General features: G+C 43.6%; 1 protein-coding gene across 1 annotated transcript; it reads right to left on the bottom strand.

Moving 5' to 3' along the window:
- TLR4 (toll like receptor 4) lies at positions 42,360-52,257 on the bottom strand. The gene is given in 3 exon segments (NM_001285574.1): positions 42,360-44,654; positions 47,409-47,575; positions 52,057-52,257. Coding segments are annotated over 3 exon segments (2,526 nt in total). The 5' UTR covers positions 52,150-52,257; the 3' UTR covers positions 42,360-42,388.

The raw sequence follows: 72,089 nt of genomic DNA, 5'->3' as shown, positions 1-72,089 counted from the left end.
GCTTGGGCTTCTAAGACCCTCTCGAGAAGGCGCTCTGCACCTTCACCCCATCGAGGGGGTGCCAGGTGCCTTTGTGAACAGCACAAACCCCGTGCCAGGAGCTTTATTGGTTTTCTGTGTAAACCAAGGACTATCAGCCTCTTTCTCTCTCCTTTACTTTCTTATCATCGACTCCGGACCACCAGGTTCCAATCCATTAAAGGACCTCAACACTTATCCACTGTGGCATCAAGGAAGTTCACTCATCATTTTTAACCATTTTGCTCTTCACCTATATCCTTAATCTGTCCCATCCCAGCCATCAACCTATTGAGATCCTTCTCTCAATCAGGATATTGTTATATAAGACACAAATGTCCTAGAAAAATCTGACTGTCTCATAGTTTCAAATGTTAAATTTTACTCTGGATGTGACCATGGTTTTTTCCACAATTCACTTGTCATTTTTCATTTCTTTCTTTTTTAAACTGAGAGTAATGTTGTTGATTTGACAAGGAACCTTTTTTTTTCCTTCTAAAATGCTGCAAGGAATGTCCTAGTATAATTTCACTGAAATAACTTGTAAGCAACTTGACCTAACAGCTCCATCCTTGGCAAACTTAGATGGCATCACTATGGAGATAAATTCTCTCATAAAATTAAGCACTGGTGGATATAGCAATGTTTCTGCATTTGAGTCAGAAGGTCAGGGTTTAAATTTTGACTATGTTATTTCATAATTGTGTGATTTTAGGAAAATCACATACCCACATTGAACCTCAATTTTCCCTTCTGTGAAATGGGGTGATTATCTCTCTATTCCCTTAGAGAATTACTGTCAGGATCAAATGAGATCAAGCACAAAAAAGCTGTTTGTTTTTTTTTTTTTTTCTCTGCAAAATGTTGTTCAGATAACAAGGAGCGATTTACTCATCAGTGGCTACTTTGCTTTGGGGGTTCCCATGTACTTCCAAGCCCGAATGAGAAGCCTCATGTTGCACAGTGCACGCTCACCTAAATTGGAGGGGCCGGCCAACACTCCTGTTGACTACAGGGAGGCCATAATTGTCCTTTCATCCTGGTACAGCCTCTTTTCTCACTTGAAAGGCTAGTTTCAAAGGAGAGAAGGAAGTGGCCTCGGATGATAGATTCACCTCCCTCCACCACTCTCCCGCCTCTGAGCTGTAGATGGCTAACAAGGGGCTTGTTCCTGCCCCTGGAAGCTCTTCCCTCAGCCATCCTTGAGCCAACAGTGCTTATTTTAGCCTCTTTCTTGAATGCTCAGGGAAAAGGAAGGGCATAGCCTCAGGACCCTCCTCTCTGGTTGGATCTAGTAGGGCTATTGTAGGCTTTTCTCCTAGGACTCAGCATCTCTGTCATAAGAACTGAGGGAACATCTATTTTCCTGAAACACACTGTCAGCCACAGATGAAGACACTAGACAGCGTACTAAAAAGCAGAGATTACTTTGCCAACAAAGGTCCGTCTAGTCAAGCCTATGGTTTTCCCAGTAGTCATGTACAGACGTGAGAGTTGGACTGTGAAGAAAGCCCAGCATGCGCGCTCCTCGCCTGGTCACGTGCTGCTGGCCACAGGCTGCTCCCAGCGCGCGCGCTCCTGTCCTGGTCACGGGCTGCTCCAGCACGCGCGCTTCTCGCCTGGTCACGGGCTGCTCCAGCACGCGCGCTCCTCGCCTGGTCACGGGCTGCTCCTCACGGGCTGCTCCCAGCACGCGCGCTCTTCACCTGTTCCTCTGGCTCTTCCAGATGTCGCTACTGCAGCCCTTCACACGTAGGCTTACAGCTCCCCCACAGGAGATAATGGAAGGGAAATCTAAGGCACCAGCAGTTTCATTTCAGGCTGAAGGTTTCCTCCAGGAAAGCCCATTTTTCAGGTTTTCTCTTGTGAGAGCATCAGAGTATCCATGATTCCCTAGAGGACAGGGGCCCATCAACAATGCTGTCCAGCTGGGTCAGAACACACCTTCACAAATGAGCTGTAATAATAATAATAATGGCAACCACAACAGTGGTGTGCTGGGCCTGTTCTAAGTACCTAGAAGCATTTTCTCTTTTCCCACATGCCTCTACAAGATAGATATCAGCGCCTCTTTCTTATAAAGGAGAACAGTGAGGCTCAGAGCAGTTAAGTATCTTGCCCAGAGTCAGAGAGCTGCTAAGTAGCACTGCTGACATTTGAACTCAGTTTTTTTCTTTCTCTCCAAAAACAAAGTTTTTATATTACGCTAAGCTGATTTGCTCTGTAAATACCACCTTAGACCTTCAGACAACCTTGGGTGAACCCCTCTCTGGGAAAGGCAGTGTTACACAGATTTTAGATGATTGCATCTGTTCCCTCCAGATATTTTCATCAATTCAAACAAGCACATGCATATAGGAGTCCTTATATTTCCATGATTCTGGTCAACATATTACATATGACGTCTCCTTTGGCTCAGTCAGAGAAGGAAAAGGGACGAGAGAGTAAGTGAATGTCTGAAGAAATGCATGGATTAGTGAGTGAGGAAGAAATTGAGTGAGTGGATGAATGAGTGAGTGAGTGAATGAATGAGGTATCCCACAGAACACTGAAATCCAGTTAAGTCAGTGAGTCATAAAGCTGCAGCTGGGATTTAGAACAGATATGAGATAACTATACAGAGAGTGGGAGGGAGCCGTTCTAGAAAGGAGGCATAGAAATTCTCACAGAATATTTGAAAGTTAAGAACACAGGCCTGTATCACAGAACAGGGAGATAACCACTGAGATCAGGCCTGGGGCTTCACTTGCAAGCCACAGATAAATACACACAGGAAGGGCTTTCAGTGTTGCTAGAAAGAAGGAAGGGGGCGGGCAGCTCTGGCATCCTGCTTGGTGCCTTTGGCACAAGTCTGACTGCAGGCTTCTCTCCAACCTGTGTCTTCAGCAACAGGACTTAGGTGACGGGAGAACCACAGGTCCTGGGACGATCAACGACACGGGCTTTTATGCCTCAATTAACGTTCTGCTTGTAAATTTTCAAAAAATGCAGCCTTTCTGTGCTGGGCTGGGCAGAGACACAAAGACAAGTGCTGGATCTTTTTGGAACAAGGAGCCCAGGAGCCTCTGTAATTAACAGTTCCTCCCTGCTAAAGGGAACACGCCTTTGGTACACGACGCAGCTTGTGTTTGAGAACGGAAACTTTAATTCACAGGATACTGAGTGGGCTGTCTGCCCAGGACTGCCTGTCACAGGCTGATAAGGATTCAGGGCACAAAAAGTTTGAGGTAAGGAATTAAGAGATAGAATTTCTCCCAGGAAGAGAGAGGAAGAGGGCTAGGAGTGAGGAAGCTGACAATCCAGTATGTGCGGAAGGAACATCACTCAGAGTTGGAAACCCTCCATTCCTTGTCTTCTGGCTTCTCCACTTTTTGTGTTGCCTTGGGAATTCATGGAGATCCTGAAATCCCGCTTTCTTGTAAGAAGGGGTTAGCAAGACTGCTCTTGAGGACTGCTACATTCAATCTGTATTCCTGTTCTAAGAAAGCTTATTTCCATATGCTCTTCCAGGCTTATGCTGATTCGTTGATAAATTTCCTATGAAGCCCTGAGTAAGAAATTGTTCTTCCAAACCAAGGAGTACTTAATTATATTTCCTTTTAACCCAGTAGGATGTCCTGGATGACTTTGGATGACCTAGAGGCGGAGTCATATTCCTAAAACCAAGAATTGGGTCTCATATTGACAGGGATGGTTTGCAACAAATGGAGTTTATAGAAGAACCCATAAGAATATTAAGCAGTTATACTAAGGAAAATCCCATGAACAGAAGAGGCTGGCAGGCTACAGTCTATGGGATCGCAAAGAGTCAGACAGGAGAGAGCATCTGAGCGTAGCATACCATGTAGTGTACTAAGGAAGGATGTCACGCTAAGTGCTGGTGTAAAGGAAAGCCCTGGAGACCTTGTGCAGTTAAACTTTCAACCTTTGTGCTGGAAAGAACCTGCATAAACAGGAGTGAGCAGAAATGCAAGAAGCAAAAGCAAAGGGCCAGTTTCCAGTGCTGAGGGAGAAGGCTGGACTGTCGCTATGTGTCACGCATCTTCTCACAGTTAAGCCACTGCAGAAAAATTCAGACTCATCTGGAGAGTTGCAAAGCCTGCATTCTAACCATTGAATTCCCTACCCCTTCTCCCATAGTGTGGAAAGACTGCTCATTCAACCGGGGGCCAGGAGACCAGGGTCAAAGCAAGAAAAAAGGGGGTGTGTGATAGCAACATCCTAACTCTACATGTATCTGCGTGTTTCCCCCCCCCGCCCGCCCCAATCAGATGCCTGGGTAAAAGAACATCACTGAGTTTAAGAAAAGAGAGACAGAGAGAATATGTAGGTATGTATGTGTGTGTATATATATCCCAAAGAGAAACGTTCAATGCTCACTTCAAACAGCCCATTCATCCCCCCAGTGGCCAGTGAGAACTCCAGGAGTCCGAACGTTTCCTCTGTAAATAAAGGGATGGAAACCGTGCACACGAACCCCGCCAGACAAAGTCTTCTTCCTTTTATTCTTGTATGAACGAAGGCGAGAGCCGCAGAGGTAGGCACGTGTGAGTCGGTCCGGCCTCCCTGCAAAGCTGAGTTCCGTCCTCCAGTACAGAGCCAGGGGAGTCCAGCCTTTCAAAGCCCCGTTTTGAAAGCTACCGGCGACTTGAAAGGCGGCTCAGATGTAATCTGCTCGCCGGCGCCGGCTACACAATCGGCTCCGCGCCCGCCGGGCCGGAGCCACCCTGACCCCGTGAGCTGACGGCCCCCGCTGCCCCGCGCATCCCTGCCGCGGCTCAAAGCCAGGGAGCCACGGTGTGGCCGGCCTGCGCGGCGGCGGTGAAACAGCCGGCACTAAAGAGTTCCACCCAGAGTGGTTACTGCGGCAAGGTTGCCCATGGGACTTCCGGGCATCGGGCTGTGTTTTCTGTTCTTTAAAAAGCTCACTTCAAAGTTTTCCATTTGAAGCTGTTGAGAAAGCCTGATACACGCAAGGAAAGAAAGAACAGCAAGGTTTAAAAAAATAATAATTACACATACTCATACTCTGAAAAAAATACTTCAAAAAAGGGAGAAAAAAAGTATTTTAAGCAACTGAGAAGGAAACCATGAAAGCATTAAGAGCAGCCCCCATCCACTCCCATACCTGACTCACTGCATTATAGCTACAGTGAGAGAGACTTAAGTGAAAGATGGAGGCTTTGGGCTCACCAGGAATTGATGGTTTACTAGGAAGTGGTGTCCACTCTTGCAGGAATTGAGGCAAACCCAATTCAGGGGAGCTAAGAGGGGAAGTCACAGACAAGGATTACAGGGGCTTTTTAGCTTAAACCACGTTATTTCCCCCTTGCTAGTTCTGTAGCTTAGCAAGTAAATGTAAACATTTTCCATCCCCAAAGAAGTCTCATCTGTAAGCACATTCCCACTATGACTGTTTATTCGTCAGACTTAGGTTTTATGTTGCTTCCATCACAGACCAGGTACCAAAGCAAAAAAAGGCTAGGTTAACATGGCCTGGTGTACCAGAGGCCTGGATTCAAAAACAACCCCTGTGTTTTTCAACATGTTAGTCTGACTGCAGATGCATAATAAAATATATAAATAAATAAACAAATGAAATAAAAGAAGAAAAAGGTGCAAGTTGGCTGAAGTTGATTCCAATCCAGTACTCTGAAACAGATGTCCTCAACCTCCAGGATCTGATAGCTGGTGATCTGAGGCAGAGCTGAGGTGATAATAGAAGCAAAGTGCACAGTAAATGCAACGTGATGGAAGCATCCCCAGACCATCCTCTACCCCTCACCTCCGATCCTTGGAAAAACTGTCTTCCACGAACCACTGTGGGCTATGCATGTTCTTAGTTGCTCAGTCAAGTTAGCCTCTTTGCAACCACATGGACTGTAGCCCGCCAGGCTCCTCTGTTCATGAGATTCTCCAAGGCAAGAATACTGGAGTGGGTTGCCATTTCCTTCTCCAGGGGATCTTCCCAATCTAGGGATTGAACCCAGGTCTCCCATATGGCAGACACATTTCTTTACTGTCTGAGCCACTAGGAAAGCCCCGTCTCCTGTGTTACCTGGTGCTAAAAAGGTTGGGGACTGCTGCTCTAGAAGAGTTTGGGGCCTGAATGAAGGTATCTAACATGTAAACAATATCTATCAGGTGTAAAACCACGTAAGACTCTATAGAAGGAGTAGTAAGAAATCAAACAAAATCTCAGTCACCTGGGCATTCGTTGTGCAGTAGAGTAGTACGCACGCCCGCATGTGGCAGAAGTAGCAAGGAGAGGAAAAAACGGAAACAAACTTTTTACTGGAAGAAAGGTGGGAATGATAATAACACACAGATGATGGTCAGTGTTTATGAAGCAGGAGCTAATAGGGGTCAAGAACGTCAGCTCAGAATCCTTGTGCTAGTGTTCCTCACTGTGTGACCTTGGGCACATCATTTAACCTCTCTGTTCCTTAGTATCCTATTCAACAATAGAGTTATTATGACTCTTAAACAGTATGTGCAAAATGCATAGAACCGTGCTTGGTATGTTTTAAGTGCTGAATAAATATCTGCTACATTTTGTCAAGCCGTGTTGTAAGCATTTTGCATTTATGATCTCATCAAGTCTTCACTGCAGTGCCATGAGGTGTGTAAATGTATCCCTGTTCTATTGACAAGGAAACTGAGGCGCTGAGAGTTTCTGCCACCTGTCTGGGGTTCACTCACCTAGGACACAAGGAACCAAGGTGTAGACTCTGATCAGTCCAATTCAGGTTTTCTCTTCAAAACTGTGTAATATTGCCTCCCAGAACTCACACCAAAAGTGCAAGTTTAAATTTGATGTGATAAAAAGCTTTTCAAGCGTGTCTCAAATATTCACTCTGTGCAGAGCATCTGCTAAGTATTGGGATGCAGAGAAAGCCAACCTAGTTCCAAGTTCCAAAGAGAGTATTGGTTCTATCCTATGCTTGTGCCAATTGAGAATCTTAAAAACAAACAAACAAACAAACAAACAAAAAAAGTATTTAACATTACCTGTCTCCGCTCTCCCCCATCTACCTACTCCTATGTTGTCTCTAAAATTGAAAACCTTGAAGTCAAAGGTGTTGGTAAAACAAGACCCTAAAGAAGGGTGACTACCTATCCAAGAGATTTTAATTAACCTCCCATCCAATACAAAGATTGCCTTATAACATCCTCAGAGGTTCCTGAAAACCTCCAGAGACAAGAGACTTGACTCCATTTGGGGGAATCCCTTTCCGTGGGCGCACAGTTCCAAGTCCCAAGAATTTCTTCTTCTATGAAGTGGTAAATTTCACCCATAATTCCACTGGAACATGCAAAATAAGTCTTATCCATTTCATTTTATTTTTTTAATTGTACCCATTCCTTCCCTCCACCTAAACTTTTTCTCTGAATTCAACATCTCTGTGAATTCTCTGATCCTTCCTCAGAGAATATGGTTTTCAGGTATGTCAACATCCCAATCACTCACTCAGTAAGGCTGAGTTTATCAGTATGCATCTTAAAGTAAAGATACCAGAGGGATAAGCTGGGGCCCTACCAGAGCCTTATAGCCAACCTTCTGTTTGGGCATTGAACTTTCACGAGCGCTGTCTGAGTTAGCTTTAGCTTTCCTCCACCTTGGTGAGGGAGGATTTGGTGCCAGCAGCAATATTGTTAGTTCATCTGCATCTCTGTTGGGGACAGGAGAAGCAGGTAATTAATTGTTTCTCTTCTGCACTAGGCAGCGGGCTTTCTTTGGAAAAGTTGAGCATCCCTCATCCTGCTAGCAATGGCTTCTGCAATTAAAGCTATCCACCGCCAGGAGTTTGATTAATAGCTGGGAGGTTTCTCCTTTGCTGACAAATGAGAAAAAGAGAAATCAGATAGGGAGAAGCTGAATGCATTTGCTTAGCACATGGCTTGGCTAATGTTTTTTCCAAAGAACTGCAGCAATTTTCTAGGGACTGAAAGTGGGGGAAATCCCTTAAAAGTTTGCAAAGTAAAGGATCCCAAAAGCAGATGTGCCAGTTCCTTGGGAGGCAGAGCAGAAAAGGCTGAAATTGGAGGTCTCTGGAGCTGGAGATGATTACCGCTCACATGGCACAGGTGGGATAATAAGGCCCAGAGAAGGGGACCTGGGTTTCCCAAGGTCAAACAACTTGCCGAGTGCAGCAAGGCCAGCTGTCACCAAACTTCGCATTTCCCAAAGTCATAGAGCCACTTTGTTCCAGCAGAAGGGAAGATGAGAGAGTTGGGCCTTCCTATCGCATTGAAACCAATTAAAGGCCTGAATCCGGAATCCGAGACCCCTGGTCCAGTCCTCTCTACCCTGTTACAACTGCCTGTGGTGGGAGGTGTATTGAGTGACCTGGACTGAGATCTGTAAGAGAGAAACCTTCCACTTTATGGATTCTTCTGACTGTTCCTAGTTTTCCCCTCCAGGGTTATCCTAAGCAATTAAAATTTCCTGCCTCCGTGGAGATTAGAAGACAATGACCCTCTGCTAGGAGCATGGAGCATTCTTCTCTCGCTGCCCAGCATCCCACATTCCCAGAACCTCTCCTTAAAGGGCTTGGAGGGGATGGGATGGGGAGTTGAGAAGAGCCAGCCAAGGAAGGAAATCTGAGGACTTTGGTGCTAAGCGATCAGTACCAAGACAGGCCAGCAAAGGCAGGAAGGAAGCAGAGGCTGGAAAAGCAGGTGGAGGGCACCCAGAAGTCTGAGGGCTGTTCCTGGGGCACAGCCAGAGCCGGGAGCTGGCAAAGGTACATATGGCATTATGTAGTCAAGGCAAAGAGTTAATCAGAGATTAGGACCATTGGGGGGTGGTCAGGAAGCTGAGGAGCTGGGGTCCACAAGGCCATTCCCAGTGAATTCTTATGTGTACTGCATTGAGATGACTTTTGAAAGCCCCAGGCCTTGTTCCCACAGGTGTGCTTTAAGATCTCTGAGAACAGGGTGTGTCAGAATCTGGTAGATGCAGAAACTGACCTGTCAACGGAAAGGAAAGCCATGCTGTATCTCTAAGCTACAGATAGAGCCTGTGTTTGCATGTCTGCTGTTCTTAAAACCGCATGACCTTGAGCAGTTCAATCGCTGAGCCTTATTTTCCTCATCTATAAAGTGTATTTTAGTGATGATTAAATCGGATGACCTATTTACAGGACTTAATATGGCGCTTGACACACAATGAAAACCATAGCAAACAGTATTCATGGAGCTTAATACTACATATGACAACAACAAACTGAAGCCCATGAGAATAACGAAATGCACTAGAATGCGCTCCAGTGCGGGAGAAGGCGATGGCAGCCCACTCTTGCCTGGAAAATCCCGTGGACAGAGGAGCCTGGTAGGCTGCTGTCTATGGAGTCGCATGGAGTCGGACACGACTGAAGCAACTTAGCAGCAGCAGCAGCAGCACTTCAATGCACCAGAACGCATTGTTTGTGGCATAGATTAAATGAGGAATGGCAGACTTTCAACTGCAGGCCAAATCCAGCCTACCACCTATTTTTGAGAAATCCAAGAACTAAGAATGGCTTTTTTGTTTTCTTAATATTTATTGACTTATTTGGCTGTATCAGCTCTCAGTTGTGGCACATGGGATCTTCGTTGCATTATGCGGGATCTCTCGTTGAGGTGCAGAGGCTCCCCAGTTTTGGCGTGCAGGCTCAGTAGTTGCTCCACAGCATGTAGATTGCTCCACAGCATATGGGATCTTAGTTCCCCCTACCAGGGATCAAACCCTGCATTGCAAGGCGGATTCTTATCCACTGGACCACCAGGGAAGTCCCTGGTCTTTATATTTTTAACTGAGTGGGAAAAAATCAAAAGAATAATACTATTTCATGACACACTGAAAAGTATTCAAAATTCAGATTTCTGTATCCATCAATAAAACTGTACTGAAATACACCTGTCCGTCCGTTCACGTGCATTGTATCTGTAACTGCTTTTGAGCAGCAAAGGCAACGCTGAAGAGTTGCAACCGAGATGATACAGCTCTTGAAGCCTAAAATATTTTCTGTTCAGTCCTTTACAGGGAAAAGTTTGCTTATCTCTGGATTAGATCCTCCATCCTTGCCTCTAGCCTGCCATGTCTCTTGGGCTCCATGACACCCTGGCTTCCTGGGTCTACAGGGAACTAAAATCCTATGTGCCGTGAAGCCATCGAGCCCTGTGGTGGGGACGGGGTAGGCGGGTGGGTGGGTGAGAGCTGTGGATGTCTGGATGTGCGCTGTACCTCCCAGGTACAATGTCTGCACCCTCTGACACAAGTTTGGTGATAATTCTTCACGTGAATGTAGACTGATAGATGAGGGTCTTCAGCTCCCCGCAGGGAGTTGAAATAACTGTTTTCCCCAGAGTGCTCCCCACCAACTCCCCTGTGCAGAAGCACGTGCTCTTTGCAAAGTCCTAACAATTCAAGTCATAATGGAAGGGAATTTCACCCATTTTATTGCCATAGTTACCGAGATTGCAAGTTTAGATGCTGTATTAGCAGTAAGTGCACGGTAATAATAGAAGTCAGGGAGGAGGGGACGAAAAGGATTCTGGCTCCTGTTTCTCCCTACAGCATCCTTCAGGGCAAATATACCAGAGACAGTTTGCATTAAATTGCAAAGTTGGCGATTTTCTTCAAAAAAAAAATCCAAATAATTGCTTTAAAATCTCCTGTCTTCCCCTGACTGGTTAACCCTCACGCAGCTCACCTCATCCTGAAACAATGAAAAGGAGGTTAAAAGAAAACTAAGTGGCCAGGGTTACCATGGAAACCAAAGTGGAAGGCAAGTGAAAGTCAATTTGAGGTTTAAACGCATATGAAGCCGATGTATGTGTGCGGACGTATTTGCATATAGATATCCATCTCCCCTCCTCTCTGCTCTCCGTAATGTGTTTTTCCTTCCAGGCCCACCTCATAGCCCTCCGTCTCCGGGGAGATTGTCCTGACAATTTCAAGCCCCAGTAATCTCTCTCTTCTGGAACTACGTTTGAACCGTAGTCTAGACTCAGGAATCAACTTCTTCATATACAAAACCCTGGTCAGGAGTCGTAAGAACCTTCGAGGAGGCTGAAGACTTCCTGCGGCCTTATCTCTGTGCCTCTCCTCTTGCTGTCCACGCCGCCTGGAATGTCCTCGTCCACCCCTTTCACCTTATCTGTTATCCTACCAGCCTCTGTCTAGACAGCAGTTGCTCCACCCTGCTTTTCTCTGCCTCCTTTGCCTCTTTCCAGTACTCCCCATACAAGGCTAGGGACCTTTTTTGGCCACACCCCTTGGCATGTGGGATCCTGGTTCTCCCAATCGGGGATCGAACCATTGCCTGCTGCATTGGAAACCTGAAGTCTTAACCCCTACTAGATGGCCAGGGAAACTCCTGGGACCTCTTTTCAGCACTGGTCCCCATCAAGGACCTAATTACATTTAGTTGTGATCACTACTTACTTGGTTACTGCCTTCATCCCCCACCCTGCCCTCCAAACTGTGAAACACTGGAGGACAGGAGCTGTGTTTCACTTTGTGTACCTTCCTTGCTCAGTAGACATATATATGGTAAATGAATGAACAGTAGAACGAGTCACATGGCACAACCCAGGTCAAAACATCCGTTTCCATATGCCAAGAACAGTTTCAACTGTTATCGTTGCTAATTGTGATTGTTATTTTTAAATGCACATTGTACTCTCTCCCCCTGTTGATTCTAAGGGGAATCTTGACTCTTCAAGGAAGGTACAGAAAGAGGAGATGGAGAGAGTTGAGATGGGAGAAACCGAAGTGCGTGAAAAGTGAGTAAAGGACCCTGGAACTTTAGCACAGATAAGAAGCTCAAAAGATATAATTCACTGAGTTCACTTCTCAGAAGGGAGTCCTGGGACAGAACGTATTCCATGGGACTCCAGAGAGCAGATACAGGGTGGGCAATAAATTAAAGTTATGAAATAGAGTTTGAGTTTCATAGGAAAAACAAAGTTTTACAACTGCTCAATATTAAAAAAAAAAAAAACAAAACTGTCACTTGAGGTAGTGAGTCTGCCAGCACAGGAGGCATCCAAGTCAACACTAATGACCTTATATATCAGAACCTTAGGAAATAAAAAATCCAGTGTATGGTCAATAAATTAAAAAAGAGAAAACTGGAGGTGGTGGCGGCAAGAAGTGATGAGAAATACACAGAACTGAGTGGAAGAAGCTGAAAATGTAGCTGGCAGGCCGAGCACAGAGGACTCAGTTGGGCATTAATGTTTGACATTAATTTTCCTACGAGAATGGGGAGCTATGCAGGGGTTCGATATGGAAAGTGACCTGATCATTGATACGCCTTCTGGAGACCATCCTACCAGTTGTGAACAAGGTGGATGGAAGGGACAAGCTTTGAGAAAACCACGCAGCTGTTGCAATAGCCCAGGAGATGGAGCCCTGGGTGAAGGCAGGGGCGGCAGGGACCAGGAAGAGAAGGACCATGAGGGACACGTGTTAGAGAAGAGACAGGCTGCATCAGCCCGTCCTTCTGCACTGGTTCCACTCACTCTCTGCCACCCCTACACCTGCCATCCTGGAAAAGAAACTGCCTTCCTTGTTTGCAAAAGCGGGCTTGGACTGTCAACTGGGCTGCGAAGGTCGCAGTCACCTTGAGTGGATCCCCCACACAGCTCAGCGAGAAGCAGAGCCTTCCCTCCGCTGCTCTGCCAGCTCCACTTTACATCAAAACTGCTTTGCATGTCACCACGTTATTAAAGTCGCGGATTGCAGTGCTGTGTCAGGCGATGTTGTGCTGAAACTGGGTCAGCGAGGGCTGCCTCTCTGGCAAGACGTGGGCCCCTGGTGTCCCCACCTGCCAGTCCTGGTGGCAATGGCTTCTTGGCTGCCTCTCCCTGGCCGGCTTTGAGACGAGGACGTAATAACCGCACAGCTTGGCCCTTCTATTCACAGCTCCAGTGATAAATAATTCCCAACACGGAGATTGAAGGGGCTCCTCGGTTCTCACGGCCATTGTTTGTGCTCCCGGAGACGGCGAGGTCCTGCTTTTTCAAGTCTCTCTTGAATCATTCTTTTTCAAGGCTAGAATGGCTATAAGAAGGGAAGAATCTGCTATTTCAAAACCCAGGCAGGCGTGCTTTCCCTCTGCTGCTCCAGGCAGCTCAGGAACAAAAGGGGAAGAGAGGACCACAAAGAAACAGACAGTAGAAGCCTGGTCAAGGAGAACAGGAGCACTTCAGGCAGAGACACAGAACTCCGTGGTGAAGGAGCGGTCACACAGCGTGGGGGACACAGGAATGAAGGTTAGGGGCAGAGGCAGGAGGAGGTTCCCAATGGCACTGTCAAAAGCCAGAGGGAGCTTCTTCAATTCAGTGTTTCCCAATTCAGTCCAGCGCAAATGCATCAAACACAAATTATGTAGCAGTTGTGGGATGAACAACACAGACAGAACAAAGCCCTGTTTTCACGGACTTTGTTTTCTAGCGGGGGAAAAAGAGAAATACATGATAAATATAGTAAATAATTGTTGTTGTTTAGTCACTAAGTCATGTCCTACTCTGCGACTCCATGGACTGAACCTGCCAGACTCCTCTGTCCTTCATGATCTCCCAGTTCAGTTCAGTTCAGTCACTCAGTTGTGTCTGACTCTTTGTGACCCCATGGACTGTAGCACACCAGACCTCCCTGTCTATCACCAATTCCAAGAGCTTACTCAAACTCATGTCCATTGAGTCAGAGATGCCATCCAACCATCTCATCCTCTGTCACCCCCTTCTACTCCTGCCCTCAATCTTTCCCAGCATCAAGGTCTTTTCGAATGAGTCAGCTCTTTATATCAGGCGGCCAAAGTATTGGAGCTTCAGCTTCAGCATCAGTCCTTCTAATGAATATCCAGACTTGATTTCCTTTAGGATTGAGTGATTTAATCTCTTTGCAGTCCAAGGGACTCTCAAGAGTCTTCTCCAGCACCAAAATTCAAAAACACATGTATACTGTCATGTAAGAATTGAATCGCCAGTCCATGTCTGACATAGGGTGCAGCTTACTTGGGGCTGGTGCATGGGGATGACCCAGAGAGATGTTGTGGGGAGGGAGGTGGGAGGGGGGTTCATGTTTGGGAACGCATGTAAGAATTAAAGATTTTAAAATTTTAAAAAAAATAAAAAATTAAAATAAAAAAAAATAATAATAAAAAAAAAAAAAAACATCAATTCTTTAGCACTCAACCTTCTTTATGGTCAAACTCTCAAAACCGTACATGACTCTTGGAAAAACTGTATGTTTGACTATATAGACATTTGTTGGCAAAGTGATGTCTCTGCTTTTTAATACACTGTCTAGGTTTATCATAGCTTTCCTTCCAAGGAGCAAATGTCTTTTAATTTCATGGCTGCAGTCACTGTCTGTAGTGATTTTGGAGTCTAAGAAAATAAAATCTAATAAATCGTAAATAATTATCAAAATAATGCTTATGTTAATAATGAATAGTATATTTAAAATAATAAATAATTAGACAATATAAATTATACTGTATGTTAGAAGGTTTGAAGTGAAGTGAAAGTGTCGCTCAGTCATGTCTGGCTCTTTGCAACGCTATGGGCCGTAACCCACCAGGCTCCTCTGTCCATGGGATTCTCCAGGCAAGAATATGGAGTGAGTTGCTATTTCCTACTCCCAGGGATCTTCACAGCTCGGGGATCTAACCAGTGTCTCCTGCATTGCAGGCAGACTCTTCACTCTCTGAGCTAGCAGGGAAGCATATGTATAGATACAGTGAGACAGAGAGGAATAGGGGCAGAGAAGGGGGAAGAGGAATATCAAGGACCAAGGTTTGTAACTTTTAAAAGGGCAACTTTTAAAATAGCACTTTAAGATAAGTGTCGTTGAGAAGGTGATATTTCAATGAAGAAATGAAGAGGATGAGAGAGCTGGCGAAGGGCTCCATCTGGGGAAGCTGATCCCACACAGAGAAGAACCACCTCAAAAGCCCTCAGGCAGAGACGAGACACAGCACAGAGGACGCTGAGGCTGAGCCACGTCCGGAACAAGAACAGTAGTAAATGAGGTTAGAGAAATTCTGTGGCAAGGGCAGAGAGGAAGAACCTTGCGGGTCCATGTCAGGCCTTTTTTATCTTTCACCAAGAGTGATACGGAAAGGCACTGGCCAAGACCATGAGTTCTCAGCACAAGGTAGAACATCACCTAGAAAGAATATTCTAGAACAGTATTTCTCCAAGGGGACCCTGGGCAACACTGGGGACATTTTTTGTTGTCACATCCAGGACAAGTCTGCTACTAGCATCTGGCGGATAGAGGTCAGGATGCTCTTAAACATCCTACGATGCACGGCCCGCACCCCCTACAGCAAAGAACTGCAGAGTACAGATGCCAATTGTGCCAAATTTGAGAAATTCTGCTCTGGAAGGGAGGTAAGATTCAACTGGCTGGCAGGCTCAATGTTCTTTAAGTAAAATGTGCCACCACTTTTAGGAGAACTTAGCAGGGCCAACTTATCCATTAGACACGTTAAGACTAGTGCTTATGGTCCAGGATGATTTTATAGAGCACCTAAAATTTTTACTTAAAAGAAAAAAAATGTGATTTATCTTCAATTATATCCATGTTTGTATCAATACAGTCACAAAATAAGCTTTTTTTTTTTTAATTGAAGAAGCGACCCTAATATTCCTAGGGCCCCAGAGGTCATAAGAGCCTCTTCTGACATTAGAATTAGAATATCTCTACCTTCCCAACGGAGAAGGCAATGGCACCCCACTCCAGTACTCTTGCCTGGAAAATCCCATGGACGGAGGAGCCTAGTAGGCTGCAGTCCATGGGGTCACTAAGAGTCGGACACGACTGAGCAACTTCACTTTCACTTTTCACTTTCATGCACTGGAGAAGGAAATGGCAACCCACTCTAGTGTTCTTGCCTGGAGAATCCCAGGGATGGTGGAGCTTGATGGGCTGCCGGCTATGGGGTCGCACAGAGTCGGATAAGACTGAAGCGACTTAGCAGCAGCTACCTTCCCAAATCTTCTATCTATCTGCTGTGTATCTAGGCTTAAAGAATGCAGTCTTGCTCTGTCTCTTTCCTGCCCAGGTGGTTAGAGCTATAAACATAACTTATCATCAAGTTCAGTTATCTCAAGGAATCACAGAACATTGTCAGAACTAGAAGGGTGTTTAGAACTCATCTGATCTGGCCACCTCATTTTACAAGATAAGAAATTGAGGCAGACAGGGGAGGTGAACTGACTATAATTACACAGGTAATTTGTACCAGAGTCAGAACCTGGAGGATCATCTTTGAGTTCATATTATCAGTTTCCATTTGAGTCTCACATTTGGTTTACATCAGTTTCCTCAGATTAAAGCTCATATTCTTCACTGGGAAACAAACAAGCAAACAAAAAAATCAAACCCTTAATTCCATTCTTTGTAATTCTTAACGTTTTTCAGTTTTCAAGGCCCTTTAAAATACTATTTCACTTGATCTTTACAGTAACTCTATGAGAAGATGAGAGTTGTTTAGAGAGGAGGTAATTCTTAATCATGCCAATTTTTGAGATGCAGAAACTGACACTCAAGAGTCCATGTGACATGTTCTGGATTAGACAGCCCACAATTGGAGGAATCACAAGGGGAGGAACTTAAATTCAAAGTTCTTGACTTTTTCAGGACTGTCTTCTGAGTCATCAGTTTTTGGTTTTGTTTTGTTTTTTAATTTTTTGATAGGTCACATGGGTGACTACATCTTACCTGGTAGTCTGTAAATACTTATTAAATGAAAAGCTGATCTGTTCTGTTTCATAGCTGAAATCATGCTTCCAGAAACATAACCCATGTAGTGAATGTTTGATACATCATAGAAAGATAATGGTCTTATTCATAAAAGCATCAGCATAGAATAGGAGGGGAGCTTCCCATGTGACTCAGAGGTAAAGAACCAGCTTTCAAGGTAGGAGACATGGGCTGGGGAAATCCCCTGGAGGAGGGAATGGCAAACCCACTCCAGTATTCATGGAAATTTCCATGAACGGAGGAGCCTGGCGGGCTGCAGTCCCTGGGGTTGCAGAGTTAGACACCAACTGAGCAACTGAGCACCAGCAAAACAGAATGGAGGATGGATAGCATTGTGATTTTAGTTCACTTTCATTTAAATAAATCCCATTATAGTTTAGTATTTTCCCCTGTGTCATTTTCATAAGTATGAAAAAATAAGTACAAGTATAAGGAAATAAAATGAAAGATGATAAGGTGTCAAAACTCCAAATTGTCTGGGAATTACTACTTCAAAGAGCCGAATAAACCAGATTACTCTGCTGACTTGTTTGTCTTCCTGCTCTGAATTGCTCTTATCTTCTAGGCTGGGGCCGTTTAACCCTATTTCCAGGCTACAACCTACTGTCCACTTGGGAATAAGTCTTGTGCCTGGCCTATAGAGATGAGAAAGGATACAGCCAGCAGCTCAGGGTCTTAGAAGTAAGGCAGTCAGCCTGTTGGGCAGTCTGACCTGGTCCGACACGCTGGAGTTGAAGCCTCCATGTCATTTGCATATAACCCTGCCTTACAGCCAATTCTAGACACTGGGTCTGTGCCTTCATTCATGCATTCATCACAAATGCGGAGTGAACACCTACCATCTGTCCATATCCATTCTCCCAGTTATTTACAAATACATATTGAGCACCTACTAGTTGTTAAGCACAGCGTCTGGTGGCTCAGACAGTAAAGAATCGGCCTGCAATGCAGGAGACCCACGTTCGATCCCTGGGTCGAGAAGATACCTTGGAGAAGGAAACGGATACCCATTACAGTATTTTTGCCTGGAGAATCTCATGGACAGAAGAGCCTGGCAGGCTACAGTCCATGGGGTCTCAAAGAGTCAGACCCGACTGAGTGACTAACACTTTCACTTTTTCACTTCTGGTGCTGAGAAACCAAGGAAAAAAGGCATAGTTTAGCTTTCCAGAAATTCAAAGTCTATAAAAATGTGTAAGAAATATACCTATAAGTAGACTGACAGCCACAAAATAAGGTGATTAGAATTACAAACAGCATGGACAGAGCCCTCTGAGCATAGATGGTGGGGAATGACTGGGTCTGTATAGAGCAATGGGGTGCTTGGAGAAGGCTTTGCAAATGATGCAAGGAAAAAAAAAAGATTCATGGAAGACACTTTTTGGAGTGAAGTAGAAGAACATTTCAGGTGGAGGGAACAGTAAAAGCCACATCTGACACGTGTAAGAGGCCATGTCACTTCTGAGACAGGTAGAAGTGTTCTAATAACAATCAATCCTGGGGCTGAATGTTTATGATGGTAAAGACAGTGGGTTCAGTATTTTATACACATGATTTCATTGAGTCCTCCCTTCAACTTTGAGATTTACCTGCTTCATAGATGTAGAGGTGCTTGTCAGGGTGAGCAAGTGGGTGACCTAAGACTGCATAGCTTGTAAGATGAACCGGTAATTGAGCATTGATATGTCAGTCTCCAAAACTTCATTCTTAGGCCCTGCGCTGTGCTGCTCCCCATTTTAGTGATGGAGAGAAAGGGCCCTGGGGAGGTGAGTGCCTTTTCTCAGAATCACGATGGCTATGACAAGCTGAATTTACAATTAGGTCCAGGTTTACGTTCTTTTCGCGACCCTAAACTGTCATTCTGTGCAGGAACTTATTAAAGATATCTCAATATAAAAACAGAAGTATTTCTCTCTAAAGTTAGAGATGAGAACCTAGCTACTCAGCCCCCCAAACCAGTGTTACCCTTATGGCACAAACAGATATAGCAATGCAGATTACCCCAAGTCCATTGCGCTGTGTAAAGGGAAATTACCCACCTAGAAGGGTTTCAGGAAAAAATGAAAGGGAAAGGCAAATAATATGCTGATAGAACAGAATTTGAAGGTCTTTGGGGAAGAAATGGGGGAAATAAAGACAATGGATTTCAAACTGAGGTAGTGGAGGCCCTTGAGAGTGGAAGGAAAATGTAGGCAGGAGCAAGGGAGGCAAGATACAAAACACAGAAAGCATAGGCGGGGCTGCTCCTGTAGAGAGAGGCGAACAGACCGTGCATCAGGAGAGAGGTGAACAGCATGCGCGTCAGGTGAGACAGCTGGTGTGAAAAGGGGCTTTGTGAGAAATTAATCGAGAAAAAGTGGAAAGTTGAGACCAAGAGTCCCACGGTGATGGAGCGCACACCCCAGTAGAAGAAGAAATGCATGACTTGAGGAAGTCACGGCCTGAGGGAGAAATGGAAAGAGGCTTAGAAAGGAAACCTTGAAAATAGACTTGTACAGATACAGAGAAATCACAACTCAGAGTAGCGGACAGGGCATGTGGGCGCCCAGTAAAGAGCAGTGGGGATAAATTGAGCATAATAAAGGAGGCAGTGTGGATTGAGAAAATATAAATGATTCATGAAAGTCGCGAGAGACGGTAGCTAACATTTATTGATCATTTGTATTGTGCCCAGGATTTTACATATGGTCTATCATTTAATGCTCCTAACAGCCCTGTGTTGTCAGCATGCTTAGCAGTATAGTCCAGATCCAGTGGAGACTGTGTCTTGGCTGAGATCACACCACTGTTAGTGCTACTGGTAGAACTAGAATTCTAGAATTGAGGTGTGTGTATGTCTAGAAACACCCTTTCTCCCATATTTCAACCTGCCTCCATCAGAATTGTTGGGTTAAAAACTGGTCAGTGGAGAAGAGCATTGCAAGCTTGGAAACTGTAGTTCACATAGTCTTTGATGTTAAAATACAACCAATGGTAATGTTAAGCTGTATCAAATGATTTACATACTCCCTGGAACACTGAGATCAGCCCATAAATATTGGTTTCTGTGATTTTACTTGTGCTTCCCAGGTGATACTAGTGGTAAAGAACCACCTGCCAATGCAAGAAATATAAGAGATGTGGGTTCAGCCCCTGGATTAGAAAGGTCCCTTCAAGGAAGGCATGGCAACCCACTCCAGTATTCTTGCCTGAAGAATCCTGTGGACAGAGGAGTCTGGTGTACAGTCATGGGGTCACAAAGAGTCAGACATGACTGAAGCAATTTAGCACACACATGATTTTACTCAGCCACAGTTGGACCTGGCAAATTGATGGGATTTGTGTGCATGCAAGAATAGTTAAGTATTTCAAAGTGTGTAGAAAAAATGCTACCATTTCTGATTATTTGACTACTGAGAGATGATTATAAGCATCTCTTCTCAATCACATGCTTAGTGACTTCATATTAGTATCTTGAAAACAGTCATGGTGGAAATATTTACACTGCAGAAATTGGCAATCACAGCATCAAGGCTTTCTCTTCCTCACCTCTGTCTCCAGAGAGCTGGTGGTTAAACTTTCATCAGCACACCAATGAATATTCTCCACCTGGGTGGGAAGAGGTATAATCTTAGTTATACAATAGGAAAGAACAAACATATTTTTTTTTAATGAATGTTGTTGTTGTTGTTGTTGTTGTTGTTGTTGTTTAGTAGCTCAGTTGTTTCTGATTCTTTGTGACCCCATGAACAGCAGCACACCAGGCTTGAGTCCTTCACTATTTCCTGGAGTTGGCTCAAACTCATGTCCATTGAGTCGATGATGCCATCCAACCATCTCATCCTCTGTCTCCTCATTCTCCTCCTGCCCTCAATCTTTTTCAGCATCAGGGCCTTTTCCAATGAATTGGCTAAGTGACACGCTGAGTCACTTCAGTCGTGTCTGATTCTGCAGCCCCATGGATTGTCAGTCTCCAGGCCCCTCTGTCCATGGGATTCTCCAGACAAGAATACTGGTGTGGTTAGCCCTGCCCTCCTCCAGCTGATGTTCCCAACCCAGGGCTTGAACCCTTGTCTCTTATGTCTCCTGCATTGGCGGGCAGGTTCTTTACCCCTAGCGCCACCTGTTGTTGTTGTACAGTTGCTCAGTTGTGTCCCACTCTTTGTGACCCTACAGACTGCAGCACACCAGTCTTCCCTATTCTTCACCATCTCCCCGAGCTTGCTCAAACTCATATCCATTGAGTCAGCGATACCATCCAACCATCTCATCCTCTGTCTTCCTATTCTCTTCCTGCCTTCAATCGTTCCCAGCGTCAGGGTCTTTTCTAAAGAGTCGGCTCTTCACATCAGGTGGCCAAATTATTGGAGCTTCAGCATCAGTCCTTCAATGAATATTCAGGGTTGGTTTGAGAGTGAAAAAGTTGGCTTAAAGCTCAACATTCAGAAAACGAAGATCATGGCATCTGATCCCATCACTTCATGGGAAATAGATGGGGAAACAGTGGAAACAGTGTCAGACTTTATTTTGGGGGGCTCCAAAATCACTGCAGATGGTGATTGCAGCCATGAAATTAAAAGATGTTTACTCCTTGGAAGAAAAGTTATGACCAACCTAGATAGCACATTCAAAAGCAGAGACATTACTTTGCTGACTAAGGTCTGTCTAGTCAAGGCTATGGTTTTTCCAGTGGTCACGTATGGATGTGAGAGTTGGACTGTGAAGAAGGCTGAGCGCCGAAGAATTGATGCTTTTGAACTGTGGTGTTGGAGAAGACTCTTGAGGGTCCCTTGGACTGCAAGGAGATCCATCCAGTCCATTCTGAAGGAGATCAATCCTGGGATTTCTTTGGAAGGAATGATGCTAAAGCTGAAACTCCAATACTTTGGCCACCTCATGCGAAGAGTTGACTCATTGGAAAAGACTCTGATGCTGGGAGGGATTGGGGGCAGGAGGAGAAGGGGACGACTGAGGATGAGATGGCTGGATGGCATCACTGACTCGATGGACGTGAGTCTGAGTGAACTCCAGGAGCTGGTGATGAACAGGGAGGCCTGGCGTGCTGCGATTCATGGGGTCTCAAAGAGTCAGACACAACTGAGTGACTGAACTGAACTTCCTTTAGGATTGACTTGTTTGGTCTCTTTGCAGTCCAAGGGACTCTCAAGAGTCTTCTCCAACACCACAGTCCAAAAGCATCAATTCTTTGGCACTCAGCCTTCTTCATGGTCCAACTCTCACATTCATGCATCACTACTGGAAAAACCATAATTTAATTAGATGGACCTTTGTTGGCAAAGTAATGTCTCTGCTTTTAAATATGCTGTCTAGGTTGGTCATAGCTTTTCTTCCAAGGAGCAAGCGTCTTTTAATTTCATGGCTGCAGTCACCAGCTGGAGTGATTTTGGAGCCCAAGAATAAATAATGTCTGTCACTGTTTCTATTGTTTCCTCATCTACGTTCCATGAAGTGGTGGGAACGGATGCCATGATTCAGTTAATGTTGAGTTTTAAGCCAGCTTTTTCACTCTTCTCTTTCACTTTCATCAAGAGACTCTTTAGTTCCTCTTCGATTTCTTCCATAAGGGTGGTATCATCTGTTTATCTGGGTTATTGATATTTCTCCCAGTAATGTTTATTTCAGCTTATGATTCATCCAGCCTGGCATTTCTCATGAGGTACTCTGCATATAAATTAAATAAGCAGGGTGACAATATAGAGCCTGCTGTACTCCTTTCCCAATTTGGAACCAGTCCATTTTTCTACTTCTGATTCTAACTGTTGTTTCTTGACCCACATACAGGTTTCTTAGGAGGCAAGTGAGATGGTCTGGTATTCCCATATCTTTAAGAATTTTCTATAGTTTATTGTGATTCACACAATCTAAGGCTTTGGCATAGTCAATAAAGCAAAAGTAGATATGTGGTCTCTGCTGAGGTTTCCAACTTTGCTGGCAAATTGAATGTGGCACTTTAACAGCATCATCTTTTAGGATTTGAAATAGGTCAGCTGGAATTCCAATACCTCCACAAGCTTTGTTTGCAGTGATGCTTTGTAGCACCACCTGGGAAGCCCTTTAATGAATGTGTCTTTCCCCAAATCACACACACACACAAATATACTTGTATAAACAAGGTGATTTTCTTGAAATAATAAAACAAAATTTGGAAGAAGATTTTGACTGTCTTAGGAAAAGTAAGACATTGGGAAGTGGCTAGGTATCACATGTGAAGTTACATTTTAAAACTGGAATTGGACAACTGATATTCAGACATATATTAAAATTCTGCAGCACAGAAGTGATATTTATGCTACTACCTTCTGGAATAAATGCCTCAGGCTTTAAACTCTGGCTTGACCATTTACTAGCCATGGGATCCTAGGGCAGTTAATTAACTTCTGTGTTGCAGTTTCATCTGTAAAGTGAGGATAATGATAATGCTTCTTGGAGGAAGTCAGTAGGACTCTGAGAAGCAACACAGGTCAAGTAATTCATATAGCGCCTGGGCTGTGGAGATCACTCACTAAATGCTGGCTTCCAGATGACAGAAACCAGGCCGGGAAAATTGGTACAATGTATGTGCAGAAAAAAAGAGGCTGTAAGAGTTAGAGAAAATGATACTTTTTGTTCCTGATTATTCTAGGGTAATAACTAAATTTGTGGCTTCTCTCCTGGCTCAGATGGCAAAGAATCCACTTTCTATGTGGGTGACCTTGGTTCAGTCCCTGGGTTGGGAAGATCCTCTGGGGGAGAGCAGCGCAATCCACTCTAGTATTCTTGCCTGGAGAATCCCCATGGACAGAGGAGCCTGGCAGGCTACGGTCCACGGGGTCACAGAGTCAGACACAAGTGAGCAACTAAGCACAGAACAGCATGATAACTCAATTTTATCCTTCAAATGTGGGAACATTTGACCCCAACATATAGGAGATGCTTCAGTTCCTCTTAGAGGAGGAGGAGACTGAAAATGCACTGAGAAGTTCTCAGGTTCCTTCCCGGGTTGTGAGGTGGATGGATGGGTTCTGCAGTGCTTCTCTAATAAGGATCATCAGAATCACGCTGCCTGCTGCATGCTCAGTTGCTAAGTCGTGTCCGACTCTTTGCGACACCGTGGACTGTAGCCCGACAGGCTCCTCTGTCCATGGGACTCTCCAGGCAAGAATACTGCAGTGGGCGGCCATCGCCTCCTCCAGGGGTGTTCCCGACCCAGGGATGGAACCCTCGTCTCTTATCTCCTGCGCTGGCAGGCAGGGTCTTTACCCTAGGCTGCCTGTTGTCATGGTGCTAGGGGTAAAGAACCCACACCTCTTGCATCTCCTTCACCTGTAGGCAGATTGTTTACCACTGTGCCACCTCGGAAGCCGTATCCTCACCTTACACGGAAACACTGAGCCTAAGGAAGACAAGGTGACTGTCTCAAGGTCATATAGGCACATAGTGGTAAAATTCAGGATTCACACCCAGGCTGGCCCGTCTCTAAATCTCAGGAGCCTTGAACCATATGATGGAAATCCAGACAAGCAAAGAAAAAGGTGACAAAGCAGTCATTTGCTAAGGAAGACCATGTAGATTTAAAAAGGAGAGAGGAAGAAAAAAAAAAACAAACAGAAACACACACATACACAGAGGAGCCTGTACCAGTGCTTATCACAGTCTAAGCTGGCCTCTCCCACCGTCCTCTGGCTAATATACTCTGCAGTGAGTTTCAGGGATCTGGGAGAGAGTGACATGTCAGCTCATAGGAAGTAAATGATAGCGTGGGGATTACCCATAATCCTACCTTCCTCTCTCCAACCCGCCAAGGGACTAAGAGGCCTATACATACATTTTCTTTTTTTCTGCAAAGTTTCTTTCCTTTCGTAACCACTGACCTAGATTGTGTCTCTTTTCCCTCTAGTGTTTGGCTAAATGCAACGGGAGCCATGACAAGACTGAGCCTTTGCAGTGGGATACAAAATAATAAGAAAAATGAAGCCGGGCATGTTGCATTTACATCCAGAAAGGCCTCCCGTCTCTTCCACTTGGGGCCTTTCCTCAAATTAAACTACCGTCTGCCCGTTGCCACCGCTGCTCTCTATGCATCTAGCGCTTGGCTGCTGAGCCGAGCGAGTAGGGCCTACACTGGCAGGTCAGACCACAGGAGACATCACTGGTGCTGCCTTCTCCCCGAAAGAGCAGGCTGTGTCTCTGGCCCTGACGGTTCCCCTCTGTGCTTTGTGAGATGCAGCTCAAAGGGGCCAAGGATCCCGTGGCTCCTAAACTTTTTGTTTCTTCTGTAACACGATCAGGATTGTCCTTGACATGCGTCAGAGCAGTTGAGGTTAGGACCTTCATGTTCTTTGGACTGGTCTTCGGCTTCCATCTTTTTCCTTTCAGCCCATCTGCCACACCATCCCCTGAGGTGACAGAACTAAAGCTCATGTCTGAGCTTATCCCTTCCTAGAGCACAGAGTCTCACCATTTCCCAGTATCTTGAGCAATTTCGGAGTCTTCCCTTGTAGCTCAGTTGGTAAAGAATCTGCCTGCAGTGCAGGAGACCCGGGTTCGATTCCTGGGTTGGGAAGATCCCCTGGAGAAGGAAATGGCAACCCACTCCAGTATTCTTGCCTGGAAAATCTCATGGACACAAGGCTGCAGTCCATGGGGTCGCAAGAGTCGGGCACGACTGAGCGACTAACACTCCAACACACTAAGCAATTTCAGGTCCTTCAGATCTGGTCCCCCGCAACCTTTCCAGCTTTCTCTCTCTCTTCCTTTTTTTTTTTTTTAATCCATATTTTTATCATTAGAAATAATTATAATAATAGGGATCACATGCTGATGGGCTTCCCTGGTGGCTCAGATGGTAAAATATCTGCCTGTAACGCAGGAGACCTCGGTTTGATTCCTGGGTTGGGACGATCCCCTGGAGAAGGGAACGGCTACCCACTCCAGTATTCTTGCCTGGAGAATCCCATGGACAGAGGAGCCTGGTGGGCTACAGTCCACGGGGTCGCAAAGAGTCGGACACGACTGAGCGACTAACGCTTTCACTTTCATCATATATTGAAGACTTACTATGTGAAGGTGTGCTAATCACTTTCTCTTCATTATATCCGTCTGTTTTATCCCATTGTAATTCTCTGAGGCAAGTAGTTTCATTATCCTCATTTCCCAAGCCAGATGGTGAGACTTAGGAACAGAGGAGTTCAGTAACCTGCCTCAGGTCACACAGCTTCTATGTGGTACATTTAGGTCTTTCTGTCACCAAACCACCCACTTTTTTTTTTTTTCTGCTGTGATTTTATTTGCAAATGTATTGGATTTGTAGATTATTATGGGATAGAATTGACATCTTGAAAACACTCGATTTTTTTAATCGGGGCATAATTCCTTTACAATGCTGTGTTATTTTCTGCTATAGAGCAAAATGAATCAGTTATGCATATATATACATCCACTCTCTTTTTGGATTTCCTTCCCATTTAGGTCACTATAGAAGCATTAAGTAGGATTTCCTGTGTTATACAGGAGGCCAAACCACCCACTCTTAATCACTAATCTTTGCATTATGTATATCATGCTACAGTGTAACCCACAAGTTCACAACTCTCTCTCTCTCTCAACTAAATCAGCAGCTCAGACAGTTTGAGAATAGTGCTTTTGTTCCTTGTTCTCATTCCTAGCTGTAACACACATGGCAGAGAGCCAGAAAACATTTTCTAAACTGTATTCTATTCTACCCTGTCTCCTAGTGGTGGATAGAGGCATGAGAGCTACTCTCTGGATCCAGACTAGTTCAGATTGCTTTCCTGTGGTCTCTGGATTTGTCATGATCTGGGGCTGAGTCGTTAGATGCTCCGTGAGTTAGTTTCCTATGTGTGTAATGCGACTTGAGTGCAAAGTAAATGAGTAACTTCACTTCAGGCTGTTAAAGAACGCCCGGCATAGAGGACGTTCTCCACGGAGGTAAGCCTTCCTCTCCGCTGGCTGCCCACTGACCCACAGCACTCTGCGGGCACCTTTAGGAATGCACCGGTCAGGCTCTGCTTCCCCTCTGTTCTGCTAGACCTTGGCCCTCCTGGCTGTGGGTGTCATACTTTGTTTGGGTTTTTATATCACTCCCCTTCAGGGCCTAGCAGGGAGTGTGAGCTCAGTAAAGGTTTTCGAATGAGTAAGCACAGAATTGTGGAATTATGTCTATTCTGCCATCCTGGCTATGGAGGACAAGAAGGCTACCCGACAAAGATTCTCAGTAGCCTTCTCCAGTATTCACACCTGTCAGAACTACATTCAACGGTGTGCCAAGGCCCGTTCAGAGTTTGCTCAACAGCGAGTTACTGAAACTGACCACGCAGGCCACTGCAGGAACCAGGTGCTGGGCACTGCTGAGTGCCCAACAGGCATCAGCCCAGTTCACGTGAACACGTTATGGTAAGTAGCCCAGTGTACTGGAGAGAAACTGGTGAGCAACACAGACGAATAACATTCTTCGTGGAGGTGGCAGAGGAGAGAACCTCTGCATGCCATTGTTCGACCTCCCCTACCTCCTGGAGACCTCAATCCGTGTCTTGGAGAAGGCCAAATAGGCAAGCTAGAAAAAGACTCTGCAGGAGGCTTCTCTCAGAATGGTGTCCATGCCCCGGACAAAGTCTTTCTGTTCCAGGCCAGCCAGGAAATCCTGTTGAGCAAAGGGCAGAATCTGGCTCCAAGTGCCCTTCTGAACAAGACTTTATTTCACACCCCAGTGCCTGTAAACACCGACTCTCAGCATTTTTTTCCACATCACAAGTGAAAATGATGGACAAAGTCTTATGCATAGGGAAGTGGATTTGGGCTCAATTTAAATATTTCTATTTATAAATCTGTCAACAGAGTTGTCAAACAATGAAATGAGACACTTGGGGGAATAATCAACCCCATCATTGCAGTTTTGAGCATAATCTGAGCAACCATGAATAATAGATATTTGATAAATGGATTTGAGAGCCCAGTCTTGGTGATCAGGCACACGTGATTCCAGCCTTACCTTTTACTAGCTGTAATTCATGAACTACATGACTTGGAAGAATCAGTTTCGCCTCCCTAAACCTCAGTTTCCTCTCTGCACAATGAGGATTATGAAACCACCTACCGCAGAGGGTCGTTGGGAACATCGCATGAATGTCATGATGTGTGTAACACACCCAGCATAGTCCCTGACCCATGGTAACTACTCAATCCCTGCTTTGTTAGTCTAAGTGGAATTAAGTTGTTTTTTTTTTTTTTTTTAAATTAGTGTGGTTCTAACAGGGACCTAGTGTATAGCACAGGGAACTCTCCTTGATGTTATGCGACAGCCTGGAGGGGACGGGGTTTTGAGGGAGAATGCATGCATGGATATGTATGGCTGAGTCTCTCTGCTGTCCACTATCACAGCATTGTTACCTGGCGATTCACGCTAAGTCTCTTCAGTCATATTTACTCTTTGCGACCCTGCGGACTATAGCCCTCCAGGTTCCTCTGTCCATGGGATCCTCTGGGCAAGAATATTGGAGAGGGTTGCCATGCCCCCCTCCAGGGGATCTTCCTGTCCCAGGGATCAAACCTACATCTCTTTCATCTCTTGCATTGGCAGGTGGGTTCTTTACCACTAGCACCACCCGGGAAGCTCCTACTCCAATACAAAATTTTAAAAAAAAAATTTTTTTTAATAAAATGAAGAGAAAAAATTAGTGTGCTTTTTATTCTTTTTTTAGGGTAGTGGAAGGAATTTCTGCACTAGATAGATGGTTGAACAAAAGTTTTAGAGCAGAGAAGAAAGAAAGTGAAAGAGAGAGGAAGGAGGAGAGAAGGAAAGAAAAAAAATAAAGCTAAAACTTTTAACAAGACCCCCAAACATAAAACAGATTGAAGTAGAATCGCTTCAGTTAATCTGCCCTCGTATGTTTCCCGACCCTCTCCCTCCACCTCTGTCCTTTGAATGATCATCAGTAGGGGCAGCATTCGGATGTTTTAGGGCTGCCACTGCCCCAGGACAGCAGTGGTGTCTTCTTCATGCACAGTCAACATCGTGCCCTGGGGTCAGGCAGCTCTGACTTAAATCTGGGCCACACCTCTCACTGTTCCTGCGACATCAGGAGAAGAGGAGGCTGCAGAGAGAGGCCAGAGAGCCCACGCCCGAGTCTGCCGTACTCATCATGGGCTCATCACACAGAGGGCTCTTCGGAAGACTTTTTTTGTTCTGGTGTTTCACAGTCTGTCTCTACCACCCCACTGGCATCTCCTTGAGGGCATGAGTCAGCTGTCTCTTCTTTGTACCCTTCCACCACCGCTATAACACTTTGCAGTCAATGAATGTTTCTCTGGTTGCTGGCCCGATAGCTGCTCATTTCTAGCAGCTCTGTCTCCCAGGGAAGCAAAACTGCCTCGTCATGAATCTTTGACTCTTCATCATAAAAATAGGGGAAGGAAACATTACATAACCGTGTCATACAATTGAAAACAATTTTACAGCCAGTGACACACTCCCTTTACAACAGTGACTTGCCCAATGTTGCAACATTCCAGAATGTCCTCTTGTTTCTTGAAAGGGAGGGTGGGGTCATGCCAATTCCCAGAAAGTACTTAAAGCAAACCAAAGGACAGGTCACATCACCTCGAGTCTAAATTTTAACTTCACAGTGTCATGCAGTAAGTTTATAGCAACATCAGGAGGAGAACCTGGGCCTTCTAAACTTCAGGAACCACAATCCAGTGAATTTATCGCTAAATTACCGGGGCTTTCAATCTGTTTGTATTCTCCCTGTCTCTTAACAAAAGCAGACACCAAAACTTAGTATTTTTGAGTGATTGTTAAGCTCCTTGCTCTTTGCTTGTATTAGCTCACTTAATACACTCTCCTTAACTGAGAGATGGTTAGTGAAGCTAATGGTGAGTGACTTTGCCATGGTCTGCTGATGCTGATTGACTCTGGGTGTCTACACAATGAACTAGTCCTACTATTTTCTTTCCCCCACTGTGAGCTAGAGCTGTGTTCTTCTACCTGCTGTTTCCCAGATTTAAGCTTTGCCTTCCTGGTTTTCTCTTGTCTAAGAACTCCCCTCTGTCATCTTCACCAGGCTCCACCTGCAGAGCTATTCTTTTAAAATTTCCAGCTCAAACCACACCTCTTCTGTAAAGCCTTCCTTGACTGCTTCTAAGCAGAACAACCTGGTTCCAATGCTGGCATAACTCTGTGTGTGTGTGAATTATCTATTGCTATTAATACACATCACCCTCGCCAAACTGAATCTAAACGCCGCAGTGTTGGGAGCATGTCTTTATGGTTTATTCCTATATCCTCATGCGTCTTACAGTGTGCTAACATTCATGTAGCTTCTCCATGAGTGTTAGATGGAAGGATGAGTAAAAAAGGAAACTTTCAAGGAGAAAAGGAGAGCAAGAGCTTTACTTCAATTAATTAAACTGCCAACAAATCTGAGAGGCAGGTATTAGTATCCTCATTTTCCTGCTGAGGCAGGCAAGACAGACACTATAACAGCACCAGAGATCTGTCTGATTCCCAAGCTGGCATTCCCTTCTTTCTTTTAGAAGAAGAAAAGGTACATTCTTTGGGAAATGCAGTTGACGTTATCACGTGCAGAAGCGGTTAATGGAGATCAGAGAAAGAAGGGAAGGAAAAGAATAAAAGAAGAAAGCACATCAGAAATGAAGGAGGGTGGCATATTGTCAGCTCAAGGCAGAGAGGAGACACGCTTTCCCAGGTAGAAACCAGCTTAGCACCAATAAGAAGGTGCAAAGTAAGAAAGATTGCGGTGACATTTAGACAGGCTAGAATGACAACAGAATTGAACCCCAGATAATTGGACAAGTTTTCTTCAAAACTGTTTTGAGAGCCAGAAAAGAGTGAAGGGCAAAGACAGGGGCCTGCATCAGGCAAATGCAAAAGGATGATTTAAAGGTGGATGTCATGGCTCAGGAAGGGGATGGCTTGACCTCACTGTTTGAGAAGGGAAGTGCCTGGGAGGTCTGGCAGCCTGACCACTGAGTACATCTTCGGTGGCTGTTTGCGGTGGCATATGGCTGAGAAATGATGGCAGCCCCACAGTGATAGAAGGATGATCACGGATGGCATTTTAAGAGAGAGAGCAGGAAGCAGAGGAGCCAAAGGCCTCCACAATTACCAGTCGCTGCTTGTGAAATTTATGCAGAGTGTTTACTCTTAACTGGTGAGAATTCACAGATGGTGAGAGGCACCGGAGGTCAGACAGTGCCCCCACAGCTAACTGCTTAGGAACCTGTGAGATATCACTTTAAATGTCAAGTATGGGGAAGGAAAGGATAATTGCAAGCATTATAGTGCAAGAAAGGGCTTGGGTTTAGACACACTGTAGTTTTCTCCTTAAGATAATTCATAATAGCCAAGTACCCACATTGCTAAAATTTAGAAGAATCTTACAAAGTTGACATGGATTAATTTAAAAGACTTTTAAATATGTAGGCAAGTCAGGGCTTCCCTGGTGTCTCAGAGATAAAGAATCCACCTACCAATGCAGGAGACATAGGTTCGATCCCCAGGTGGGAAAAATCTCCTGGAGAAGGAAATGGCAACTCACTCCAGTATTCTTGTATGGAGAATCCCATAGACAGAGGAGCCTTACAGGCTGCCTCCCAGGGTGGGTCACAAAAGAGTCGGACACAACTTAGCAACTACACAGCAACAACAATGGTAAGCTGCATTTGGGAGGTTATACAGTTGGGCAGAAAAGGAGCCTTTCTTTCAAAAAGTTTTGCATCCAGAATGATACCGCTCCCACGTACTAGTGTTTCCCTAAAGTGACCGAGCGACTGAACTGAACTGAAAATGTCTTGAATCCTCTGTTCCACTTGATTCTCAAATCTGTCATAGAAGTGAGTCCATAAACCACCCACTCCCGAGAGAAACAGAGACCAAGACACAGAGAGATCAGTGACTGTTAAGCAGAGAGTGGAGGAGGCACTCTGCCCTCCCGTTGTCTTAGCCCCTGTTTCCATAATCGTCCTCTAACCCTCGGCCCGACTGAGAGCTGAATCTTTTCCAGAAAAGAGGGAGAGTGGGCAAAAACATAAATGCATAAATAAAACTGCTTAATGACTGTGTCCCATTTTTCTACAGTGTCAGGAGTTTTGAAATGCCAGAATCACATGTTAAGGACGCTGGAACATCTGCATGATAGAGTTACACCCCTAATCACAGAATAGAGTTGCTGGAGAGGACATTTACTCCAACCCCTGCATTTTCTAGATAGGGAAATAGTCCTGGAGAAGTGAACACGCTGGGATGTCAGAGAGCTGGCCTGACTCTCAGAGGCTGTTTGGTTCATTGCTTTCCAATAGGCAATCTTTTTCATGGCCCTTGGAATGTTTTTCCCCACATCTGCATATCTCTTGTATTACTCATTCTGTTCTTTTTTTTTTTTCCCCTAAAAGGCCCACATTATAAACTTACATATATATGTTAAGAGATCATATTCCTTACTGTTTACCAACCTTATTACAAATAGAAAATAGCCATGAAAATATATGCATAATCATTGAAGTGAATACATTCATCGGTTATCTACATAAAACCATATATATATGTGTATATATATATTTTTTTTATAGACCATGCTTTGGTAAATGCTGTTCCAGCCCATGTGTCCCATTTTACAGGCAAGAAATGTGAGTCCAGAGAGTTTTAAGCTATGCATCTACTGCCTCTGTTCACTTATCTGATCTCAGTATGTAGTATTCTTGTAACCAGCAAAAATATTTGTGTTCGGATATCAGACCTGGACAAGACACTGAGACTACGGTCAGTCCAACCAAAGATGATGTGTGGAAGGTGTTCAGCAGGATGAGGCAGAGAGCTGAACAGTCAGAGGTTTATCGGCATTTAATCTCAGAACTGCTCCTCGCAAGGAAGTTTTTATAGCAAGTATTTCTCTCTGCAGAGCAGTAGGCCCCTCCAGAAATTCAGGATCATAAGGATAAAGGTCAAATCTACTGAATCTCAACCTTCAATGCCCGCTGCTCCCCTGTCCCCAGCAATACCAGAAAGAGGATTCTGGGAAGGTTGATAATGGCCCAGCAAGTTTTTGCCCAGGAGATCCTGGTGTTTCAAAGAGAAAACCTTTTTTTAGAATCTGAGAGTTAATGGCAAGCTGAATAGTCAGTTTGCAAAAGTGGAGCTGACAAGTTTTATTTTGATTTATTTGCAATGGAAAGTCAGAAAAATAAAATTAGCAGGAGATGCCTCAGAGTTCAGGGCAGACCATGACGTTTTTCTGGTATAAGTTTATGCTAGGATTTGGCTACCTTGGAGCACGAAGAATGGAAATTGGCAACACACAAGGAGGAACTAGGAGAATGCAAAACTTGCCGAAGTCACAATGTCTAAATGAATATTGTGGGTTCAAAATCAGAGAGGCCAGCCTAGTGTCCCGGCGAGTCTGGTCTGAGGGGACTGAGAAGAAGCAAATGTACAGTGTGAAAGAAAGAGAAACTTTCTGACCAATAGGGATGTTTTCTTTTCTTTAACAAGAAGGATCACATATTTCATTCTGTTGACCTTGCCTTTGCCGTTATGAATCTTAGCAATTAATCTCAAGGACAAAACCAGTGATCATGCTAAATGTAGGGTATTATCCTCCATTTTCTATTGTAACTATGATTCTCAGATCTATCAGAGCATTAAAAATCACTGGGGGAATATTTCAAAATGCAGATTCCTTAGGCTCAACCTCTGATACTCAATCAGAATTTCCAGCAATAAGGATGATAAACAAAGCTAGAAGAATGGCTAGAAATATATAATTAAAGGCCTCAAGTGATTATTAAGCCAAGCACTGTTTGAAAAGTCAGTCAGTAAGTTTATCATCTTGATATTTGCATTTGTAATATTTCTGTTGCAAACGTCTCAATTGTAAGCTATCCAAAGTCCTTGGTGGAAACAGACTGAGTGCAAGTGAAGGGCAGGGGAAGAGGCTAGAAGAAGAGAGAGCAGATGAGAAAGAGAGAAAGCCTGGAGACACGAGAAGACATGCTAGATTAAGTAGCTTAATCTAACATTAGTATCTTGGAACAGACAAGGCTTGTCTAACCTTTGGAGAGAGACTTCTGTTACTCATCTAAAAAATAAAGTCAAAAACAGCTTGCCTGGGGACTTTGTGAGAAGTTCAGAGTCTCTGAAACTTTTTCATATAATCCTCCCTTATTGGAAACTTCTTTTTTCCATATAATGGCTCCTAACAGGGATTATATGGAAATAGGAAGTTTCCTATTTCATTCCTTTTTGAGGAAGTGGGAATACCAAGGGAGAGTCTAAGGAAGTAGATATGACTAAGTCCCACAAAGAAGGTGGGCTGTGGGACTGCAGCCCCTAGCTGGCTCTGGGGAGGGGTAGTTGCCCTAGTCACTCAGTCGTGTCTGACTCTTTGGGACCCCATGAACTGTAATCCCCCAGGCTCCTCTGTCCATGGGATTCTCCAGGCAAGAATACTGGAGTGGGTTGCCATGCCCTCCTCCAGAAGATCTTCCCAACTCAGGGATCAAACCCGGGTCTCCTGCACTGCAGGCAGATTGTTTACTGCCTGAACTACAGGCAGTGGAGGCACAGTGTTCCAGGGAGGAGTGGATAAAAACTAGGCTGGGTTATTTCAGGTCAGTCCTGTCTTAACGTGGCTCATGGGAGATGGGATGTTGTTAGTGTGAGACAAGAGCTCAAATTGGCGACTGACTGGTTTTGATTTAATTACATAGCAAGATAGTTTCTTAAGAGCATACATCACCAGCCTTTCTCCTAAACATGGGTTTAATTTTCAACAAAACACTTCTCGCATAAACAACATGTCGTTTCTAAACCCTTATTGCCATTCCCAGAACTGCTTGCAGCCTTTCAGAAACCCATTATTTTATAATTATAATCAAGACTATTAGGACAGGACAATTTGTGCCAAAAGCACATTTACACTCAGAATTGTCACTTAGCACTGTCACCAGGAGGTATCATATCTATTTCTGTAGAAATCAAGGAGAGTAGCTGACACTGCCTTATAAACTTACAATTTCTAGATGGCGTGGGAGGTACTGACCTTGTCTAAATTATTCTCCAATCAGCCCTCTGAATACCCCTGGTGTAATAGCTGTTACTTGATGGAAAGAATGCAGCCCTGGGAATCAGGCCAACTTGGATTCACATCCTAATTTTCCTCCTTCCCACTAGATGATTCACTGTGGATCTCAGTTTCTTCATCTGAAAAATGGCAAAACTATTAGGACTTGCCCATTTAATTTTAACAGTTAAGTGAATTAGTACACAGACTGGAACACTCCCAGGCATGTACCCAAAGTTTAACTTTCCAAATATTAGTTATTATTGGGATTAATGCGTAGAAGCTGTGTGACCTTGGACGTGTTGCTCATCCTCTCTGGGCATGCCTGTCCTCTTTGTCACAGTGAGGGAACTGGTACCTAACTCACAGAATAGTGGAAGCAATCAGATACGAGTACATGATGCTCAACATAAATATTTGCTTCCTTTTGATCAGCTGTTTATTCCACATGCTTCACTGTGAGCTGAAAGCCTCCATGAGCTCCGTAAAGGAACCCAGAGCATGTGATCTTATTCCAGCCATCTGGAAGGCCTTTAGCTTTGGAATTTCCCGGTAACTTCTGTGCTCAGTCACAGGTCCGTGATTTCCATCAGGAAGTCAGACTGACTAGAAAAATGATACAGCAACCTAAATGGGTTGTTTACAGGAAAGGGCATGGTCTGGTGGACCTGATTAGTCCATTTTTTAAAATCTGTCATTATGTGTATCCTTTTTATTTTAAAAATTAGTCCAATAGCTTTATTGAAAGAGGAGAGCAGAGCCTCTCTCTCCTCTGTGGTCCTAGCACAGTGGGCCTCAGGCTCTGAGCATCCAGGCATCCTGTAGCCCAAGAGGCATCATGTGTGTCTTTAATTTACTTTTTGACAGGGTCCTATGGCTGTAGTAGTAACGTGGAAGAGTGACAATAGTAATAATCCTTTTTGGTCAATACTAATCAAAATTGTGATGATGAGATAGGAGGTTTCATGCACTTTTGTGGGAGGAGGGTGCCCTTGGCATAGGACAGTGTTGAATAGAGTGCTGGCGATGGAGTGAAGTCTTAGATCCTAACCTCAGAGCTGCCCTTCATTAACAGGTGACCTTGAGCACTTTATAGAATGAAGTGTCCGTCTCCTCATCTATCAGCTGGAAATAATCAGTATCTTTCTAATTAACTGATAGGACAAAGTAAATGAGATAGTATCTAAAAGGCCCTTGCACAAAATAGTTGCTCAGTTAGAAGTAACTATTGTTATTTTTATTAGCATTGTCATAATAGCGTTTGAACTGTGGTGTTGGAGAAGACTGTTGAGACTCCCTTGGACTGCAAGGAGATCCAACCAGTCCATTCTAAAGGAGATCAGTCCTGGGTGTTCATTGGGAGGACTGATGTTGAAGTTAAAGCTCCAATACTTTGGCCACCTCATGCAAAGAGCTGACTCATTTGAAAAGACCCTGATGCTAGGAAAGATTGAGGGCAGGAGGAGAAGGGGATGACAGAGGAAGAGATGATTGGATGACATCACCAACTCAATGGACATGGGTTTGGATGAACTCTGGGAGTTGATGATGGACAGGAGGCCTGGCATGCTGCAGTCCATGGGGTTGCAAAGAGTCGGATATGACTGAGCGACTGAACTGAACTGAATAGCCCAGTAAAGTCTGCCAAGAAGATAGTGTCACCCCCATTTTATGTATGGAAATCTGAGCTTTCAGACATGTGAATGAATTGCCCAGAATCACACAACAAGTAAATGAAGAGCCCGGGCCAGATCTTGGTTTCTACTCCCCCAGGAAGTTCACCATCCACTGAATCAGGATCCTGCTCCATTATAGATGAGCAGGGTCTGGCTTTTGCCTCTTTTTAAATCCTAGCGGTGGTATCTGATAATTCAGTGTGTTTTTCAGAATGAGGACCCTGCCATCTCTTTCCATTTTTCTTCCCTGAGGGTCGAATCCCTGAGTTTGTCTAGGAGTATGAGCCTCCTAGAGACTTTTAAGATTCCAGGTTTCTAAGTCAGCTTCAGGCCAGGCTTGGAATCTTTATCACTTAAAAACAAATTTTATGTGTTTATTTCTGGTGGTGCCGGGTTTAGGTCGCTGCCTGCAGGCTTTCTCTTGTTGTGGTGAATAGGGGCTACGCTCTAGCTCTGGTGCACGGGCTTCCCATCCCAGTGTCTCTCTTGTTGTGGCTCATGGCTGTGGTGCCTGTGGGCCCAGGAGTTGTGGCACACAGACTTAGTTGCCCCACAACATGTGGAATCTTCCTAGACCAGGGATCGAACCCATGTCCCCTGAATTAGCAGATGGATTCTTAACACCTGGACCACCAGGAAAGTCCTCTTTCTCATTCTTAAGATAGCCCCTTCAAGCAGGTAAATTTAGAGCTGTGCCCCATCTCCCTTCCCCTCTCTATTTTATCTCTGTAGTCATCCTAGAGTATCAGAGAGGTTTACCCTTCTTATTCAAGGAAACAAAGTGAAATCAGAGAGTTAAAGAAAATCGTCCAAAATAATATCATAAGGGTGCAGCAGGACCAGGATTCAAACCCGTCTGTATGCATCTGTTAGACTAGTAGCCACATAAAGAAGTCCAAACAGTTTAAAAAAAAAAAACACACACACAAAAACCTGCCCTCCCCTTTGTATTTAGCAATAATGGCTAGAATATTCCCTTGGAAGAAAATGAAAGCCGAAGTTTCTAGCCACTCCTAGCCACTCATGATTTTCATAGCATCTGTATTCTTCATTTAGCAAAATAGATTATTGACATACTAGTTACTAGGCTGAAATTTCTAAGTCCAAATTATCAGTTATTTGCGCCTCTTATTAAACAGCCTAAAAGAAGTGAGACTCATGGTACCAGAAGGAAAATTTGTCCAAAGGGCATGCTTTGTTGCTCCTCCTCCTCCTGACAGTCCAGCTGAAATCCTGTGCTAGCGTGCACTGCCAAAGTTGATGGACTCAGACTATACCCGCTCGATCTCCTTATCGCATTGATTTCCAGTGACACATCCCTGCCATTTAACGAAGGGACAGAAGGGAATAGCCTTATTCGAAACCTTGTGGCAGAGAGGCTCTCTGAATACAGCTTGGTGGGGAAGTGCTATAAATACAGAAGCAGTTGCAGCCATCTGGAAGGCCATTTGAAAAGAACTATATACATGGAGAAGGCAGTGGCACCCCACTCCAGTACTCTTGCCTGGAAAATCCCATGGATGGAGGAGCCTGGTAGGCTACAGTGCATGGGGTCGCTAAGAGTAGGACACGGCTAAGCGACTTCACTTTCACTTTTCACTTTTCACTTTCATGCATTGGAGAAGGAAATGGCAACCCACTCCAGTGTTCTTGCCTGGAGAATCCCAGGGATGGGGAGCCTGGTGGGCTGCCGTCTCTGGGGTCACACAGAGTCAGACACGACTAAAGTGACTTAGCAGTAGCAGCATATACATGAAAGTGCTGGGAGCCTCATGGAGAAGAATTCATTCCATCAGGAAAGATAGCTGAAGTGGGAAAGGCTTAGTCCATCACGGTTGGAGGAAGTGGTTGATTTCAAGCTCTGCCTCACATCTCTCACACAGCTCATTTTTCAGCCCACTGCACACCCTTTGGTTTAACCATCATATCTGGATTCTGGTGTTGAGCCCTGGCCAACCAGTGGAACCGCAAGTGAGCTAATTCTAATCAGGGAGTTTCTTTCTTACTTGGTCTCCATCCGTGGGATAGTCAGAACCCAAGCCTCCTTCTGGGCTCTATTACTTTTCCGGAAATCACCAGCAGGTTCCTGGAAGGTCCCACCTGAACACAGAGGTGTCCTAAGAAGAATGGACTGAGAGGTCTGTTGTGTTTAAATCCAAGCTCTGCCATTTTCTACCTGTGGGACTTGAGTTAGCCTTCATCTCCTAATGGGTAACAATGCTGATATTATTAGTGCCCATCTAATAGACATAGTAGGGACAGACATAGTAGGGACCTAAAATTTGATGTCATAGATAAAACAACAGAATAGGGCTTAAAAATAGCCACAAAGAATAATTATTATTAGAGAAGTTCTCTACTCCCCTTCTGCAAAGTCTTTTGGAATATTTGGAGTTAAGGAGCCAAGTGGAGGAGGTGACTGAGAACATCCGGCAGGGGAGGGAGTGGAATTCTGGAGCCCCAGAGACTGCATGGGCAACAGAGAGCTGTGCTTGGGATCTGGCAGCCTTGACTGGGAAGAACAGAGGCCATCATCTGCTGCAGAGATGATCCTTTGCGCACTCATCAGTTCTTCAAGTAAGAAGGTGTAGTATGTCTGTTATGTGACTGCCGTTGAGCTCAGGGCTAGGGAAGCAAAAGATCAAGAGATACGCTGTTTATCCCAGTCATTCTTGTAAGGGCTCCTGTGAGTTCCTGGAAGACTTCCCCCAACCACCACCATCCCAGAACCTGCTGGTGATGTCTAGAGAGGGTATAGAGTCCAGAAGGAAGCAGGGGTTCTGAGAACCCTGTGGGTGGAGGCTGAGACAGAGGAAAGCTACCTAGTTACACTTCCAGTCCTCCTGTGGTCTGACAGGTTGGGAAAACACCAATCGCTAAGATGGTATAACTGAGAAGAACACTCACTCAGTGTTTCTCCCTGTGGCCTCTTCATCAAGTCCCAGAGGACTGCTCTTGTTTAATTGCTAAGTCATGCCCGACTCTTTGCGACCCCATGCACTGGAGACCAACAAGCTCCTCTGTCCATGGGATTTTCCAGGCAAGAATACTGGAGTGGGTTGCCACTCCCTTCTCCAGGGGATCTTACCAACCCAGGGATTGAACCCACGTCTCCTGCATTGTCGGGCAGTTTCTTTACCACTGAGCCACCTAAGAAGCCCCCTGGAGGGTTACACCCCTAGAAAGTGCTCTTTGTATTGAACATGTACTATTTTTAATATAAGAGTTTTGCAAAGTAATAATCTACCCCCTTTTTATATTTGAATTAACTAGACTCTCAGGGAAGTAAATCTCAGGTCCAGAAGGTGAGTGGGGACTGTGGGTTTTGGCTTTCTCCAAAGCTACGCTATTCAAAACAACAGAGGCAGTCTCTTTGGAATCAGGGCAGGCAACCACCATGCTAAAGTTTACTCTCAGTGTCTTTTTTTCCTCTTCTGTTCTTCATCAAGATTTTCTAGTTCTAACTAACTACACTTGTCCACATACAGTTTTTTATCTTTTTTAATCTCCCTCATGCACTTTATGGAAAGAAAGGTATTATAAATAAATCACTCAGTATATATATATAATGTATGTATGCATATGTATTTACCTAGAGTTTCATGGTTTCAGTGAAAAACCCTTGACTACTGTCAACCACAAAGAGAAGTTAGGGAGTTTCACTTCCTGTTTCGTGAGCTTAAGCCATGAAGCAGTGGAAAGTGAGCTGCCCAGTGTCGGCTGAAAGCCCAGCTCAGGCCCTGCCACTTTACTCTGTGGCCTAATCATTTTACTTCCTTGAACTTCTGGTTTTACACCAGTAAAATGGTAAAACTACTTCTTTATCTGCAACCCCACTTGCATCATAAGAAATTCAAATGTGGTTATAATTGTGTAAATATATTCTAAGATATAGGATATTACACAAATTTGAGACATTAGTATTAATTTTTCTCTTCTTTCTATTCCACCCTTCATCTCTCTTTAATCCAGAGAATTTGAATGACTACAAAGAACCTGTCCTAAGCCTAAATTTCCTCTTTCTTTCCCTTACGTTTCTGTCATATCATTTCTTTCCTTTCTTGCCTACTTCACCTGAAGTTTTCACAATTCAAAGTAGGGAGAGGGGAACAGTGGGAATAAGGCCAGTGACAGCCTTGTATGCAGGAAATATTCCAATTGGGTTTTGATTTTCCTCTTTGGAGTCATATGTGCTTGAAGTAACACGCAGATACAAAATGCACACTTAAATATGAGCATGCACACTTACATAGAGCCTAGACACACATAAAAACCCATGCCTTCAAGCTTACTGAGAATCAACACAGACATTTGTATATAAGAAGTCACATGCCAACACTGGAGTGAGGACCTAAGTCAAGCAGCTGAGACATCTACATCAGTACAAATACTCCCCTTGCAATGTAATCACACTTTCTTCCACGCAGATGTGATCACACAAACATGAATGGGAACACGTAGAGGCGTGTGGTCAAACACATATGCCCACTTTCACTGGCACATGAGACCTATAAACACACTCAGGCATGTTCAGCAACTTCAACCGTGCTCCAACCAAAATACACTCTGGAACACTCAGTCACACACATTCCTAAATGTGGCCGTATATCTCAGTTTTGACAAATGTATTTTCCAAACATCCTCTTTGCCCTTTCTTTGCACCTTTCTGACAAAGCTGGATGAGTGTGCTTTTCTAAGAATTCACCTTAACATGACCCACAGTAACCTCAGGGACATTATTTTCTCGAAAATGACATCTGCTTTTTCCTAAATGTGGTCATGGAGAGATACCCAACAGGAAAGAAGAAGGCAGGCTCCCTACCTCAAACCATTTCAAAATACCATGAAAAACTCAATGGTCTATCAGATAAAACTCACTTGCTGCACAAGAAAAATTCTGCTGCAGTTCTCATTATGTGGTCCCCCAGCTCTCTCCGCCCACATGTTTCTGGGGTCGTCGAGAAAAACCAACCTTGGAAGGTCACCCCACCTCTTACCCTGCCTCTAACCTGAATTTCTCATTATGAGGCCAGGAAGTTGGACCTATTTCCCTCTATTCCAATAAGTGCCACTTTCAACCAAATTATTTTGATACTACCTTCAGGACAGTCATAACTTACTAGGTAATAACTTCAGAATGACATCAAGTGACAAAATGATAGACTGTATTTTACATATTTCCTCAAAAGATAGTAGTTAAATATGGATATGTCCAGCCTGTCTCTAACAGTTTTATTTATGGTATAGAGAAGACGTGGAAAATGAGAACTGGATTTATAAAGACAAAAATATATCAGGACCTAATAGTTAATAAATAGAACATGCCGAGGGATAACCAGGACGTTTGTGAACTGAAGTAAAGTGGAGAGGAATCTGAATCAGGAGCCTTCTGGGTCAGGAAGTAGAATTTAAACTATATTCAATAGGAAAAGGAAAAGTAAGCCAAGACCTAGATCAATCGAAACGACCAAAAACACCTTGTTAACATGCCTAAAACATATAACCTGAGGCGGTTTCCACTCGAAAGGCTCAGGAGAAGTCTGTCCTTTCTTACTCTCACGGAGGCCCAGTCTCTTAGCTCTAATTCAGTTCGATGGGCTAAGAGTTTAGTTGACTTTCCTGCCCTGGACTCCTTCGCTGAGTTGCTGAAACATCCCCCGGGAAGCTCTGTATCTTGGCACAGTATCTATTCCCTGTACACTAAGCTCCATGAGGCTGGCAGTCCTATAGGTCTCGCGTCCCACTGAATCACCGGCCTTTAGCACAATGCTTGGTACATGGCAGCATTTACTTGTTCACTGAACACACCCTGCATCCATCTGGGCAAGGAGCGCATCAGGGGATTCTCCTCCTCAGGTGGAGGTGGTCGCTTCTTGCGGGTTGGTCTCTGCATCTGCTGTTCCTTCTGGACTCCGGGGTTTACCAGCCAGCAAGGCTTTTCTGAGTCTTCTCCAGAAGACATGCCGCCCCAGGACACTGTCCTCCCACTCCAGGTAGGTGTTCCTGTTCAGAAGGCGATAGAGTTCCACCTGCTGCCGCAGGAGAGACTTCTCCAGCTTCTGCAGGACGATGAAGATGATGCCAGCACGGCTGCTCAGAAACTGCCAGGTCTGGGCAATCTCATACTCGAAGATACACCATCGGCTCTGGATGAAGTGCTGGGACACCACGACAATCACCTTACGGCTCTTGTGGAAACCTTCCTGGATGATGTTGGCGGCGATGGCCACCCCAGGAATAAAGTCCCTGTAGTGAAGGCAGAGCTGAAAGGGGGGCACGCCCTCCTCCAAGTTCTTTACCAGTTCATTCCGCACCCAGGCTTCATCCTGGCTCGAGTAGATTACAAAGGCATCATAGGTGCTTTCACCTCTGCCATACTTTTTGCAGCCAGCAAGAAGCATCAGGTGGAAATAGAACTTATAGACTAGGACTCCTACCACAGATACCAGGAGTACAGTGACAACCGACACGCTGATGATCGTCTTGCTCATCTGACAAGTGGCATTCCTGAAACCAAGCACTGGCATGACCTTCCCATCTACAGGCTCTGCACACATCATTTGCTCAGCTCCCACCAAGAGCTGCCTCTGGTCCTTGACCCACTGCAGGAAACTCTGATGTTCACAAACACAAGCAAATTCATTCTGAGTAAGATTTAGCCAAGTGAGGTTCCTTGGCAAACTCCGTAGTTCTTGCTCCTTAGAGGCCGTGATACGGTTGAAACTGCAGTCTAGGATCCGGAGCGAGTGGAGTGGTTCATAAAGAAATGTATCCAATGACAAGAGTTTGTTGTGACTCATATTCAGCACCTGAAGGCTAGGGAGGGAGTGAAATGCCGTCCAGGACACCTGTTCCAGTTGACACTTAGAGAGGTCCAGGATGGTTAAGTTAGTCAGCTCTGTGAAGATGTCAGGGAGCAAGTTGTTCTGAAAAGAGTTGCCTGCCATTTTCAAGGTCTGCAGACTGACTAAGCCAGTAAAGATGCCGTGGAAGACAATCCGGATGTTGGTGTAAGAGATGTCAAGGTAGCGGAGGTTTCTGAGTGATAGGAACGTTGAAAAAGCATTGATCTGTTTCAGAGTGGAATGCTGAAAATCCAGGTGTTCTAGCTGCTCTAAGCCCATGAAGTTTGAACTTAAGGTAATGACGTCATTGAAGCTCAGATCTAAATGCTTCAGGTTGGTTGTCCCAAAATCAGTGTGAGAACAGCAGGTCTTGAAACTCAAGTGATTTCTTTTGAGATCTAGATACTGAAGGCTTGGTAGCTCAGTCTTAGTAAAACTGCTTACATCTTTGTTGTCTGTGAAAACAAACTTTTTGAGAGAACGGAGCTCCAGTGCAGGAAACTTATCAAAGTCACAGTTAATCATTTCTAAGTGTTGCCATCTAAAATCTTTAAGAAGGGCTTGTAGACTTCCTAAAGGTATACTCAACAGAGAAATCATAGAAACATTTGCCAAACAATTAAATAAGTCTGTATCGTTCCGTGAGAATTTGTTCAAGTACGCTATCCGGAATTGCTCAATGGTCAGGTTGCACAGTCCCTCCAGGCAAGATCTGTCAAATTTTTGCAACTTCCTTTCATTTTTAAATTCTCCCAAAACCAGCCGGTTGATTTTTAAACCAGCCAGACCTTGAATACAAGTTTTCATGACATATGAACTGTTAAAATTACTTCGCAGAGTCAATCCATTGAGCTTAATTTCTTTAAAGGTACCTGGTTCAATAAATTCTAAAGGGTTCAGGGACAAATCTAAAGAGAGGTTGAGTAGGGGCATTTGATGTAGAACTTTCACATCTTCATAATAAATATTTTGGATTTTGTTGTTAGAAAGATCCAAGTGCTCCAGGTTGGGAAGGTTAGAAAAATATTCAGGTAACTTGAAGGAATGGATAAAATTGTGAGCCACATTAAGCTCTTTCAAGGTTTTGAGATGTCCAATGGGGAAGTCATCTAGAGATACTAGGTTTGTCTCCACGGCCACCAGCTTCTGTAAACTTGATAGCCCAGAAAAGGCTCCCCAGGCTAAACTCTGGATAGGGTTTCCCGTCAGTATCAAGGTGGAGAGGTGGTTTAGGCCTTGAAATGTGTTGTCTTCAATAATCTTAATTTCGCATCTACAAGAAAAAGAGATACAGATTATATAATATTTCTGCTGAATAGAAAACCAAAATGAAATATCAACCCAGTCATCTAGGTCTCCACACAGATATAACAATGCTATATAATGGTGCACAAGCAAACGTATCCAGCAAGGCAGATGAAACAAAGAAGTCCCGCAAATTTGGTACTGTCACACTAGCCCATGACAATCTTTTTCATCACACTAGGCACACATGCTAAGCAGAGGCAGCCCACCCAACAGAGGAAAATCAGTTAAAGATGAATGACTGGGGCACCTGAAGACTGAACCCCAGATCAACTTTAGCCGTTTCCTGAAACACGTAATTGTGATTATACATCCAACTGGTAAGATGAGATAGACAGTTGTTAATTGCTAGGCATGATAAATGACCGCTGAATGCCAATTTCAAAGATATAGAAATTATACCTAAATGTCACAGATATCCTTAGCATTCAAGAAAAATTCCCCACAGAATAAGGGGGCTCAAAGAGAAAGAATGAGCCTGCCAGTACAGGAGACCTGGTTTAGATCCCTGGGTCAGAAAGAGCCCCTGGAGAAGGAAATACCAAACCACTCCAGTATTCTTGCCTGGGAAATCCCACGGATGGAGGAGCCTGGCAGTCCGTGGGGTCATAAACATTTGCACGTGACTTAGTGACCGAACAACAATGACATCCCTTCAGAGAAGCAGAGGATGGAGGTGAAGGGAACACACAACTGGAAGCAGGAGCTGTGGATACAAATCTCTGACCTGTTGTCAACAAGCCATGTAAATATATACTTAAACTCTCCAAGCCTCTGTTTGCTCATCTACAAAAAGGAAAAAAAAATGTATCAGTAGATTTCTGTAGGGACAAAAGACTGGCTGGTCTATCACAAAAGCATCCATTGAAAATAAGTTGAGTTATTGATGGTACCTGAAGACACTGTGAAGTGAGGTGCGAAGGCAGAGCGGCTATTGCACCATAACCTGTCCTTATCTTAATCTAGCATCTCCTCCCAGCTAACCAGGAGAGGGAACTAACCTCTCTCTAGAAACATATTTAAAGCTTCTGAGGGCAGTTCCTTGGGTACATGGTGGGTCGAAGATCCATTTTAAGGGACGCTGATGAGAAACCATTTTTCTTTAAAATTTAAGAATATTGCTCTGGCTACCTCAATTCGGTACAGTTCTTGACAAAATTCTTACTCAGAAAACTGAAATTTAGAAACTAATGAAATGCTATAATAGTATTTTATAGTTATAAAGTTCACTTTGCAAGGTTTTTAATATATATACCATGTTACTCTCAGTATCACATTTAACCCTATGGTATAAGGTTCATCACTTATGTTTTACAGATATGAAACTGAGACTCAGGTCAAATGTAGAGACGAGCCTCCGGCCACATGGCAGTAAATGTTGGAGGAGGACTCAGCTCAAGTATTCTGACTTCCATAGGGCTCCATGTCTCTGCCTTCAAAATGCTTGGTTCCTACCTTTGTTGTAGTCTATCAATATCTAAGTTAGAGTATAAAACATCAGATGATCACTCTTCTACAGAAATATTTACTATCCTTGTATCCTTTATTAAGAGTTTCTATGATAAAATGTCACATATGTTTCTCCACTTTTCACAAACTCTTATAGAGATTATAGCCCATTATGTATTACTTTTCTAAATAAGGTCCCTAATGATGAAAATATTTTAGGAATAAGATTCAGTTCTCCCCAAAATGATGATAATAACTTCACCTACTCTAATGAATGATATACTTCGTTGTATCAGAAAAGAAAATACTAGTCACTGTTCGTTCTTACTGCAGATGTTTTCCTTTGAACATGCATCTTTCTCTTTGGCTTTCTTGTATCTTCCTAATTCCCTATCCTGTACCTCACTTTCAATATTCTAGACATTATCTGAATCCAACTCCATTCAAGAACTCTGTCTAAGTTACTCACTGCATCTGTGTGTTAGTCACTCAGTTGTGTCCAACTTTTTGTGACCCCATGGATTTTGGCCCACCAGGCTCCTCTGACCATGGGGATTCTGCAGGCAAGAATACTGGAGTGGGTTGCCATACCCCCCCACAGGGAATATTCCCAACCGAGGGATTGAACCCAGCTCTCCTGCATTGCAGGTGGATTCTTTACCCACTGAGCCATTAGGGAAGTCCGGTGGCTCTCTGCATAGAAGTCCCCTTTTCTGTACAGCACAAAGTATTGCCTCTAGTTTTCAAATAACTTGTCACCTACTCTTATATATTACTATCTTTATCTCAGGTTCAAAATCCAAAATCAGAATCAAGGAACATGTATTGAATGCCTACTATATGCCCAGCACCATGCTCAGGTTTAACATATTAATTCTTTTAAGTGGATATGCCCTCCTTAATAGCTAGGGTTGTGTGTTAAATATCAACATATTCTTGTTTTCTAGCAGAGTGAACAACATATAGCAGCAAGTAGTCAATAAATATTTGCTGATGAAAGAGTTCAAGTCAATTTACTCCCCTGACTTAAGAGAAAATCAGAGATAGAATTTTCCTTAGAAACTGTCTCCTCCAACTGCTTTCACAAATAAAAAAGCTGAGACCTGAAGAAGGGAGATAGCTTGCCCAAAGTTATGTAATAAGTAAGTTGTCTGTTGAGTGAATAATTAAGTGAACGAAAAGGAGACCTCATGAATCAGGTTTTCTGACTTGAGAATGAAATGACAATACCAGGAACATTTCTCCTTGTACAGTGGTAGAACTCATGCATTACCTGGATAAATCCAGCACTTGCAGTTCTGGGAACCTGGAGAAGTTATGGCTGCCTAAATGTCTCAGGTAGTTAAAGCTCAGGTCCAGCATCTCGGTTGATACGGGGATGTTGTCGGGGATTTTGTAGAGATTCAGCTCCATGCATTGGTAACTGATGTTAGGAACAACCTGAAATGATTAGATATTAGATGCAGTATCTTTCTGCATGCACCTTAGCAGACTTCTCAGCAACTCTCCTCTCCTAGACTACAGCCTTGGAGGCTACTGGGACAAGCAAAGAGACCAGTCAACCTTCTTTCAAACGTCCATCCATCCAATCATCCATCACCTGATCATCTGTTCATCCATCCACTTATCCCTTCATTTATCCATTCACTTCATTCTTATGAAAGGTCTTACTCTAGATTAGGAAGGGAAAAGCACCTACCCAATGTTTAACCTCTGCTGTCTCAATGGCAGCATTCAGCAAGAAGCAATGGAGCCTCGTGGTGAAGATCTGAAGCACTAGAGTCCAAAAGTCCTAGATGTCACCCTAGCTCTTCCCTGTGATTTGCAGGAAGGCATTGTGTTGTTGCTATTGTTTTTCTAAATATACCTCTCATTGTATACAAGCTTAAAGAGACTTCCAGTCAAGTCTTCAGCACTTCCTTGGTCATAGCCCAATTTTTGCCAATTTTATTCTTTCCCTTGGATCACTCATAGCTCAGCTGATAAAGAATCAGCCTGCAATGCAGCAGACCCCAGTTCAATTCCTGGGTCAGGAAGGTCCGCTGGAGAAGAGATAGGCTACCCACTTCAGTATTCTTGGGCTTCTCTTGTGGCTCATCTTGTGAAGAATCTGCCTGCAATGCGGGAGACCTGGGTTCAATCCCTGGATTGGAAAGATCCCCTGGAGAAGGGAAAGGCTACCGACTCCAGTATTCTGGCCTGGAGAATTCTGGGTCACAAAGAGTCGGACACAACTGAACAAATTTCACTTTCACTTGGGTCACTGACCTTTGAGCAAATGAGATAGAAACGAGGACAAATTTGACGTGCACAGACTCCGGTGGTGGAACATAACCCTTGATACTGCCTTGGTTCCTAAGCTGATATCTATCCCATATTCCCAAATTCCTTGTAAGCCTTGTTCTCCAACTTCCCATTTAGTTTCCTTATTCTGTGATTCTTCAACAAAATTCTTTGCTTAAGCCAGCTAATTTTGGTTTTCAGTTTAAAACCCATAGAATCTGTTAAAAGGATTAATGAGATAAGGTTTTTAAAGAGATTATCTCAAAGCCTATTACAGTGTAAATGATCAATACATTGTGAACATGTATTATTATTGGCTATTATTAATTCTCCACTATATGAGGCTTAGGTCTTACATGTTACATACTTGAATTTAATCTGCAAATAAACCTTTTAAAGAATAAGAATTCAGCAAGATGAAGTAATACGTGTAAAGTCTCACAGGCCACAGTGCAGCTCTTTACTTTATTCACTTGATCTTGAAATGTTATTCCTCAGAGCATCTGCACAGCCCATACTGTCTAATAGAGAATGGGGCCAGGGTCATCCCTTACCTTCTTTTATTCTCCTTCATGGGAGACATCACTATCTAACATGATGCCTTCTGTGTGATTGTTGGATATATACTGTTTGTTTCCCTCTCTAGATTGTAAACTTTGAGAATCTAGCTCTCTGTTATGTCTCCAGCACTCAGAATGATACCCAGAAAATGATTAATGCTCAATAAATATTTGTATATGGCTCCAGACTTCCATCAGCTCCCCATCTAGAGTAAGGGATATGGTGGGAGCACAACTCATTCGTGAAAAGGGTCTTAAACCAGGCTTGGAAAATGTTCCCTTTGGTTCAGAAAAGGTAGATATCAATCTTGGATTCTGAGACTGTAGATTGTATAGAAGGCTTCCAAGAAAGGGAAAATTTCAAGGCAAATCTGGAAGGACAAGTGAGATTTGGATACGTGGAAAGAGGAAGAACGAGGGAAGAGTGTGAGTACAGAGAGGTGGAAAACTAGCTCTGCTTAGATGGAGTGTGGCAGGGTGTGAAACCTAAACCAGATGGGGAGCCAGAGCCAGGTCCGGAGGGCCCTATACTCTGTCCTACGGCAATACGTTTAAGTCGTTTAACATGTACAAATTGAGCAACCACACACGCTAGGCACTGGGACAGAGTGACAGGTAAAACCAGCAATGATCTTGCCCTTTTACAAGTACCGTTTCAACATGAAGACGAATAATGAGCAATAGATATCTGCATTCACACACTACATGTATTTTATATATGCGTATGTAGGGGCTTCCCTGGTGGCTCAGTTCATAAAGAAACCGCCTGCACTGCATGAGACCCAGGTTCGATCTCTGGCTGGGAGAGATCCGCTGGAGAAGGAAATGGCAAGCCCCTCCAATGTTCTTGCCTGGAAAATCCCATAGATAGAGACTGGTGGACTGCAGTTTATGGGGTTGCAAAAAGTTGGACACAACTGAGCGTGCACACACACACACACACACACGTATATATATACACACACACAATGATGTGCTATTAAAAAAAAGCAGTAAAGCACCAGGAATTCCCTGGTGGTCCAGTAACTGGACTTTGTGTTCCCAATGCAAGGGGCCTGGATTCAACCCCTGGTCAGAGAACTAGATCCCAGATACCGCAACTAAGAGTTTGCAAGCCACAACTAAAAAAAAAATCCTGAATGCCACAACTCAGACCCACTGCAGCCAAATAAACACATAAATATTTTTTAAACCAATAAAAATAAGTAGCATAGGACATTAAAGGCAAATACAGGGAGTGAGGAGCTTTATATGAGGCAATCAAGGAAGGCTTCCCAGAGGAGGTAACATTTAAGCAGAAATTTGAATAAAGTGAGGGATTAAGCTATGAACATATCTAGGGCTGTATTGTCCAATTGGGTAACCACAAGCCACACACAGCTATTGAATATGAGAAATGTGGATAGTTTAATATAATAAATGTAAAATAAATGATATAATATGTGCTAAAACTCAAGGACTCAGTACCGAAGAAAAAACATAAAATATCTTGCTAATAGTCTAGTACATATTACATTTTGAAATAGTATTTTTAATAAAGAGTTAAATAAAAATACTACTAAAATTAAATTCACCTACTTTTAATATTTTTAATATGGCTACTAGAACATAGTTTAAAGCATCGTTTTAAATTTAGCTAGTTAAAATTACGTTAATGTGGTTAAATAAAAATTTAGTTGAATTTAGTTAAATGTATTATTTAAATTTAAATACTTCACGTGACCCATTGAACAACACTCATCTAGGGGAAAGGCATTCATTCTAGCTAGAGGAAATCATGAGTGCAAAGGGCACCATGGTAGGAAAAGGTCCCTGACAGTGATGGAGAATTATTAAAAGCTTTTACGGACAGTAATATCTTAGAGTTGGACCTCGAAAAACAACAACAAACAAACAGCAGATGAATATGAGAAGATTAGATTAAAAGAAGCAGGCTGTGGGGTCAGGAGACTGGTCACTGCCCAAGCATCAGGCCAGAGGAACTGGGAATCTGCCCTAGGGTGGCGCTGAGGTGATGGACAGAGTTTTGGAAAATGAGAGCATCTGGGGCATGGGAAAGGGGAGGAGCCAGGAGAAGCTGTGATTTTATCCCAGGATGACCGTAACTGGGGGATCTATATGCACTGATTGAACAGCAGGAGACACGCAGAGAGGAGGACAGTGAGCCGGGTGTGGGCAGGGAGTGGCGGGACAGAGGACTTGGGATGACAAGTTTGTCTTCTTACACGTTGCACGAATTCCCCCATGTCCTCAATGTCTGGACTCTGACTGGCTATGCTTTTTTTGAGTTTCTCCCACACCCTAAATCCCAGGACGTTTCTGTGGCTGTTTGCTGCTGCTGTGGGTTTCCAAAGCAATAGTCAAGTCCATGCAGGGGGAAAAAACAGGAGACGCTTTCTGAATGAGATTACAAACCAGCTGGCTGGTGTTTCACAAAGAAAGCATTGCATTAGCTGATATCTTGCCTCTTTCCCTGTCTCTTGTTCTCTATTACCCTGTCTCTGTCTTTATCTCTCTGTTTCTCCTTTTCTTTTCCAACTCTTTTTATTTTCTTTTTTTTGGACAGAACTAGACTAGACTTATAAATCTGAAGTCTACATAGACGGTTCTTTCTATTAAGAGACAAAACAAACAAACAAACAAATCTTCCTGATACTGAAAGGGGCAAAGCAAGAGCTCGAAACAGTGTACAAACCACCAGCAGAAAGGAGTGACAGGAAGCAGGCTTCTTACAACTTTCTATTAAAGTCTATGGTTCTCTTATTGATGTAAAAACTAGTCTCAGAGAGGTTTAATGACTTCTTCAAAGTCACATAGCCCAGATGTGGAACAATAGTGATTCTAAGCAGGTCTGTCTGGCCTAAAGTTCCTATTCCTCAGTGGGGCACATGCCTCGGGCTGCCTGTTAATGCCCTGTAACCATGAATCATTTGATTCCTGCGGTTTCTTACGTTAAAGTAATTTATGTCTGTTTGCAAATGAACCTAACCAGGGCCCAGCACAGGGAAACTGAGCAGAGAGCCGTTTTTCAGAAGCAAAGCCAAGCTCAGGGAAGCCGCGCGGACTCTAGCCGCTTACCTGGACGCAAGGGTCCCAGCTCTCGGTTCTCAGGCAGGAGAGGATGGCCATGGCCGGGATCAGAGCCGCAGCCCGGCGGGCACGAGCCATCATCCTGGCATTTTCTGTGACCAGAAGGGGCTCTGTGAAAGCATGACCCTCTGTCTGTGCCGGCCAGGGCAGCCCCCGAGGCGCTGCAGTGTCTCTCCCCGGCGTGGTGCCCCAGGGCACTGCCCCTATTCAAAGCAGTGCTGGGTTACGGGAGGAGAGGAAGTGAGAGTGGCACCCTTAGCCTTCTGGACTTTTGTTTCTCTAATATTAATCTCCTCTGCCACCGGAAGGGAAGTTAGAAGAAGAAGAAAACGTCTGCAGACCAGGGGCTGAGGTAACAACAAGAGGAAGCTGGCTTTTATCCCAGGAAGTCATCTGACCTCAGGGTTAGTGAATTTAGGAAAGCAATCAGACTCGTCAAACAGCCTGTGTGACTAACTACCTAAGACTCTGGCTTTCTGCTTTCGTTTTGTAGTGGAAACTCACTGTTAACTGTTCATTTCCTAGGTCAGCCATAACAAAATACCCTGGACTACGTGACTTAAACAGACATTCATTTTCTCACGAAGTTCTGGAGGCTAGACGTCTGTGCTCAAGGGATCAGCAGGCTTGGTTTTTCAGGCCGTCCCCTTGGCTTGAAGATGGCTGTCTTCTCCCTGCGCCTTCACGTCATCTTCTCTCTGCGTGTGCTGGGTCTTAATTTCCTTTTCTTATAAGCACACAAGTCATAATGGGTTAGAGCCACCCTAATCTACAACCTCATAATCTCAGTTCAGTTCAGTCACTTAATCGTGTCTGACCCTTTGCAACCCCATGGACTACAGCACACCAGGCCTCCCTGTCCATCACCAACTCCCGGAGTTCGCTCAAACTCATGTCCATTGAGTCAGTGATGCCATCGAACCATCTCATCCTCTGTCGTCCCCTTCTCCTCCCGCCTTCAATCTTTCCCAGAATCAGGGTCTGTTCCAGTGAGTCAGTTCTTCACATCAGGTGGCCAAAGTTTTAGAGTTCAGCTTCAGCATCAGTTCTTCCAATGAATATTCAGGACTGATTTCCTTCAGAATGGACTGATTGGATCTCCTTGCAGTCCAAGGGACTCTCAAGAGTCTTCTCCAACACCACAGTTCAAAAGCATCAATTCTTTGGCACTCAGCTTTCTTTATAGTCCAACTGTCAACATCCATACATGACTACTGGAAAAACCATAGCTTTGACTAGATGGGCCTTTGTTGGGAAAGTAATGTCTCTGCTTTTTAATATGCTGTCTAGGTTGGTCATAGCTTTTCTTCCAAGGAGCAAGCGTCTTTTAATTTCATGGCTGCAATCACCATCTGCAGTGGTTTTGGAGCCCCCCAAAATAAAGTCTCCCACTATTTCCATTATTCTCCCATGTATTTGCAGTGAAGTGATGAGACCGTGACCTCATTTTACCTTAAATATCATTTTAAAAACCCAAATTTGGACTTCCCTGGTGGTCCAGGTGTTAAGAATTTGCCTGACAGGGCAGGGGACATGGGTCCAGTCCCTGCTCCAGGAAGATTCCACATGCCATTGGGCAACTGAGCCCGTGAGCTACAACTGCTGCAGCCCACATGCCCTGAAGCCTGTGCTCCTCAGCAAGAGAAGCCACCACGGCTACCGAGGAGCCCCGGCTCACCACACCTAGAGAAACCCCACTCGCGCAGCCCAGACCCAGTGCAGCAAAAAGTGACTGCATAGACAAAGCCCCAGCCTCAAAATGCAGTCACATTCTGAGGGGCTGAGGGAAAGGTTCCAATCCATGAATTTTGACAGGGCATAAAATTCAGCCCAGGCACTGTCCAATTTTGTGAAATCCTGTGAAGAAACCCAAATTTATGAAACATTGAAATAAAGCTGTATTAAGGTGGTTATTAACTATTAAGGTGATTAAAAATATGAATAAGTGAAGTGAAAGTCACTCTGTCGTGTCCAACTCTTTGCGACCCAGTGAACTATACAGTTCATGGAATTCTCCAGGCCAGAATACTAGCGTGCGTAGCCTTTCCCTTCTCCAAGGGATCTTCCCAACCTAGAGATCGAACCAGGTCTCCCGCATTGCAGGCAGATTCTTTACCAGCTGAGCCACAAGGGAAGCCCAAGAAATATGAATAAAATGAGGGTAATAATATGTACCTCAAAGTATTCTTATAGGATTAAATAAGGTGGGTTGGGTTGAAGAATCGAATAAACATACCAAAATTCAGATCTACACCAGGGTGATCTGTGGCCATGTAACATTGTTGGTCAAGTCACTTAAACTAATGAGACTTAATTTCCAGTCTGTAAAACGGGATAATTCTAATCACAACAGAAGCTCACATTTATGGAATTCATAAAAGGAAGGCCTTGTGATAGTCCAAAAAATGGAAGCTGCTATGCATTAGATTTTTTTAAAATTGGAAATAATCACATTTGTCTTACGTGATGGAATTAAGTTAGTTTACAGGAAATGCCTAGTGTAGTGCATAGCTCATTAGGGTATTCCATAAATTGACAACTATTAAGGTGATTAAAAATATGAATAAAATAAGGATAATAATATGTACCTTGAAGTGCTGTTATGGGATTAAATAAAGTAGGATTTGTAAAGCTTGTCTCGACACTCTAGGACAGTGTCCAGAGTATAGGAAGTATAGTGTAAGTTTCTGTTAAACAAAACTGTAGTTTATATGCATATGACACCACTCTAAAGTGGCAGAAAGTGAAGAGGAACTAAACACCCTCTTGATGAGGGTGAAAGCGAAGAGTTGAAAAAGCTGGCTTGAAGCTCAGCGTTTAAAAAACCAAAATTATGGCATCTGGTCCATTCTCTTTATGGCAAATAGAAGGGGAGAAATTGGAAGCAGTGACAGATTTTATTTTGGGGGGCTCCAAAATCACTGCAGCCATGAAATTTAAAAATGTTTGCTCCTTGGAAGGAAAGCTGTGACAAACCTAGACTGTGTTTTAAGAAGCAGAGACATCACTTTGTTGACAAAAGTTCATATAATCAAAGCTATGGTTTTTCCCGTAGTCATGTATGGATATGAGAGTTGGACCATAAAGAAGGCTGAGTGTCAGAAAGTTGGTGCTTTGAATTGTGGTGCTGGAGAAGACTGTTGTGAGTCCCTTGGACAGCAAGGAGATCAAGCCAGTCAATCTTAAAGGAAATCAACCCTGAATATTCATTGGAAGGACTGATGCTGAAGCTGAAGCTGAATCTCCAATACTCTGGCCACCTGATGCACAGAACTAACTCATTGGAAAAGTCCCTGATGCTAGAAAAGATTGAAGGCAAAAGGAGAAGGGGGAGGCAGAGGATGAGATAATTAGATAGCATCACGGACCCAATGGACATGAATCTTGGCAACCTCCAGGAGATAGTGAAGGACAGGGGAGCCTGGTATGCTACAGTCCATGGTGTTGCAAAGAGTCAGACATGACTTAGAGATTGAAAAACAACAACAACAAATTACTATTATTGTATCCTACATATTAATAGTTCTACCCAAGATATCACCAAAGCACCTGAAATCCATCTAAAATCAAGCTATGAGGGAGCATGTCCTAAGGGACAGAGCACAAACTCTCAGACTTCTTCAACATCACTGCTGTAAAATTCAGCTAAAAATAGTGCCCCTGTCATAATGTCACTTTATGAATTAATAAAGCTTCTCTAATGGCTCAGCTAGTAATGAATCTGCCTGCAACGCAGGACATGCGGGAGACGTGGGTTCTGTCACTGGGTTGGGAAGATCCCCTGAAGTAGAAAATGGAAACTAATTCCAGTCTTCTTGCCTAAAGATTCCCATGAACAGAGGAGCCTATTGGGCTACAGTCCAAAGGATTGCAGAGAGTCAGACACAACACACACACACACACACACACTGATCTTGAAGCAGAGAATACGTGCTTAATAAATTTTAACAACATTTTCATTCCATAGTCATCCAAGATGAAACTATTTTTGACTTAATCATTTCTCTGTATTAACTATATTATATTTTCGTATTTTCTGGATTCTTGATGCTGTGGCACTGGAGACCTTGCTGATGGGGATAGACTGATCTAGTCAGTTCTTAGAGATACCAAATGATTTTCCGTGGAGCATAACTTTCATATGCAAACTAACCAAACCAGAGCCCATACTCTGAAACTCTTCCTCTATCTGGCTTTTACATTCTAGAAGGCAATGTTCTTCTGCCTGAATCGTCACAGGGCTAGGTACCCGAGACACCCAGACAACTAGAGAAAGCCCTGATATGCAAGAGTGTGCTGAACTTACTCAAACTAGCCGATCTTAAGCCTGCTTACCCTGCCTTTTCTTACCTCTCCCACAGAAGCCACAATTAAGGCCACTGCCCATGCCTTCCCCTCGCCCCATCTGCCTCCTGATAGACTTGGTGCTTCCTCATGTGGCTCTGCAGGGTGTCTCCTGCCCCCTCCTCTTGGAAAATGTGAGTAACAAGCTATCTTTTCAATGGCAGTTGTCTCCTGAACTGTCTGTCTCACAACACCTGCATAATAGGCAAAGTAGCATTTTGAAACAAAATGTTCTACCAAGTCCTAGAGGATTTATCTGTAAAATAATTCTAAAACATCAGTCTTCATTTCTATTGGCATGGCCAGTGAACACATCTCTTGGCCTCGAGTTTTGCAGTGTATTCTTCAAGGGTCTCCCGGGGTCCAGATATACTTCTTCCAAAATTTCAACTTTTCCAACCCATCCTTTATCCCCAAATCGAAACATGATTGAAAGTAAATGAAAATGAAAGTAAAATTATCTCATGCCATGTCCGTAATATTCTGAGGTTGTGTATTGCCTCAACCTCAAGCATTTTGGTGTACACCCAACTACGTGCACGTGCACGCGTGCACACACACACACAGAATCACCTGTGGTCCTGCTCCACAGCACCAAATATGTTCTATCCTGTGGAAAGGGAACACAAACCTGTTGATCAGGGGGTTATCTGTGCCACAACTTTAGTATCCTGTAAAATCCATTTCATGTTGATTACAACAAAGTAACAAGTGTAGACATTACTTTGTCAACAAAGGTCCGTCTAGTCAACGCTATGGTTTTTCCAGTGGTCATGTATGGATGTGAGAGTTGGACTACAAAGAAAGCTGAGCACTGAAGAACTGATGCTTTTGAACTGTGGTGTTGGAGAAGACTCTTGAGAGTCCCTTGGACTGCAAGGAGGTCCAACCAGTCCATCCTAAAGGAGATCAGTCCTGGGTGTTCATTGGAAGGACTGATGTTAAAGCTGAAGCCCCAATACTTTGGCCACCTGATGCAAAGAGCTGACTCATTTGAAAAGACCCTGATGCTGGGAGGGATTGAGGGCAGGAGGAGAAGGGGATGACTGAGGATGAGATGGTTGGATGGCATCACTGACTCAATGGACATGGGTTTGTGTAGACTCTTGGAGTTAGTGATGGACAGGGAGGCCTGGCATGCTGTGGTTCACGGGGTCGCAAAGAGTCAGACATGACTGAGTGACTGAACTAACTAACAAGAGTAGACAATCACAACTTAGCCCAGCTCAGAGAGGAAACCCCCTCATAGTTTGGCAAGTCTAAGTATCAAATTTGATTGCATCCAACAAGTCTAGGTTTCACATGTTAACACCCCTTGAATCATAATATATCTCACAATTCACAATCTATTGCAATGATTATTGGCAGAACATTTTTTTCTTTCCTGGTGGCAAATAAGGTAATGGTACATCTAATGATCAGTGATACTTTCTATTCAATAAGGAACAGTTTTTCAATAAGAAGACGAAAAAGAAAAAACAGCAACACACACAAACACAGGCTCTGTTCAAGTAAATAAAGGAAACAAATGGTTAGACGGACATTAAAGAGATTTGTTTCTTAAGTACTCCTTAGAGCATGTACTAGACTAATGGGTATCTTGCATCTGCAAGCAAAAATAGAGTACTCAGTGTCTCCCACTAATCTTTCTGACCCACGGTGACTCCCTTTTATCCTTGGACACCCATTACCAGTCCTGCACCGATTAGTGTGCCGTGGAGGCATGTTTCTGGGGTCTGTAGGATGGAAAACGCTGCTCTTAAGCAGAAGCATGAAGCTGACTCTCCTGGCACCCAGCGACCAATTTCCTGTCTCTAGTGCTGGATCGTCACAGTAAGTACATCTGAGTAGTGTACTTCTCAGCATTTCCCTCCCCGATACCCCTCCTATCAGGGGCGAGTAAGTGCGCCTCATGGGGGCTGCCAAGGAAAACAGCCTAAATAGTCCCTTCTCCTCAGCTTGAAATATCCATGGCATTTCCTATGTTATTTTAAAAGTTACATTGAATTTTCTATCTCTGTATTGTCTGCCTCGATCAGTGGTTCTGTAAGCTCCGTGAGGGTAGAGGCTTTGTCCAGTGTTCATATATATTCAGTGCATGAGTATACACTCAATAAGCAGTTAATAAATGAATTAAATGAACAGTATATTTGAATTTGTTTCTAATTTGCAGCTGGCATTTTAGAGAACTTGTCGTCTTTCCATATTGAGTAATGGGATTCTCTTACAACATGTTCAGTGATTATTCTGGGGCTTTATTTTACTATTCTCATGCTTTAAATACTTATTCTTTATACTTTCATTATTGTTACACTTTTCCACCTCCTGATATTCCCTGAGGGTACATGTGCCCCAGTTCAAGCAACACAGAATAATAGAGTCACAGCAAGTAGATTGAGAAAAAGTCCTTATTGCAGTAAACGCCATGCTTTGTGTTGGAGGAAAAAAATCTTTTTCTCTTTTAGTCATGAACCTGAGGCGGAGGCTGGTTGACTATGGCCAAGAGTCTTTCATCTTTGTTCTGTCTCTGTACTTGCCCAAATCACTCAGCAAAGGTCTGCTTGTCCATTCAGATTCTGGAAAAGTGTGGTGTGACATGTAATATAGAAGAGACTATATTTTAAAATATTTAATTATTCTATTGACTTTCTAGCTTCATCATTTCTTAATATGTGACTTACCTTTAATGTGACAGAATCTTCTTAACTATGTAACAGAAATAACACTGTGTAACATAAATAATACTATGGTCTAACCATTAGCATTATTTGAGAGATAAATGAGATAATATATGCGGATATACTGACCAATGTTAGTTTTGCACAAATGTTGACCGCTCCATCATTTACCAGATACATAGTATGTGCTTAACATCTGCCAGGCACTGTTGTAGGCCCTGAAGATACATCAGCGAACAAAACAGACAGCCCTGCCTGCATGGAGCTCACGTTCTAATGAGGAGGGAGCCGAGAACAAGGATAAATAAGAATGTTACATAGTATGTTGGAAGACCCATGAGTGGAAAATTAAAAGAGTAAGAGGTGTAATTCAATGAGGAGTTACAAGTGGCAATGAAATTGCGAACAGAGCAGCCAGGGTGGCCCTCGCGAAAGTGGCATTCTGAGCCATTTCCTGAGGAGCTGCTAGCCGTGCAGATGTCTGAGAGGACATTCCAGTTAGAATAGTGGTTCTCAAACAAGCTTGTAAGTATAGAGAATAGATTGGTCATAACAAGAGACTGATGACTGCAAGAGGTGAAGGGGGGTAAAACGGTATAAATTTCCAGCTATAAAATAAATAAGGCATGTGATGTACAGCATGATGACTGCAGTTAAAAAATACCATATTGCATTTTTGAAAGTTGCGAAGAGAATCAATCTTAAAAGTCCTCATCATAAGGAAAAACCTATAACTATGTATGGTTATGAATGTTAACTAGACTTCTTGTGATGATAATTGCACAATATATACAAATATTGAATCACTATGTTGTGTACCTGAAAATGATATAATGTTATATGTCACTTATACCTCATTTTTTAAAAAAAAGAATAGTGATTGTCAGCTGGGGCAGTTTTGCCTCTGGGGGCACCTGGCAGTGTCTGAAGACACTTTTGGCGGTCACAACCTGGGAGCAGGAAGAGCTGCTGCTGGGACCCTAAACTGATGCAATCATGCTGTATTTGCAGGTCACATTATAATATGTCATTGCAGACAGCACATGCTTGCATAACCCAGGGAACATACCTTTGAAAGGAAAAGGGTAAGGACATGAGTAAAATATATATTATTTGCCATCTAGCTGGTTGATTCCACAAGTAGCTCTCTTTTCACTTATTTCACACAATAGAAAAATCCAGATGTCTGGAGATGATCAAGGAGAGGATGAACAGATATGCAACCTGGGTAAATAAATGCACATGGAGCTCTGTAAAGTATCCAGTGGGTGTGCTAGACACGATCGAAGCCATACAGAGTAGAAAGGTGGAGCTAGATTCAGAGCAACATTCTTCGTGCCCTGGCTTTATCCTTTGCCTTTAAGAGAACCCTACTTATAAGCTATCCCTTCCACTGCAAAAAGCATGACATGATACCTAAAACCTTGCTGTCATAGACCCTTGCAGACTCTTGGTCCTTAACTCTTCTCTTCCTTCCAAAACCCAGGCATTGTGTCAGTTACTGACTTTAGTATGAGTTGTTAGTGCTTTTCCTGTTTGGCTTGGTGTTGTTGATGGGCATGGGAAATGGGAAATATATACAGATCCTAAGGAGAAGAGCTTGGGACAATACGGCCTTTGTGGATTTACCACCAAGTAGGAAGTTGGAGAAGGCAATGGCACCCCACTCCAGTACTCTTGCCTGGAAAATCCCATAGACAGAGGAGCCTGGTAGGCTGCAGTCCATGGGGTCACGAAGAGTTGGACACAACTAACCGACTTCCCTTTCACTTTTCACTTTCATGCATTGGAGAAGGAAATGGCAACCCTCTCCAGTGTTCTTGCCTGGAGAATCCCAGGGACGGGGGAGCCTGGTGGGCTGCTGTCTATGGGGTCACACAGAGTTGGACACGACTGAAGTGACTTAGCAGTAGTAGCAGTAGGAAGTAGGAAAGTGAAAGTGAAGTCGCTCAGTCGTTTCTGACTCTTTGCGACCCCATGGACTGTAGCCCGCCAGGCTCCTCCATCCATGGGATTCTCCAGGCAAGAATACTGGAGTGGGTTGCCATTTCCTTCTCCAGGGGATCTTCCTGACCCAGGGATCAAACCTAGGTCTCCCACATGCAGGCAGACGCTTTAACCTCTGAGCCACCAGGGAAGCCCAGGAAGTAGGAGGGGGGTAAAAAAATAACACCTAAAATAAAAGAAACTCCAAGAATGAATACTTACATGATTGAGATGAAATTCTTTTCAATGAATTATTTTATATTTTATGCTTATATAAGTATTTGTCTTCCTTCCTGCTTTGAGTCAAAATAGGGAAAAACATTGCCTAGTGCCTTGGTCTTAGAAGGCTGAGGCTCCAGGGAACAGGAAGATGAAGAGAGAAAGCGAGAAAGAGAGAAAATAAAAAGGTTTGATGTGACATTCTGGAAAAGAATTGTGCTTGGGGTGACTTAAACCATGTTTAGAATATTAAACATAAATATGCTTCTATTTTGACTCTGCCCTTTTGATCCACACCAAAGAAACCATGCCATTTTCATCTTTGACCCCTCTAGAGCTCAGCAAAAGGAACTGCTCAGAGGAAATACCCATCAAATGTGCCATGAAAGACTCAATAGAGAAAAAAAAAATCCCAATGAATTGACCTGGAACAGTAACTAAAATTCATGGACTATGCATTTGATTGGGAGTCTTTGCTTCTAATGCTTAATCACCTCTTAGCCATGTGATGTCAACCAAGTCATTCAATTTTGATAAGCCTTAGTTTCTTTTCCTGTAAAATGCGTACTGTAGAGAAAATGAGATAATGAGATAAGACCATGCAAATTTCAGATTTACTACTTTGATGTTAGTACTCGATGAAGATTTCTCACTGTTTGTGGAAGAGTAACAGGCAATGCTCCTTTCTGATCACATTTTTTTTTTCCGGATTAATTTCTTAATGTCTTACATCTTTGCATCAGTCTGAGTTTCTACAGCTTCAGGAGATGCAACGTGCGTGGCCGACGGAATCCTGTAGCTTTGCCTGCTGTGGTTGGTCAGTCACTAAGTCATGTCCGACTCTGTGATCCCGTGGACTGCAGCAGGCCAGGCTGTTGGGGTTAATTCCCAAAATACGTTTCCTCCACTGAAAGAGCACGTGTCACCTTTACCAGGGCTACTGGAACTGAGTGTGAAAAGGAGGTGCTGACTTAGCGTGTTTGGCGGGAAAAAACCTTGTTTTCCAAGGCTTCCAACTCAGCTCAGAGTGGATGCTGGCAGAAAGCTGAAGGCAGAGTACTCCACCACCTCTTCATGGCCATAAACTGCTTCGTAAGCTTAAAAGGAAACTCCGTTAATCCCTTCCACTATCTAACACTCTGGATAATTAATGTGATGGGAAAATATTCCTAAACCCAGGGACTGCGTTAACAGGTAAGGCTTGGCAGGGTCTTGGCCACAGCTCCTTTTGAGAGTAGCCCCTCCGTGATGGGGACAGTGACTTGGTGGCCCTTCTCTGCACTTTCTTCCCACCTTAAATAGTCGTGTTCTCCCGTGTGTTTTGCTTCTGTAGCTCCTTGGCCCGGCCAGGCGACCCCAGCCTGTCCAGCGAGGCGGGAGAAGCCCGCTCTCTGCCCTGCTATGAAAGGCTGACACCCTGTCCCGGGCTTGTACCACCCTGGTTAGGAGAGGTCCTAAGCACTGTCTCCCGGGGCTCCGCCCCACAGCTAAGTCAGGAGGGTAAGCTAACAGAGTAATTGCTCTTCCTTTCACATGCAGAAATGTTATTTAAATATTGGGTTTTCTTTCACAGATACTGATTATTTCCAATTCTTAAATAAAACTGTACTTGATTTCACTAAGAAAAAAAAAAAAAAGTGGATCTCCACATGGTTCTCTGTTCCCGTCTACAGTTTTCTCTATTCCCAGCCCCATACACTCATGCATAGCAGTTAAAGTAACCTCATTTTCCTCTGATATTTTTACAGAAATATTATTCCTGATCTCATGCATACTTACTTGTTTTGAAAGATATTTTATCATAGCTTGTAACTTCTCAAAGCCAGAAGCCCTCCAGGACAAGAACCTTACTTTGCACATGTATGTATTCTACATAGAACTTTACCCTGCAGTAAAAATCAGCTAATGAGAAGAAGGAAAGAAGGGAGACAGGAAGAAATAGAGGGAAATAATAAACTGACTTGACAGCAGAATAAATTTTAAAGAGATTGGAAAAATATCTATAAACATAATTCCCCAAACAAAATGAAATTATTTGACCCTACCAAAAACACAACATGAAGCTCAAAAGCAATGCAACTAAAAGAAAAATTCTCTAAGAACTGAGATGAATCCGCTCTCCATTCCCTGCTAGTCAGGAGCTCTGGGTCTGCACGCTCCAGGCTTCACAGTGAAGCCCATGGGTCCAGCTGCCTTGGGACCTCCCCACAGGCATTTGCTTAATTTCCTCCAACCACAAGCCTTCACCTTCTGCCTCTCTCCCAGTCCAGCTGGACAGTACATGCTAGAGGACTGGCTTTTCTAAAGCCTCTCTCCTACTCTTGGTAGGTGGTTTCCATGGAGGTCCTTCCGTCCCGTCTATCTCCTTCACCTTTAAATGTGCTGAAAAGTGGGTTTGAAATTAGACCCAGAGCCATATGGCAAAGCTAAGGGGCAGCATATGGCTGCAGATTGCTCATTGCTGATCTATAGCGTCTTTAAGCTCACCTTCCATCTCTCTTGACTCAGGAGACAGTGATAGGGTCAGATTTCTGTATTTTGAATTGCTCTGTCCTTCATGTGGGGAAATGAGAGTCATGAACACAGCATCCATGCTAAAACCTGTTTTAGTTTCTTGGTCATGGTGTAGGTAGAGTTGTTGTTGTTCAGTCACTCAGTCATGACCAACACTTTGTGGCCCCATGGACTGCAGCACGCTAGGCTTCTCTGTCCTTCACCATCTCCTGGATATTTCTCAAACTACAGAGAGGTATCTGTACTTTTAATTGCAACCAATGGGAAGTAAGCTGTTAAGGACAGAGACTCGGTCTGTGAACCTGAACAATAGAAATGTGACTTTAAGTCAAACCCAGGGCTTCCCAAGTGATGCTAGTGGTAAAGAACCCGCCTGCCAATGCAGGAGACGTGACAGACACAAGTTCGATCGCTGGGTCGGGAAGATCCCCTGGAGGAGGGCATGGCAACCCACTCCGGTATTCTTGCTGGAGAATCCCATGGACAGAGGAGCCTGGTGGGCTACAGTCCATGGGGTCGCAAAGAGTTGGACACGACTGAAGCAACTTAGTGCAAAGCATGCACGCAAGTCAAACCTAACTAGACCTCACCTGAAAATTTAGGTCATGTCAACATAAATCGTAGATGGGAATGAATCAGGCTCCCAGAAACAAGACATATATTGCTACAGAGTCACTACAATGAGATGATAAGAGGAAAGATCTGTGGTCTAAGCAGGAAAACATGTTTTCTAACAATGTGAAAACCCTGAAAAGAGGGGATGCAAAAGAAAAGTGGGGAGTCAACTGCACGGAATCAAAGAGAAAGAATAAGCACGCAGAAGGGAGTAAATAATTCAGGAGCTAAGTGCAAATGCTGGCTACAGCAGGTCTTCCTTACCTCATTTCACAACCAATACTCTCATTATTGCAAGGACAAAGAATACTACTATAACTGAGCAAATTCCAGAAAACTTGACTTGACTAGGTCAATTGGTAGTAGTCTGTCTCTTTTATGAAATCAAATTTTCAAAAAGGAAAGCTCTGGTTTCCATGAATAAATACATTTTTTTCCCCTTTGTTAAAACTTAGCTATACAAATGCACTTTTTAAATAATTAAATCTGGCAGAGTTGGAACTCAAAACTAGATTTCCTTCCAAATTCCAGCTGCACAATCATACTATATTATCAAACAAATGGGCTTCCTAGGTGGCTCAGTGGTAAAGAATCCAATCCGCCTGCCAATGCAAGAGAAATGAATTTAGTCCCTGGGTCAGGAAGATCCCCTGGAGAAGGGAATGGCAACCCACTTCACTATCCTTGTCTGGGAAATCCCACAGAAGAGCCATGGGTCACAAGAGTAGGACATGGCTGAGCGACTGAACATGCACATTTATTGAAGACTAATCTTTTCCTACTAGCATCCTTGTTGAAAATCAGTTGATCACAGACCGATGGACTTATCTCTGAACTTTGAATTATATTATCACATTGACAATAGAGTTAAATACCAGTACCACACTGTCCTGATTGCTATTGCCTTGCAGTAAGTTTTGAAATTAAATGTATCATTCTTATAACTGTGCTCCTCTTTTCCAAATGGTTTTCGCTCTCCTTTGATCTCTTTAAATTCCATACAAATTCTTGAATCAGCTCATCTGTTTCTACAAAGAAGCCAGCTGGAATATTGACAGAGACTATATGAATCTGTAAATTTGGGGAGCATTATCATCTTATCTATTTTAAATCTTCTAATTCATCTAACAATATAATGATTGTTTTATTTCAGTTATTGTACTTTCCAACTCTAGAATTTCCATTTTGGCTCATTTTTATAATTCTTTGACCTACAGCTTAGCCTGTGTCTCTAATGAATCTAAAAATATCTTCCCAATTATCATTCACCATTGACTTCCCCAGTGGCTCAGGGTGTGAAAGAATCCATCTGCAATGCAGGGGTCACAGGAGACACTGGTTCAAACCCTGGGTCAGGAAGATCCCCTGGAGGAGGAAATGGCAACCTACTCCAGTATTCTTGCCTGAGAAATCCCATGGACTCAGGAGCCTGGTGGGACACAGTTGACAGGTTTTGCAAGGAGTCAGACATGACTGAGCGACTGACCACACACACACACACACACACACACACACACACACACACAGAGTCTCCACTGTTTTTGAGAGAGCTCTTGAGCTTGAAATTCCTCACTCTCTTGTAAATAAGGTCAGATCCTTTGCAAAGAGATTACAAGCTACCTGTTTTAAGGCCTGCTTCTTCCTCTAGGCAAAATCTCTCAGCCACAGCTCTGAAGTGGGTGTGGGGAGTGAGGGGGTGGGGACATGGGGGGTCGCGGGGGTGGGAGGGTGGACAATGCCATGCTTCTCTCTCAGTGACCCCTCCTGCTTTAGGACCTGAGTGCTCAATGGATAGGGAGTAGCATCTGTCTTCTTGAGTTGGAGAAGGAGATAGCAACCCACTCCAGTACTCTTGCCTGGAAAATTCCATGCATGGAGGAGGCTATAATCCATGGGATCACAAAGAGTCAGACACGACTGAGCAGCTTCACTGGTTCTTGACTTGCCTCACTCAGCATGGAACCACTGTTTTACAACCTGGGACAAGAGAGATTGAGTTTTCGGTATTCTCAGGGGTGTCTGCCCAAGGCAGAGCCTCCATCCCATTACTGGGGGCTGAGCAGAAGAAGGGAGCATTCACCCCTTGGCTGCACTCCCACAGAACTTAGCCTCAGCAACAAGCACCTGGGACAGGATGAAAAATGCTGACATACAACTCCCCCTGAGAAGATGGCACCTCAATTGGGAGGCAGGGGGAGAAGGAGCCCTGTGGTCTTGACAGCATAAGTCTAGAGTCCAGTTTCTGCCTCACTGAGCTGGGAGCGAACTGAGCGAGTCTTGTATTTATTAATTTATTTTTGGCTGTGCTGGGTCTTCGTGGCGGCGCGGGGCGTTCACCAGTCGCTGCATACGGGGCGTTCGCCTGTCGCTGCAAGCGGGCGTTCACCAGTCGCGGCGCGGGCTGCCCTTCTCTGCTGTGCTTCGGCTCCTCGTCGCCATGGCTCCTCCTGTTGCAGAGCGTGGGCTCCAGGCGCACTGGCGTCAGTTGCATCACAAGCGCTTGGTTGCCCAGCGGCCTGTGGGATCTTCCTGGCCCAGGGATTGAACCCATTGGGCCCGCATCCGCTGCATTAACAGGCAGATTCTCAACCAGTGGACCACCAGGGGGTCCCACGTCTTGCTTTTGTTACTTTGTTCCTACCAAATGTTAGTAAGTCTTCTTGAATCTGTGTTTCTTCATTCGCTATATGCCATTTCCAGAGACTTTCAATGGTTTTTTTTTTTCAGTGGTTTTTCACCAGTTTGTGGGGCATGTGTCTACAGAGCTCCTCATGTTGTCATTGCAGAAGTGGAACTGAAAAGAGTTCATAACCTTTCTACCAATATTAATATACTGAAAATAAGGCCTGTAGTCATAAGACAAGTATTGGGTAAGAACAGTGAAGAAGGAGGGTAAAGAAGGGAAAAGGGAAGAACAATAAGAAAAGCATATAGTGGAGGAAGAAATGACATCACAAAAAGAGAGAAACAGATGAGGGGGAAAAAAAAAAAAACCTGCAAAATCGCCATATTTGACCCAGTTAGGTCATAATGAACTTGAATGCAGAACAACTGATACAAAGCAGATATCCTTCACTCTGGCCCTCATCATACTGACTTACCTTCCAACATCATCCAACTATTTCAGGAGTTCATATATCGTTTCCTAAAAGTGGTCTTGGAGTCATACAAAAATTATGCTCTTCCCCCTTCTGTCTCAAAATATATAAATCCTTTCTGTCTGGGAAGGTTCAGCTCAAATGCCACCTCCTCCAAAAAGTACCCTCTCATTTACCCACAGCCTGTTCTCTCCATTCTCCATTTCTAAAAATAATTTATTTGTACCTCTTTTGAGAAATTATCATTTCTACCTCTCCTCCAGAGTTCATTACTTCTGCCCATTCCCAGAACTGATCCCCTGAGACACCTTCAGAGATTCTTCCAAAGTGTTTCTTTTTTCTTACATTAACCAGGGAAAACGTACAATCAATAAGGCTAATCAATACAGATATATATACATTTTTAAAAATTATGGAGGGAGATTGGTACAATATATAGTCTTCAATCAAATGAATGAATAACACTAAATAAATGAAAGTCATAAATAATGAATTATGTATATTATCAGATTGGGATGCAAAGCAACTCAGTGACCTTGTGGAGAATGGAGTAAAAATAGAACGGTTCAGTTCAGTCGCTCAGTCAGTCCGACTCTTTGCGACCCCATGAATCGCAGCACGCCAGGCCTCCCTGTCCATAACCATCTCCCGGAGTTCACTCAGACTCACGTCAATCGAGTCAGTGATGCCATCCAGCCATCTCATCCTCTGTCGTCCCCTTCTCCTCCTGCCCCCAATCCCTCCCAGCATCAGAGTCTTTTCCAATAAGTCAACTCTTCGCATGAGGTGGCCAAAGTACTGGAGTTTCAGCTTTAGCATCAGTCCTTCCAAGGAACCTCCAGGGTTGATCTCCTTCAGAATGGACTGGTTGGATCTCCTTGCAGTCCAAGGGACTCTCAAGAGTCTTCTCCAACACCACAGTTCAAACGCATCAATTCTTCGGCGCTCAGCCTTCTTCACAGTCCAACTCTCACATCCATACATGACCACTGGAAAAACCATAGCCTTGACTAGACAGACCTTAGTCGACAAAGTAATGTCTCTGCTTTTGAATATGCTGTCTAGGTTGGTCATAACTTTTCTTCCAAGGAGTAAGCATCTTTTAATTTCATGGCTGCAATCACCATCTGCAGTGATTTGGGAGCCCAAAAATATAAAGTCTGACACTGTTTCTACTGTTTCCCCAACTATTTCCCATGAAGTGATGGGACCAGATGCCATGATCTTCGTTTTCTGAATGTTGAGCTTTAAGCCAACTTTTTCACTCTCCTCTTTCACTTTCAACAAGAGGCTTTTTAGCTCCTCTTCACTTTCTGCCATAAGAGTGGTGTCATCTGCATATCTGAGGTTATTGATATTTCTCCCGGCAATCTTGATTGCAGCTTGTGTTTTTTCCAGTCCAGCGTTTCTCGTGATATACTCTGCATATAAGTTAAATAATCAGGGTGACAATATACAGCCTTGACGTACTCCTTTTCCTATTTAGAACCAGTCTGTTGTTCCATGTCCAGTTCTAACTGTTGCCTCCTGACCTGCATACAAATTTCTCAAGAGGCAGGTTACATGGTCTGGTATTCCCATCTCTTTCAGAATTTTCCACAGTTTATTGTGATCCACACAGTCAAAGGCTTTGGCATAGTCAATAAAGCAGAAATAGATGTTTTTTCTGGAACTCTCTTGCTTTTTCCATGATCCAGCGGATGTTGGCAATTTGATCTCTGATTCCTCTGCCTTTTCTAAAACCAGCTTGAACATCAGGGATGTCACGGTTCACGTATTGCTGAATCCTGGCTTGGAGAATTTTGAGCATTACTTTACTAGCATGTGAGATGAGTGCAATTGTGCGGTAGTGTGAGCATTCTTTGGCATTGCCTTTCTTTGGAATTGGAATGAAAACTGACCTTTTCCAGTCCTGTGGCCACTGCTGAGTTTTCCAAACTTGCTGGCATATTGAGTGCAGCACTTTCACAGCATCATCTTTCAGGATTTGAAAGAGCTCCACTGGAATGCCATCACCTCCACTAGCTTTGTTCATAGTGATGCTTTCTAAGGCCCACTTGACTTCACATTCCAAGATGTCTGGCTCTAGATTAGTGATCACACCATCATGATTATCTTGGTCATGAAGATCTTTTTTGTACAGTTCTTCCGTGTATTCTTGCCACCTCTTCTTAATATCTTCTGCTTCTGTTAGGTCCATACCATTTCTGTCCTTTATCGAACCCATCTTTGCATGAAATGTTTCCTTGGTAGCTCTAATTTTCTTGAAGAGATCTCTAGTCTTTCCCATTCTGTTGTTTTCCTCTATTTCTTTGCAGTGATCGCTGAAGAAGGTTTTCTTATCCCTCCTTGCTATTCTTTGGAACTCTGCATTCAGATGCTTATATCTTTCCTTTTCTCCTTTGCTTTTCGCCTCTCTTCTTTTCACAGCTATTTGTAAGCCCTCCCCAGACAGCCATTTTTCTTTTTTGCATTTCTTTTCCATGAGGATGGTCTTGATCCCTGTCTCCTGTACAATGTCACAAACCTCTGTCCATAGTTCATCAGGCACTCTATCTATCAGATCTAGACCCTTAAATCTATTTCTCACTTCCACTGTATAATCATAAGGGATTTGATTAGGTCATACCTGAATGGTCTAGCAGTTTTCCCTACTTTCTTCAATTCAAGTCTGAATTTGGCAATAAGGAGTTCATGATCTGAGCCACAGTCAGCTCCTGGTCTTGTTTTTGTTGACTGTATAGAGCTTCTCCATCTTCGGCTGCAAAGAATATAATCTATCTGAGGGAAACTAGAATTCTGTTCCTTGTAGCTCTGTTATTCATACTAAATCTTGCTACATGATCTTGAGCAAAGCGTCTAAATCTCTAATTACTTTTTCTTTAAAGGTAGATGGTACCCTACTTTTATTTTATGCTCAAAGTTTCTGCTATGCTATGAAAAAAGGTCCATGATTTTAAAAAAAGTAACATTCTAATGTAATTATAAATGTAAGCACAAGACCATTTTTTTAATTAAGTGAAAAAATATGTTTTAAAAGGTGTAGCTATACAATACTACATACTCTACTTAAGCTTTTCTCCTCCCTCAATTACACAACCAACTCAGACAAAGAGCCTATAATTTAGAAATATTTATTTTTAACACAGAGAGAACACCAGACATAACATCACAGTTTAGAAAAATAGTATCTCTCCAGAATTTTCAGCCTGGGTAATTGGATCAGTTTCATCTTACTCATGCTTCTAGCTCCCAAGTCCATGGAGAAATCTGGTTTAAAATTGCCAGTCAGAGCTGTGAGGGACCTTAACATCTCAATTAAATAATTGGCATAAGAACAAGATGAGGGGAAAATAAGAAGGTAAACTGGATAATTCTGGGAGGAAGGGTATTCATTTCCCTTCCTGCACAAAATATAATCTTCATTTAATCAGAGGTTGTTGGATATTATCAGCTCCAAATAAAAACATATAAAAATACAATAACAAGTAATTCAGCAAAAGGTACGCTATTTCTCTATGAAAGACTAGAAGTTCAATGTATAACAGTACAAGAGAAATTAAGGCATGCTGGACTTCTCTCAAATCAGAGAATAAAAAACTCCTGGGTTTATGATGAAGAATCCTCCAAATTAGGCCAGACAACAACTTACTAACAGCTATCTCTGCTAAATGCCAATAAAATATCAGAATCCCACTGACATCAAGGAAAGAAGAAACCTCCTAAGGCTGTACCAGGGATATGGGTTCATCACATCAAAATCTGACCTTGAATAAATATTTCCGTCTAGATTTCTTTTTTTTTTTTAATTTTTACTTTACTTTACTTTACGATACTGTATTGGTTTTGCCATACATTGACATGAATCCTCCATGGGTGTACATGAGTTCCCAATCCTGAACCCCTCACCCACCTCCCTCCCCATATCATCTCTCTGGATCATCCCTGTGCACCAGCCCCAAGCATCCTGTATCCTGTATCAAACATAGACTGGCGATTCATTTCTTACATGATAGTATACATGTTTCAATGCCATTCTCCCAAATCATCCCACCCTCTCCCTCTCCCTCAGAGTCCAAAAGTCCGTTCTATACATCTGTGTCTCTTTTGCTGTCTTGCATACAGGGTTATCATTGCCATCTTTCTAAATTCCATATATATGTGTTAGTATACTGTATTGGTGTTTTTCTTTCTGGCTTACTTCACTCTGTATAATCAGCTCCAGTTTCATCCATCTCATTAGAACGGATTCAAATGTATTCTTTTTAATGGCTGAGTAATACTCCATTGTGTATATGTACCACAGCTTTCTTATCCATTCATCTGCTGATGGACATCTAGGTTATTTCCATGTGGAATTACCTACTGCACTCTATCTCCATCTATAAAATGGGAATAAAAGTACTTTGCTTACAATATCATCAAACATTGTAACATACTGACATCAAACATTGTCAAACATGTTGACATGAAAAATTAATATGCAAAATATCCAAAAAATAATATGCAAAGTATCCAGTACAATGCCTGGCTCGTGGTGGATGAGCTAGACGTGTAAAATACCATT

Source organism: Capra hircus, chromosome 8, assembly GCF_001704415.2.
Source record: "Capra hircus breed San Clemente chromosome 8, ASM170441v1, whole genome shotgun sequence".
Classification (NCBI taxonomy): domain Eukaryota; kingdom Metazoa; phylum Chordata; class Mammalia; order Artiodactyla; family Bovidae; genus Capra; species Capra hircus.
The sequence above is the reverse complement of the archived record's forward strand: the minus strand, read 5'-3'. Positions and strand labels throughout refer to the sequence as shown.